This window comes from Ammospiza caudacuta, chromosome 5 (genome assembly GCF_027887145.1).
Source record: "Ammospiza caudacuta isolate bAmmCau1 chromosome 5, bAmmCau1.pri, whole genome shotgun sequence".
Taxonomy (NCBI): Eukaryota; Metazoa; Chordata; class Aves; order Passeriformes; family Passerellidae; genus Ammospiza; species Ammospiza caudacuta.
This window is the reverse complement of record NC_080597.1, coordinates 53,540,485-53,611,516: the sequence shown is the minus strand read 5'-3', so window position 1 is coordinate 53,611,516 and position 71,032 is coordinate 53,540,485. Positions and strand designations below refer to the sequence as shown.

The 71,032-nt window shown below is 41.2% G+C and overlaps 2 protein-coding genes across 2 annotated transcripts; both read right to left on the bottom strand.

Moving 5' to 3' along the window:
- Nucleotides 1–19,629: 19,629 nt before the first annotated feature.
- Nucleotides 19,630–38,995, bottom strand: CAV1 (caveolin 1). The gene is made up of 3 exons (XM_058805310.1): nt 38,796–38,995; nt 37,862–38,026; nt 19,630–21,985 (listed from the first exon to the last, which is right to left on the bottom strand). Exons 1-3 carry the CDS (start codon nt 38,823–38,825, stop codon nt 21,644–21,646), a joined length of 537 nt encoding a protein of 178 aa, XP_058661293.1. The 5' UTR covers nt 38,826–38,995; the 3' UTR covers nt 19,630–21,643.
- Nucleotides 38,996–45,599: 6,604 nt separating this feature from the next.
- Nucleotides 45,600–54,504, bottom strand: CAV2 (caveolin 2). The gene is made up of 3 exons (XM_058805179.1): nt 54,295–54,504; nt 53,971–54,158; nt 45,600–47,144 (listed from the first exon to the last, which is right to left on the bottom strand). The coding sequence occupies exons 1-3, from the start codon at nt 54,445–54,447 to the stop codon at nt 46,994–46,996; spliced, it is 492 nt and encodes a 163-aa protein (XP_058661162.1). The 5' UTR covers nt 54,448–54,504; the 3' UTR covers nt 45,600–46,993.
- Between the last annotated feature and the right edge of the window lie 16,528 nt (nt 54,505–71,032).

Below are 71,032 nucleotides of genomic sequence, written 5' to 3'. Positions count from 1 at the left end.
CATAGCATTGTCCTCCAGTTGAGCCCTTCTGCCCCTGGCAGGGTGCCTAGAATAGACAGCCTGGAAATGCAAGCACCCGATTTAGAGGCTGTAAGGCTCCTCTTTACATGTAAATAAAACACTTCACCATGGATTTTTCTCAGCTTCACATAATCAGTTTTTGCAATAGGAAGAAGATGATAAGGAAAGTAGCAGAGGATTTTCTATGGCAGAAAGAATGTTGTGATTACCCAGTAATGTTTCCTTCATTAATTGCTTGGAAAAAAATATCTGTTTACAAAGGTAAACAGGATTTACTGGGCTACCATGTAGCCACAGGGTATAAATACTTGAACAAAAGAAGAGAAAAAAAAAAAGTTTTAATTGTATGTGCTTGATGTGCATTGGAAGCAAGGAAATAAAGTCCAGAATGAAAACTTTATTTGCCAGGAATCTGTATGCGAAGCACTGCTGAAAAGCTCTAGTTTATCCAACTTGATTTACAAATGTGTTACCTGTTAACCTGAAATAGCTTTTGAGGGTTCTGAAGGTAATAAGTAACATGGATTTTGCTGCTTTATGAATATTATTTGGGTTCTAAAGGTCTATGTGCTTTGCTATTTACCTACTGAATTCTATGGAATTTAAAAATGTTGGCCAGAGCTGGCGTTTTTTGTTTGTTTATTTGTTTGTTTGTTTTTTTGAGTGGTTGAAGGCTGTGAATTTCTACTACAATGATCAGAAGAAAGTAACTGAACATAAGGGACATCTACAGATTTACAGACTGTGGAATATTAAAGATTAAACAACCCACTTCTTCCTTGTCAGCTATGGTGATACAGGTGAAAAGTAACTTAGAGTGGGCCTTCCTTTCAAAACTTCTCCTTCTCTTGTCTCTAAAGTACATGTGGCTTTTCCCATCTACATGGATTACTTTTTGAATGCTTATCTTTTAAGGAAACACAGAAGCAAAATGTTCCTTTGCAAGCCTCATGGAAAGAAGCTTTTCTTGAAAGTTTTCTATTTTGCCCAACACATTTTGAAGGTCTCCTAGTTGTATCAACAACAAACAACATTGGATTGTGTTAAACAGGAGTTAAAAATACGATGTGCCTGTCCCAGAAACTGATCACATTGTTGATCTTCGTAACACAGCCATGGCACAATTGCAATGAAATCTATTTCCTTTGGCTACAGCAGGTCCACAGCTCCCACTGACACCAGGAAATGGAAGTACCCTTAAGAGTATGCAGACATTGATCCAGATGCAGGAAAAAATCCACCAGAGCAATTGACCCCTGCTCTAATGAAGAGATGGGATGAGACAGTGAAGGGCCCTGACTTTGCCCACGGCACCCACAGAGCCTGAGCTCCCAGTGAGCTGGAAGCTGCTGACTTGACAAAGCACTGTCAACCAAAAAGTGACAGCTGCTCCTGTCACATCTCATCTTTGCAGCTCAAGGACCAAAAGTAAAGAAAGAAGATCTAGAGAGGATGTCTTCTGAGTGTTTGACAGGGCCTGGCCATTTCATTGCTATTCTACCAATACACTTAATAAGGCTGTTGTCATTGAAACAAGAATTTGGAACTTGGTTCTTAAAAAACTTGTAGCTATACAGGCAAGATTTTGGTTTTATTTGACACATTGTACTCTCATTGTACCAGAATAGCACCAATGGATTCAGTTGTGGGGGGAATATGGGATTGGGCAGTTCCAGCATCGCTCACTGCTGTTGAACACTGCTGGCTGCACTGGTGAGCAGGCACCCAGACTGCAGGCTCTGAACCAGAAGGCACAGCTGGATGTGCCAGAGGAAGTCTGCCCCAGGTCCATGCCCACTCCTGCCCTCTTCAACATCCACATATTGTGTTAAGTTCTTCTGAGATGATTATATCTTATTACCTGAAGCCCTCATTACACACCCGATGATTGGAAGCTTCACTGTAACATTTCCAAATCCCACTCCTAATTAACAAAGGAGGAAACCTAGCACAGAACTACTTACTATGCCACTTTTTGCTGCCAGCAAGTCCAAAATGAGTCTTATCTGAAGCTTACAGGCATAGCTTTAGACTTAGGAGTGGCTTTAAAATTAATCTGAAAAAAATATATAAGAAGACATTAAAACTGGTATCTTGCCTCATGTGAGAATACTGATGCTGTTTCACACACACAGAAATGTGTGGGCTGAGTGTACCATGTTTGCACTGAACACATCCCTGGTTGTGTAACCAAATTAAATGAACAAAACAAAGTGTTTTCTCTCTGTGGCACCCATTTTGAAAATCTTTTTAGAATCACCAGGTTCTTAAAGAACCTGCAGAGTCTCCAGGGCCCCAGACTGCTGGTGTTTCCAGCAGATGTCTTATGGATAACATCACTGAAAAGCCTCTAGCATGAGACCATCCTGAAAACCACAATTTGCATTGAACTGTTTCAGGTCTGATATTACAGAACATCTTATACCTGGAGAAGGTGAGGACATTCATTATGAGAAAAAGGGCTGGTCACAAGCTGCAGGCTGCATCATGAATCAATGCTGATGACAACTATTTGTTAAATGTGTTTTACACTTAACAACAAACAATATAACATCCAAAACTGTCTGTTCATAGCTCACTGATCTGAATTTATTTAGCTAAATGTTTCCTATGATTTCTTTCAACATGGGAAATATGGCTTTTAGCACAGTTCTTATCAAAGGAATCAGGCTCTTATTTCTCACTAGCAGACTGAGTTCTCTGCTGTGTTAACTAGCAGATCCCTCCATTACCTTGTATTAATACTTCCAAAATCCTGTCAATGTGGTTACCTAAATCCAGTAAATGTGTACTAAATAGCAATGCTAACAATTTAACAATCTAGTTACAAGCAGTAAGTTACAAAAGAAGTAATTTCTGCCTTTCAATAATTTTCCCCTTAATGGTCTCATTAGTTTTTGTAGTTGGGCACAGCAGTTAATGGCCTCAACAATAAATCCTGCAAAATGAGATTTTAAAACTTCAAGGTAGATCAGTGCTAGTGCTACTGGTTTGTCTTGTTATTTTCTATGTTGACCTCTGCTACCTTTATTTAGGTCATTCTCCCTTAACTTTTAACTGTTTCAGAGTCTAACAAGTGATATCTAATTCTGAAATATTAAATCTGGATGATACCTATGCCAAATGAGTTCTTCAGCCTCTACAAAATGATGTAGAAAGACCTTCCAGGATTACAGTAGCTTAAAATCAGAAGTATTTGAAAACAGTGACAGTGAAAATATAGTTCCTTTTTATTAGTGTCTTGAACTCTGGACTTTATTATTCAGGTCCTTTCAGCAGCCCTGTGAGGGCCAGCAATCCCCTTTTAAAAAATAACACAAAGCCAACAGTTTTTATTTAATCATCTGCCTTGAGCACCTGGGAGCTTAAGGAAGAGCAGCAAGGAAAACAAAAGTCACAATCAGAGCTCAAGGCTGGTAGCAATGTGCCTGACACAAAGACCCTTCTCGTGACTTTGGGATCAGTGTTCCACAATAATAACCAGATTAGTGATAAAGATCATTGCATCCTGTATTTCCTTTCTCTTGACAGCTTTCATATCTGATTCACTAGGGTGCTTACTGAGCCCAGGGGTGTTCAGCCAGTGTACAACTGGAGTAAAGCAGCCATGAATCATGCCCTCAAAGTGCTCTTTACCGCAGCCGCTAACACTTTATAATGTTGTCTAGAAATCCAAAAGAATGATTTAGTCAAACCACGGCTTCTATTTCATTTTTATTAAACCTGGCTCTCTGCCTAAACTCTTGGCATTTTGAACAGTGAATATATTGCTTTATCCATAACATTTGTAACCTTCATTGATCCATTCAGGTAAAAGCACCAAGTAAAAGTCCTTTATTATTGATGTGGAAAATATTACTTCTCCATTGCTTTTTTGTCCACAAACATCTGTCACTTTTCCCTGACAAATCTCCTAAGCCTTCTTTGTTTTGGGCCCAGAAATCCCATCCATGGTTATTTTATGGGATGAAGTTGTTTCTCCATAAAAATCATAGCATACTTTGGTTTGAAAGGGACTGTCCAAGGTCATCTGGTCTAACCCTGAGCAGGGACATCTCCAGGTTCAACCTGACCGTGAAAGTTTCCCAGGATGGGACGCCCATCACCTCTCTGGGCAACCTGTGCCAGTGTTAATTGAACTTTGAGTGGTTAAATTAACACTGGTTCACAGCACTTTCCCCACACCTCAGCTTTGAGTACAAAAATTTTGCAGAAACACAGCTTACTGTGGTCACTCATTTTCTCAGAACAAATCTTTTCCTACAGCTTTGGGGGACCCCTTGCTAGGGTTCCCATTGCATTCACTGCAGCAGCACTACTCCAGGGTGAGCATCCTTCTTGAGAGCACAGCAGGTCTGCAGCCTGCTCCTCCCTGTGTGTGCATATTTCCCAGAGGAAAGTAAATTGTCAACAGAGCTTGTTGAGCAGAGCTTTGTTTTCTGATTTTATCACCCCTGTTTTTATTGCCCCCTGCCCCTCCTCTCCTGGTGCCACAGGAGCTGAGCTCCCCCCAGCAGTGGGGAGCCAAACACCGGCACCCGCCCCAGAAGCTGTGGGTGTAATATCATGACTAATGATTTCCTGATTTTTCTTTTCTCTGTATGATGTCTCTAGCCCCTGCATCTGACAGTTCCAGCAGTGTAAGCAATAATTTTCCTACCTGACACAAGTCCCATGACCCAGCTGCAGCCTGGGGAAGGTTGCTCTGTGCCTCTGCCCTGCCAGGGCTGCTGTTCCCGCACCCTTTTTGCTCTTATGGCTTCTGAGGCAGAAGAAGCCTCCCAAGGTTTTCGGTCAGTGCATGGCTGTCATATTTCATTTTGCCTAATACTCATCAAAGTGATACCTTTGACAAGTGCATTTTCCTATGCCATTTGTTGATTCCTCCTTATAATTCCACCTGCTGGGGCCTAAAGTGTCACCACATCAGTCACAAGGGCACAGAAATTTTCACTGGGTATTTTCTGTGTCTGTGTACAGTTGGGGTTTTTTTACTTAGCATTTAAAATTATTATAGCTTATTATTTATACATGTGTCTTTGGTGTGCATGAGTATGCAGTTGCCATTTTTATTATTTGTTCATTCCCATCTGGACCATGTGTTAACTTTGTGTATATTGGTTTGCACACTGAAGGTGATATCATTCATCCCTGTACAAGCATGGTGTGTGAGTCTGAGTGCATGCAAGAAACTTATTTTATTCATGTCTTCTTCTATGTGCAGCATGTCTGTGTTACACCAAGATGAGCCAATGCTGTGGTTTGTTCTTCTGCACGCAGCACATCTCTGTCTGCATATTAATATTTCTCTGCACCCTGATGATTTAATCATGTATTAGGGAAGGAAGTCAGCACTGCTCCCCAGTGGAGAATATTTATTTTAGGTTTCCATTTTCAGAAATTATTTCAGGATGATTCTCCACCATTATGAAAGGGGAAAAAATTAGTCCACTTGAATAAGCTATTTACTCATATTGGGAGCAGTATTCTGCTCCCACTGTACTAAAGAACATCTTTGGATCCAGTGGGGATGGATCCACCTCCCCTGTTGATGGCCATTGCAAAGTCAGGCTACTCCAAGCTCATCATCATGGCTCCTTCTGCAGTCAGTGAAAAAAATCATACAGATATATAGATTCCTTCTGTAGACAGCCCATCCTACAACAGATGTCTAAAGCTGTGAGAGGACCCCTGCCCAGGGGCAGGTGTTTGTAGCAGCCCATCAAAACTTGCTGGGGTTTGCATTGCTCATGTAGGAGGAGAGCTTTACTCCCATCTTTGTCTGATGAGGTGAATCCTGGCACTCCAGAAAAGCAACACTAGCTGAACTGAATGTGTCAGTTTTTATGTTTCACGACTACAGTTGTTCTTGCTAGCAGGTTTTTCAAGTCTAGACATGACCCACATTGCATAAAAGGCATTAAAGGGAGTGGACTAGAATATGTAACCTATAAACAGCAAAGGCATTTAAAAGCATAGATCCTAGACTAACCCCCAAAGCTAATGAAAACCAAACCCCTTGAATTTATGAGCTGGAGTATCATCCCACAGCTGAATGATGATTATCTTCCAAATGTAGAAATCACCTGAATTTTAGTGAAGGTCAAGACCAACAGCTAATGTTTGTGTTACACTGTTTCTGCTGGTCAAACAGGTCATCAGTACTACAGCATTGTTGAGACTGACATGGAATTTATAGTAGCTATCCCCAAAGAAGCTTGAAGATGCTGAGTAAAAACAGTACAATCCAGGCAATAATCAATTAATACCCAATTTTGGAAGACTTCTCCAAGAGGACTGAGAAAAGATAAAAATTCAAGGTGAAACCTGCTGCATTTTGTAGCTATTAAAACATAAAACAGACACAGATTTGAACTCAACAAAGCTACAAAATGTCTGTTATGCAGTGGAACTGGAACATCAAAAGGGTCTCAGAAATATAATAACATACTCAAATTTGAACAAAAGGGAAAGATATGAGCTTTCTCTTTTTGGGCTTTGATACTCTTGAGACAATCTAATTTGATGGATCTAGGGAAGCACACTTATTTATAGAACAGAAAGGTTTTTTATGAGTATCAGGTTGCTGATATACATAAAATTTACAGAAGTGGGCTTCTATGTTCCAAACCTCTCCTCTTAAGTGGGTTTTTTAATGTGTGATCACTTTACAGCTTATCTCTGTGCAGGGTCCCAGAAAGATAGAATTTGAGGAAAAATAACTGCCAACACCTAATTTAAAGGGCTGAGAATTTATTAATCTTTTTTTTTTTTTAGAATGTCACTGGACTTGGGTGGAGCTGTAGCCAACTGTTTTAGTAATACTGTATTGGATTTCACTGGTTTTACTATCAAAAATGTAGAAATGCTTCAGATTATTACTTTTTTCCAGGGCAGTAATGGTTGGACGGTGTTAGGATGCCTATAGCTGTAGCTTTTCATTGTGTTCTTTGTTCCTCGCCTCTTCCAACATCCCATGACCCTTGATTCCTCGGTGTCCCTGTCTTCAGAGATCTATAGCACTCTATTTCCTTCCTACCAAGCTGCATCTTCTTTTGCTCTTAGACTTGGACCTGAGAGTGTAAAACGAAGTAAAGACACATAACCTAACAATTCTCTCTCTTCTGTTCTTGAGTGTCAGCAGTACCTCTGCTCTCTCTTTTATATCTTATCTTTAATGCTGTCATGCCTCACTAAGAGGGCTTGACTCATGGGTTGGACACTACTGCTTTTGGTGATGACTTGTTACTTTTTTTTCCCTTCTGTTTATCACGTCTGAGTGAACTCAACAGCGTTCAGTCATTGCCAGATTGTCAACACTGGACCCAGACATTCTTTGTGCTCAGAACAAATGTGATCATATCTTTCCAAGTACAGCATCTAAAAGCCTACTTCTCTCTGCTTCTTTCCTCTCCACATCAAATATGCCTCAGTTTTTTCCTGGAGAGATGACACTGGCCCTGGGGAGGGGGGATTTGGCTCCTTTGCTCACTTGCTGCTCTGCCCTTCAGTTGAGATGCCAGCCTGGGAGTAGCAGGGATGCTGGTGTTGGGATGTGGCTTTCAGCAGAACTGGAATGGCTGTTTCCCATCTGGTTCAGAGCAGCTGTCAGAGACAACGAATGCCAGTATCCAACAGCAGGAGTCTGTTTTTGTTGTGTGTGCTTGTTTGTGTTGTGCACGTGTAACTTCTGAACTGCCTCTGTGCTGGGAAGCAGCTCTTCTCCTTGCTAGTGGATGCTCATGTAAAGGTACTTATAACCTGTGCTGTGGTCTGCAAATCATAGCTGGCATTGCCCTGGCTCACTAGCTAAAAGACCGAGTTAATGTGTAAGACTCAAAGTAATTTAATGAACTATTAACTGGAAATACATATTATTTATATTTTGCAAAGGGAACTGGGAGAGAAGCCAACTTGGCATTTTAACTAAGAATCAAAAAGGACTGTGATAAATCCTTGGTTTAACATATAACATGACCCAATGGCTAAAGCATCAGCTATGATGTGTGTTCACATAGGAAGCACCTAAGGGAAGCAGGCTCCCTGCAGGATAGTCCTTCTGCAAGGACACCATGTTTTCAAGCATTATAGAAACATTCTAAAGCCTGTAGCAAACCCACAAAATGGAAACAGGTTTAAAACTTTCCCTAACAGAACATTTTCAAATAAAAAAAAGTGTATGTCTTCTGGACAGCAGGTCAGTTTGAAAACTAAGGAAAAGTGAGGATCATTTCAAAACTGATCATAGGGGAGGAAAGAAACCTAAATAGGTGAGTCACGTTAAAAACTAATGCTGCTTGTCTAGAATTCTGGACAAGTCTTCTGTGAAGTTTTAGTTACCTTGAGTATTGACTGGGTAACAGGGCCAGCCTTCCAGCAGTTGCTCTTGCCCATCTGGCTGAGGCGCTCTGTGTGCTTGGCCAGAACCTGAAAGTTTTCAGGGCTGCTGGTGTGTGGCATTTAACCAGGGGGAGCAGCTGTTCCTTGTTGGAGAGCCAAGATCTTGCCCAGTCCCCAACTGAGAGCTGTCATATGACATAGCCCCATAATGGAGACAATAATGCCTGCCCTTCCTTAGAAATTATTTTGAGATCTGCCAAAGAAAAGGGCCTATTCAAATGCAAAGCCTGATGCTTTAATTTATTAATAGATAATGTGCCAGAGTCACCAATCTGCTCCTGGTGCCTAGTGTGGCTTTGAGAACAGAGGATCTGCTTGCTTGATTGAACCCAGCTGGTGAGTTGAGGCCTAGGGCTGTTTTGTGATATTGGAAGGAGAAGCAAACAGCCAGATGTTAACCAGCAACTACTCAAGCTTGGTGTTTTCCTGCCCATTATTCCTCTAAAACTAGAGCAAACATGGGAGTGCCACCAGCAGCACCAGTGCTTCTGGTGCAGAGGGCTGGGCTTCTCAGAACACTGCTGTTTCCCTAAAGGAGCTCATATGCTTGCAAAAAATAGCAGCTACAGGTAAAACAATGATCTCCCATGGGAAATATATTTTGTCTACTCCACAGGATCCCATGGGAATTCTGTGCTGTAGCAGGCTCCTGGCAGGACCTGTGGCCCTGTGGAGAGAGAAGCCCATGCTGGAGGAGAGGAAGAGTGTGAGGAGTCCTCTCAGCAGAGGAGAAAGGAGCACCTGACCACAGCTCTCATTCCCCATTTGCCTGTGCTGCTTGTGGATAGGAGGCAGGGAATTCAGGAATTAAGTTGTGCCCAAGAATAGGAAGGGGTAGCAGGAATATGTTTTAAAAATTCATTTTATTTCTTATATTCCTGCTCTGATTTGACTGGTAAGAAATTCAGTTTATTTCCCCAAACTGAGTTTGCTTTGCCCATGACATTAATGGGTAATCTCTCCCTGTCCTTATCCTGACCCATAAGCCTTTTGTATTTAGTCTCTCTAGCAGAGAATGAGAGTGGTAGAGAGGCTGGGTGGGTACCTAGCATCCAGCCTGGGTTAACCTCCTATAGCCTCAGAAGAACAGCATTATCTTTACTACAGCATTATTTGGCATTTCTGGAGTCTAGCTCAGTTCAATCTCAACAAAGATTTTCAGGAAAGACAGGCAGGAAAAAAAAAAAAAGTTTTTTCAGTCTTGCTCTAGCTTTATCCCTCTGCTGTGAATGAATGCTATGAAATTTACAGGTGTCTAAATTTGTGCCTTCCCTATTTTGTTTTTGGCTACACTTTCCTGGTGTACTACACTTTCTTGCTACTGATTTCAGTCAATCCATGGTTCACACTGCTTGATTCATTTTTGCTGTCCTCAAGGGAGTCTTTCCACAGAATCATAGAATTACTGAATGTCCTGAGTCAGAAGAGACCTTAAAGATAATATAGTTCCAACTGCCCTGCCATGGGTAGGGACAACTTCCATTAGACCAAGTTGCTCAAAGCCTCACCCAATGAACACTGCCAGGGATGGGACATCCACAGCCTCTCGGGGCAACCTGTTCCAGTGACTCACCACCCTCAAAGTAAAGAATTCCTTCTTAATATCTAATGTAAACCTTCCTCTTTCACTTAAAGCATTCTCCCTTGTCCAGTCACTACATGACCTGGCCAAAAGTCCCTCTCCAGCTCCCTTGTAGGCCCCCTTCATGTACAGGAAGGCTGCTCTAAGGTCTCCAGGGAGCCTTCTCTTCTCAGGGCAGAACACCTGTGAGTCTTTTGGCCTGTCTGCATAGGAGAGGTGCTCCAGCCCTCTGACTGCCTTCATGGCCTTCCTCAGGACTTGCATCATGTGTTTATTATGTTGGGTTATTTCCAGTTACTTTTTCCTCTACACTTGCAGTAACAGATGACTTTTTGAAGCAGTCCTATTAACATGAAAGCAGAGGGTATGTTTCTACCCACAAACTGGTTGACAAACTTTATTTTATCAGATGAAATATAAATGGAAGTAATTTTACTAATGTGCTTTTACCAAGCTGTCTCCTTAAGCTGCTATGTTACAGTCCATTCCTTTTGATTTCTCTTATTTAGAACTGATTTCTCACATTAGGATTTTTCCTGTAATATTTTTATCCCGGACATATTGTAAAGTGATGGATAATTTTAAATGCTTCCTTTCCACCTCGTAAGTTCGAGAGAGCACAGCGGAGCACTGCAGCTAGATGATGTACAGCGGGGTGTTTTGATACATAGAGGAAGGGCTTCAGCAGAACCAAGTGACTTCCCCTGGGAGCTCCAGAGGCGGCCCCGGCCGGGCTGAGGGCCGGGAGGGCCGGGAGGTGGCAGCCTCGGCTCGGCGGAGCCGCCTCGGCTCCGGGCGCTCCCCCTCCTTAGACACAAAAATAAAACAGTGCGTTGCCATGGATTTAAAGGAGAACCGAAGGGGTATTGTCAGGGAAAGGCTTTGCCTGGCTGCCCGGACGGTTCCTGCGGCCGCTCTCAGGGAGAGGGAAGCGGGATGGCAGCGAGGGAGCCGCGGGGAACGCGCCGGGCCTGGGGAGCTCGGGGTGACCCATGAGGGGCTGGTTTCCATCTGGGGCAGGGCAGTGTCGTTCGTGAGGGCAGGAAGAAGAGGGTCACTGGGCAAATCAGGAGAGGAAAAGAGAAAGCATTAAAATCAGTCCTGTTTGCTTTGCTCTCTGATTGCTAACACCTTTTAATGATGTTCTCTCTCACTGTGGGGTGGATTTTCATTGGCTTACTTCACTTTCCATTGAAGTAACTCGGAAAATTCCAACAGTTTTGGTGGAAACAAATTCCCACAATCTGGGATTCTCTGAAGTGTCCTTCCTTTCCAAGAAACATAATCCTTCTGTGATAGAGAGAGCTCTATCATCTGCAGAACCTTAATGCCTCACTTTTAATGCTGAAAATGTACCACACCAGAAATAATACCCAGTGCAAATGTGATTATACACCGAGCTCCCTACTCAGATTAAATTGCACATTTTAAATATCTTGCAATATTATTATTTCATCTTTAATTTCATTTATTTGCCTGACATTTGAAATTTATTGAACAGTCCAAGTTACACTCAATTTAATTCACTGTCTTCAGTGAGTTTACTTATATAGTGATTTTGGTTGGCTGTCTTTAAACAGAGATTTGCACTTCTAATTAGCAAATTCCTGGAGCTGTAAATGCTTTTCTTGATTTTTCTTACCTCCACAGTGCTGCTGTGAATTGACAGAATCACTCAGAAAGCAAAGCTATTTTCGGGTGTTTCCCTGGTCAATAAGGAAAAATGTTCCTCTTGCAAAAGAAAACTGTTTCTCTTCTGCATGAGTCATGACTCTGCTTGTATGCACAGAGCAAAAGATTTCCAGCTTCTCAGGCCTCACTGGCATTTGGGGTAGGATTCAGCCAGCCAAGATTCACATGTGGAAACTAAATATGGTCATAGGGTTACACTCCCATTTTTTGCCCATTACTCAGGCTTCTGCATGGTGTATTTCAGTGCCTACTCCCTTTCTGCTGCTGCATATCTCCCTTTGCAGTGATAGTTTACTCTGTGGATACTGCTAGTAAGATCTTAGACCGCACCAGTTACAAAAAAGTAGTGTATTTCATCTGCTTGGAGTACTGTATAAAGAGAATCTGTAGTAATCCTGGGAGGAAAGCGAAAAGCTCAATACCTTTAGAAAACTTCAGGCTAGAGGGTGTAATCTTAAGTCTTACTTGAGCTTTCAGCTGTGATAATCACCACAGTTTTCATGACAGAACCTGCCAAAAATAGACAAACATGAGGGAAAGAACATGTTGTTTTTTTGAAAACAAAACAGCCCATGTATTTTCAGCAACAAGTCAGAGAGACATTTCTTATAATTATATATGACATTGGAAGGGTTCTGATGTCATGGAAGTCAGAAAAATACATCCTAAATTATACCACATTTCACTATGGAGGTTAATCAGCCTGACAATGCCATTTTTAGGTTCCAGTAAGGATGTTCAGCCCCTGCTTGGGACTGCTCAGCAAGTGTGGCTGTGGAGGCACAGCGAACACCGGGTGCTGGGGTGTCCCAGCTGTGCACTGCTGTGACCCCAGACACAGCCCCACAAAGCACTGTCCCTGTCCCACCAGCTCTCAGGGGCCCTCCCAGCCAGCCCCAGGTGCTTTACAGATCCCTGTGGGACTGGCAGGGGGTTTGATCTTGGACTCTGGGCTCAGTTTTGACTTCCTTAAGGGCTCCATGTTCTCCTCTCATCTTCTAAGCTATTCTGTGCTGCCTGGAGACACAAACTGCAGTGCATCCATAGTGGAGAGCTGATTTCTGTGTAGGTCCCACTTCCCACCTTCAACTTCCATTCAGAATTCTGTACAGAATAGTAACAGCACCGTGACCAAAGATTTCTATGAATTAGGCCTGTTTTTAGCAAAGCTTTTACATAGTGTCAGATTTATAAATTCTCCCAGGAAATTATACGAGACCAGGCTTGGTTAAAACAGGATTATGGTCAGCCTGGATTACCATTTGGTCAGGAGATATTTTGTTACCTGATGAATTACACTTACCCTGTATAACCTCTATGGGACTTTGTGGCTTGCTGCAGTACTTTTACTAGAAACAAAACCCAATGTTTTGCAATAGCTGTGGTGACCACATGGATTAGAATCATTGAACTAGGAATATGTTATACAATTTTTTTCAGCCAAACATTTAAAATTACACTTATGCTTTTCTGCTTTTTGTTGTGTTTAACTACAAAATTGTTACCAGTAGAAGAAATGAAAAATAAATTACTCTAACTTTAATTAGATAAATACAGCTCATTTCCACAAGAAATACCACACAATAGAGAACCACAAAGTTTGAATTCACATCTGGCTATGCAAAAAAAAAAAATTCCTGCATCTTATTTCTTTACCATGAGAACCATCCCTTTGAAGAGACCTAGGATAGGCAATGCTGCAGGGCAAAATGAAAGCGTTTCTACTGTCAAGTGTACCAATATTTGTTCTGGAAACAGACAGCTCTTTTTGTGAGAACTATTCCATTTCATGCCCCTTTCCAAGATTATTGAACTGGCTTTAGAAATATTCAGACATGCCTTATGCCAAGTATTTGCACCTGTTACATTCTTTATGCAAAATTAAGTCACTGACTGTAAAGGTCCTAAGGGACTTATGTTCTGCCTCAGAAAATCATTTGGTGTTTATACATATGAAATTTGATAGTGTGTGCCATGAAAATCAATCAGCATGACTGCTCATCTGGGCCTTGACTACCCACCTATCCTTGGATGACAAATAATCTGGTGTTTCTATATTCATATAAGATAAAAGTGTTATTTTTTAACAGATTTTCATAGATAGCAGTGTTTGTTAACCCAGAAGGACAGCTTAGTTTTGAGAAGCAATTTAAAATTTGCATTGGATGTGACCCTTGGAGCCACGGCAAGTAGCACCATATACTGAATAAACTGGATCTAATACATTGTTATCTGATCACAGAGCCATTACCTGATTGGAATTTAGAAAAACAGTCCCAGAACTCAACACAGAGCAATAGAATGGTTTTCTGTTACTTTTTTAGTCACATTTTATCTGGTTTCCTTAAAGAAATAAAGGCTTTTTGCTTCTAGTTGGTGTTTGTAAGTGGAGACAAAAATAAGTGCAAGCTATGAGACGTTTATGAAGTATTATTGTGCAGGGAGAAGAACAGAGTGCTTTTATTACTCCTGAACTTGGCATTGGTGAGGTCACACCTTGAGTGGGCCTTCGGCTCTGGGCCTCTTATGAGAGGAAGGATTTTGAGGTGCTGGAAAAGAGGGGAAACAGAGATGGTGAAGAGTCTAGAGAGTGAGTCATTGAGGAACAGGAATGGCTGAAGGAGCTGGGGTTGTTTGGCCTGGAGAAAAGGAGGCTCAGAGGAAACCTTGTTGCTCCCTACAACCACCTGAAAGCAGGATGAGCCAGGTGGGATTGGCCTCTTCTCCCAGGGAACCAGAGACAGGACAAGAGGAAATCGCCTCAAGCTGCACTAGGGGAGGTTCAGGTTCGACAGCAGGAGGAATTTCTTCCCTAAAAGGGAGGTCAAGCATTGGAACAGGCTGCCCGGGGAGGCGGACTCACCATCCCTAGAAGTGTCCAAGAGATGACTGGATGTGGCACTTAGTGCTATGGTTTGGTTGATATGGTGATGTGTGATCAAAGGTTGGACCCAGTGATCCTTGAGATCGTTTCCAGCCTGATTCTATTATTCTAATTGCATGAGCTTTCTATCCAGAATCACCTACATAACTGCTGGAAGCTCCTGCTGAAATGGAGGCAGACTAGAACAGAGATTAGAACACAAATGGAACAATTACTTTTTTAAGATTCCTGCAAATTTTAGATCTCCTTCAAGATTCAATGAGCAAATATGGAGGTGACTTTGGAGGGAAAGAAATACCTTGAGCTGGAGCTGCTGAACAGAGAAGCATGGCTCTGTGAATTCCCTGTAGGTGGCATGAAACAAGTGGGGTAAGGCTGAGCATTCCTATCAGCCAGCAACATGTCTGTGTGAATGAAGGAATTCACAGATGTTGGGGTGGTGTAATACTGATGGTGAAATAGGGAGAAGGGCTAGCTGGAATCCCAGTAATGACCAAAAAATGGCAATAGTTGAAGGCAGTACCATGGCTGTGATGGCTGTGAAACTAAGTAAAATATTTAGTGCAAAGAAATAGAGCCTTTAATTTTTGTTGTTACAAATAAATGATTAATTCATCTTTGTTAATTCTTCCCAATTTTGTTTTACTTTTCCTTGTGTCTACAAAGGCTTAGTGTTCTAAATGAGAAGTTTTTCTTATCAAGAGAGTCAGGGTTCAGCATCCCTACAATTCAAGCTGAGGATTCAGACTGAATCCTTTTTGTTATTGCTAAGAGGAATCCCTCTACATTTTAGCCTAGTTCTAGTTGCCATCAGCAACAGATTTTCTTTGAGTTTCAGTTCTCAACAATCCATAATGCAACAGGTCATTGATAATGATGTTTGGCGGTTCTTTTTTTTTTTTTTTTAATTAATTTTGGATGAGTACCCACCAGCACAGTTTCAACTGTAAATTTTTAATCTCTCAGCCAGGAAGGAGTAAACTGATACATGGAGAAGTGCAAGTTTTTTGAGAACTCTGCAACAGAAAGGCTTTCCTCAATATACTGAATAGCTGGCTTTAACCTCTCTCTGCTGAACACTGGTATTTGCTAAGACAACTCTGCAACCTAGAGGACTAAATCTGTATTTTCAGTGGTTTCCTTCAAGGAGTTTTTTTAGGCACATACAAATGAATTTTTATAACTATAGAGATGATGCTCTAAACACACTCAGGTTCAGACCAAAATCTAGATAAAATATGACAAAAACTGTTACAGTTTTTAATCTCTAAGCATCTTTATTTCACAGATTTCTTTGGACTGTTTCAGCACAGTAGAATGAAACTGGCAGAATTCTAGCTGTTTCCAAATGTTATTGAATCATTAATCATTGTCTAGCAGAGTAAGAACACCTGCTTTTGTTAAGATAGCTGACTTGACAATTATGAGTACCGTTTGAATGGGAGCAGAAACATCATGAAATAAGGAGATAAGTTAGAGGTAGGAACTGAAAAAAAGGTATGAAAAGTCATCCCATTCCTTTTTTCCTTTCAGAAATCTCCATCCATCCCTTTCAGATGGAAGCGTGTCTGCTGTGCACAGCTTTGCGTCCTTTATTCCTTGAATATTCCTTGAATATAAAGGGCAGATCTGAGATCTCTCACCACTTGCTCTTTGTATAGAATATACCTGCTCCTTTTGATCAGATTTTTTTTCATTGCACCAACTAGTTCGTTTCTATGTCAGTTTTTTCACTTGGGATTTTCTGCCAGGAGGGTTTCTGGCAACATGTACATCTGGGCAAGCTACATCTGGAGCTTTGGTTCCTGGACATCAGCAGGCTGAATGTTTTGATGACTAATAGTCACAGATGAATGCCTATATTCTGATAGTTGCCAAAAAGTTATACAACTCTAGAGTACTTCATCCTTTAAGGCTACTCTGAGTGAATCCTCTGGTGTAAAACATTTTCTAGCTTGGAATAAATAGCCAGGAAAAGGCTGTCAATGCCCAGATGCACTGCAGGGGTACTCCACACCCTGGATAAAGGTTCAGAGATATGATCAACTGAGGTCACAGTTATGACAGACTTGTATCTAAGTTAGTCCCTGGGTGCCAACAAAACTCTCGAGAAATTCTGGCAGTCTGTAGAACAGCCTTCAGCCTAGACTGCTAGTGTTTCAAGCTGAAAACTGTTATCTCTAGAAGTGCTGGAACTGGAGACCATAATGCCTTTATTCACCTCTGATAACCACTTGATAGAAAGGAAAATCTGAAGACTTTAGATCAACAATGGTGTCACACAGCTCAGGCAATGCCTTTAAGGTGACCTGGCTCCTGTTGGAAGCCATCATGCCACATCAGGTGTCTGTGCTTAGTTCCTTCAGAGCACACCACTGGTCTTACAAAAAATGGATTCATAGTAGTCAGCAAACTAAAAGGTGAGCAGTTGAAGTTTACACCTGGGAGTGCAGTGAGAGGAGTTTAAATCTCCTGTCTTAAAGAGTGAGATGTTTGACTACAAGCCTCAGGAGACATTATTTCCCAGCACTTGTTAGGGTTCCTGAGAGCATTTATCATCTCCAGCTCCTACAGGAGAGGGTCAGATAGAGTAGCACTCCTGAATACCTCCCTGCACTGTGTATGTGTAACCTGAGCACCCTTTCAGTGAGTTCTAATGACAATAAAGGGCCAAGGAAATTCAGATTCTCAGAACAAAGCAAACCACCTACTAGAATTGAGCCTAGGCACTGTGGATTGTGTCTTGAATCAACACTAAAATTTGCTTTGACTATGAGAGAAGGCACAGGCTTGTAATGAGTATAATCACTGTCTGCCCACTTGTGCTGTCCTTAGAATCACAGAATAATTAAAACTGGAAAAGAGCTCAAGAATAATGATTCTTGAGTCCAACCATTGACCAAACACCACCACATCAACCAGACCAGAGCACTAAGGGCCACATTCAGTCATTTCTTGAACACTTCCAAGGATGGTGACACTACCATCTACTTGGGCAGCCTGTTCCAATGCTTGACCACCCTTTCAGTGGAGAAATTATTCCTGATGTCCAACCTGAACCTCCCCTAGTGCAGCTTGACACCATTTCCTCTTGTCCTGCCTCTGGTTGCCTGGGAGAAGAGGCTGAACCCACCTGGCTACAGCCTCCTTTCAGGTGGTTGTAGGGAGCAGTAAGGTCTCCCCTGAGCCTCCTTTTCTCCAGGATAAACAACCCCAGCTCCCTCAGCTGTTCCTCACAGGACTCACTCTCTAGGTGCTTCACCAGCTTCGCTGTCCTTTTCTGGACTCACTCCAGCCCCTCAATGTCTTTCATGCAATGAGGGACCCAGAACTGGGTACAACACTCAAGGTGTTGCCTCACCAGTGTTGAGTACAGAGGGGCAATCATTTCCCTAGTCCTGCTGGCTAATTTTTATATATAGACAGCTTAGTAATAGCAGTTACAAATTTGGTGAGAATACTGTGCATTTATATTTTCACAGTTAACAAATGTACATTTTACCATTATGCCTTCAGAAGGCCCTAACAGGGCAAAGCATCTTGGAGACAGGATGTGCTAGTTGTACTATACGATTGAAATTTTAATTAAAAGTTCTACAGAAAAGAACAAGATAGAAATAAAAAACCCGTGTCACACGGTGTCCCAGTGTCAGATAACATGAAATGAAAAAGTCAGGGTTTGTAAGACATAAATGAGGATAACAAAGGTGTTCTATCTTAGCAAAGACTTTTATTCTGTGCTTCTTTCCTCCTCCTCAGGACATGAGGAAACAAAAGGATGCAGCAGACACAAGGCAATGAAAGACAAACAAGTGAACAAAGAGCAGCTCCAGTTAGACCTAAGTGAGGGTTAAAAGGTAGCTTGGGTGCAGATATGGAAATTCTCCATCATTATTAAAAGCCTAAGGTTTGTCTTTGTATTTTGTTGCAACTTCATTTCAATAAGTACATTTTAAAGAAATATTCTGTATTTAGTTCTCAGTCAAATTCCACAGATCAACGACACAGCGAGACAGTTCACATGCTCTCAGCACTTGGGTACTTCACCTTGTTTGAAGTGCCCAGCTCTCCCACAAGAAGAAACACAGGAAACACAGTTCAAACTACATGGCAAAATCTAAGAACTGGTGACTCAGAGGATGAAAAGAGTGACAAATGACAGCCACAAAAGTTTTCTGGTAAGAGGAAAAACTATATTGAGCCCACCTGAACGCACAGGTCTTGAGGCAGTTTATGACACTGACTTGTATCTAGCAGAGTGATGCTGGCACATTTACAGCCAAGCCAAGAAATTGCCTGGTGTCCCTGTCCAACACCTGATGTCTAATCCTCTACTTGACAAACCTGGATCTTGCCAAGGGGTGTACCTTGGCTATGGCCTAAGTGTTATGGCAGGAGCATGGATCCAGCCTCAGCACAGCCCCATGAATGCAGGACAGTGCCAGGGGCAGTGCTATCATAGTATCAATCTGCACATCTCTCCCAGGAAGAGTCCTGGAGTTGTGATATTATAAACAGTTAAGCCTGAATAAATCAGGCTCTTTGCAAAAGCAAGATGTTTTTGGATACCGAAGGTGTATTTGCTTTTCTTTCACATTACAACCTCCCTTTTACCTTTAAAATATGTTACAGTTTCTCACACAGTCCAATTCAACATACTATTTGCTACCACTAGCCTATTGAGTGCTGCTAAAGACACCATTCTGCTATTGGAGAAGATATGATGGACTACATTTACTTGGTATCTGCCCTTTGAACATTATAATACAGTTACCAGATTTGTAGACCATTCATAATAGCATGTTTTGTTGGGCTTTTCTGTAACAGTGTGACAGGTATTGTGCAGAACACCCATAGAAATGAACTGTCCTGTCACAAGTTACGTCCATACACGGCTGAATAAAAGCTGTCATTCCCCTATTTCCATACATTAAATGCTAAGGCTAATGAGCTTTTATTAGGAAAAATCCTGTTTCTACTGGACTGACAAAGAAAGTGTTAAACAATTTTGTCCATATGACTTTCAAGGAAAAAGAAGTCAGACAGGATCTACCATTAAGCATCTTTTTATTGTAGTCTTTAATGTACATGCAGAATTTTTAAAAAGATGTCAGTTATATCTGTAAGCTTATTACAATAATGTAGATGTTTGGATCAGCAATGTATTTGGATTAGGACTAAGAAATCTAAGTGAACAGACATCTTTCAGGATATGCAGTTTATATGGTAATCAAGAAGGTTTTCTTTGGAGTGATTTTCCTCATAAAAAGATAAAATATTTCTTGTTTACAATCTTGGTTGTCTTTAATACTGAAAAAAATCTATAATAGTACACTCTTCATTATGTACATAGAAAAACATCAAACTATATCCATACCAGTGTCTGTTTTAAATGCAAATAGTAGTTAATAGCTTTGTAAATTTTTGTGCACCCTTTCCCACCCCCATTTTCCCTCCCCCAGCCCCACTTAAAAATGCAGCATTTCCTAAATTTTTCAATGCTTTGGCAGAAAGAGAATGGAAGGCACTTCCATGTTAGGTAAAGCAATATGTGAAATATCAGCAGTAAATAAAAAAAAAGCTGTAGGTGTACCAGACAGCTCCATGTTCATCCCAACGGATGAAGTTTGCACTCCTGCATGTCACGAACTGGTTTGCCAGAGATTCCAGCTGGAGCATGCTCAGACCCCAGCTTGGTTTACAATAAAGCTGATTAGCCTCACAACTATTTTTACAAATGCTTCACACAAACCAATGAGGATGCAGAGAGCATCTCTGAACACAGTACTGTCATGAGGGCAAAAAGCTCTTGCAGGTCACAGCATCAGAACATGTCGCAAAGGCCCCGCTGCTGAGGCCTTCCACTTTGCAATACGCTAGTTTCACACAACACCCTCTGTTTAAGACTTCCTGATGTGGCAGCTCAGCTAAAAATGAACAAAGCAACACACAAATGTGAAGATTCTAAAGCATCTCTTGTGATGGATAAATTTAGACTCAGCAAAGCATCCTGAAAACGATCTGTGTGCTAGTGGCAGGCTGACCTCTGCTGATAGGGAAGTTTTGAAAGCTGTAGAAAAGTTTCTGGCAGGGGCAGCTCCTCCCTGGCCTCCTGTGGCTTATTTGGCATTCCTTCATTTTCCTTTTAACTCAGGATTATCTCCGGCATACCTGCAGTGTGTATTTATATTAATACTTTGCAAAAATACCCCAGATGCCAATGAGATAAGCACCTAAATGCTTGCTAAGGGATGTGTCATAAGTCACAGTCAGGAAAACATTTCTGTAATGACCAGTTTTAGCTCTCAAGTGCAGTTTGTTTCTGCAATCCTAGCAAAGGCTGAGAAATGACTGGATGCAAACTTCCGAGACAGAATGAGACAGAAAGGCACCGACCAAAGCTTTTACATGTCAATGTCTCCAGCCTGACAAAATGTTAAATTTTCAGGACATATGCTAGTTCAGTAATATGTTTACTTAACTAATTTATCATACTGCACAATATCTGACCACAACTGTAAATAGCTGCAGTCAACTGACAATCCAATTGAAAAAGAACATTCTGCTAAAACCTGCCAGCTGGTCACGTTCATTCTGCTGTGATAGCTCTGCACTCTTTAGCCACAATAAAATGAATGGCTTTATAGTGTTGGAAAGCATTTTTGTCATTCTTCAGTATCACTGTGGATTTATCTCACAAGGAATGAAGGGTAAGATAAAAAGGCATCCAACAACACTTCAATCTCTGAATTGAACAGCCAGCAAAATAATATGCAGCTGGCATGGAAGAACAGCCCTTTAGGGTTAGTTTAAAATGCAGACCAAAGGGGGTGGGGGGGGGAAGGCAAAAGAAAGGGGAAAAAAAAAAAAGGGCAAGTAATCCAGTAAGAATGAACAGATGAACAGTAGAAAAAGAAACTGAGCAAGTGATTCTTTGTTTTGGGCCAGTCCACCACCAGTTGCTGTATGTTGCTTTGGGAAACACAAAACTGGCACCAAAACACTCCAAAAAACACAAAACCTTCACCCCCTTCCTAGGCTGATGGCTCTCCTTGAATTGTCCCTCAGATCTCTTTCCGTACTGTGGCTCGGATGCTGCTGAACACTCTGCCTATGGCCTCAAAGAGCGGGTCGCAGAACGTGTGGATGCAGATGGAATAGACACGGCTAATGCACTGGATCTCAATCAGGTAGCTCCTTATGCACGGCACCACCGCCCAGATGTGCAGGAAGGACAAAATGGCAAAGTAGATGCCCCAGATGAGAGCCATAGGAATACCAAAGATTGCTGACAGTAAACGGTAAAACCAGTATTTCGTTACAGTGAAGGTGGTAAAACTGGCCTTCCAAATCCCATCAAAGCTGTGTGTTCCCTCTGGCTCAGCAATCACATCTTCAAAATCGATCTGCAGCAAAGAACACAAAGTCAGGTCAGTCAGACATTCACATCAAGGGTGTGTTCCAGAAACACCTTTCCTGGAGAGCTGCAAGAAAACACAAAGCACGTACTTCCTACACCCTCACGTGATTCAATCTATTATAACCCATGATTTAAGTCATGAATCTTCAGTAAACTTTACCCAGTGACTACCAGGGAGCCTCAATGATTAGCTCAAAATTAGACATCTAACTTCTAGATGGAGTTTTTCACAAAACAGAATATATCTTCCTCACCTCCCACAGCCCTAAGGTATGCAGTGCCCTTCTGGTCTGCTTAAGGTACAAAACAGGTGAATAAAATCATATTTCATTGTTTTGACTATTCATAAGTCATTCAGAAAGTCACCTAAGGAAGCAGTGCATTCCAACATGCATATTTTAGCACTCTCTGTTGAAATACTAAGTTGTTCAGGAAGCTTAATTGTCATAACATTTCTATAAGAATATTAACAGAATTGCAATGATGGTTCAGCTCCATGTCACACAAACATGTTTGATATAACCCACAATACAGGATATTTAATTTAATCAGCACAACCAATTGTATAGGCACTGCTAACAACAGGAAAGAGAACATCACAACACTATTCCTCTGCAAGGAAATAAATGGCTGTTTAAGTCAGATGAAAGAAAAAAAAATTGCATTCCTGGGACTGGATCCCGAAGTGAGATTATAATGCTGCCAAAAGTGAAGATTTACAGGAGCAAGGTAAGTATGACAGGGGCCAGCAGCCTCAGAAACTCAAGCAATTGTACCTTAGCATGCCAGAAGAAGGTGACTATACATATACTCTGTGTAAATAATGCTTACACTGTAAGAAAAGGCTCACAATCACTTCTTTTAGTCTAAAATATACATAACAATTGAAAAGCACTTGTTCTTCTCTCCTGCTGAAAGTTTTATCACCCCCAGAAATAAGTTACTAGCAAAGGGACAAATATTATAATACCACTGGACTTTCCAGCTTCTTAGAGAAAAAATAATTACAAGCAGAAGTGTACAGTCTAGGTGCAATCTATGTGAATGGCTGGTAAGTCCTTGAGAGGAAATTTCTGAATTATCTGTGATATCCAACACCTTGAATGACTAACACCAGGGTGGCTTAATTGAACATATTCACATTACTCTCTCTGCCAGTGCTCCTCTCTAGACATCCTGTCATTCAAATTACAAACCTCCTCTTTTTCTGCTACTCTGAACTATGTTCTAGTGATCTGAAAGTCATTCTTTGGGATGGATATTCATTATCATCACACCTAAAGGTAGCATTGAGAAACTAGATCTCCACAGAAACCTATGTCGGACTCTGCATTGGCAGAGTAGATTTTCTTTTTAGCATACATAAGCAATCAGACATACAATCTGCTTCTGCAGCTATTCAAAAGCAGACTTTTCACTGTAGCCACATCTCATGTTAGCTCGCTTTCAAAGTGAATGGGTGTTCTTGGCTTTTTATCTAAATTTTCCTTGAAATCAGATAATAAAAATATCCATATGATGGCAAAACCCAGAATGACAATAGTAAAAAAAAGCTGCTTCTCAAAAAATATTACTACATAAGGACTACATGCTTCAGTATAGCTCTCTTATTCTAAAACTTTAGTCAATTTATTGCATGCTTCCCATCAGCTGATGCTGTAATCCTTGGTAAAGGTAATACAGCCATCATAGAGGTTCAAAGCATTGAGGGCTAGTCAATGTTGTATCTAAAGTCTTTTCATTAATTTCAGTTGTAGTGGAAATACCATCTTGTATTATTTCAACTGGCTGATAAGGGAAATATTAGATCTCATAAGGAAAAAAAGTTTGCATTGAGCTCCATGAGCCTTTTCATGGTTGCATCTTTATTTTAGCCAAGTGAGACTATTTTTATCAGAAATGCAATTTTTTGGCAAGCAAAATGAAGCCATAGTTGAATGTGAATTTTATAGATTTTAAAAAATATATAGTAAAATTAGCCTGTAATTTGATTATTTTCAAAGTAAACCCTTGCAATTAAATGGAAAATGGAAGCCAATAAACTCACTGGTTTGCAAATCAAACAGTAAACTTTCTGTAATTGTGATTCTCAGTAACAAATATTTTTAGCCTGTTGTATTCAACAAAATGTCCATGGAGAGCTGGGGAGCTGACAGAAGAATCATGGCATATAACATTTCCAGATGGACAGCCCTGTACTCCTCCAGGAGATGATGCTAATATTAGAACATTTATGATATATCTTTGGTCAGGATTTCCCAGCTCAAGTCATACACTGCTGTCCTAAAACACTCAGGAATGAATCTGTCTGTGAGATAACAGTGATGTAGTCACGACACCTTAATTACCAAGAGGTTAGCTTGGAGCAATTTCAACAGCTCTCAGAATGCTTCTAACAATGCAGAGAAGTAAAAGAGATGGCCCTGTAGGAATGCTAGCTGATGTCATACTACCAAGTCTGCCCATTTCATTATTCCTCAAATTCCATTTCACATTACTCCAATTTGAATAAGGGAACTTGTTTGAAAAGAAAAATGGCCTGACAACTTAAACTCTTAGCTGAATACAGTGTTAAAATGAAGCTGTTATCTTCCCAAAAGCTGTAAGAACATTATGAAACATAAGAACATTATGTACATGCCAAGAAAGTACGCGTGGCACATGAACCTCTGCGGTGCTGTCCAAAAACAGACTTACCTGCAGCAATGTCTAAATAAAGAGAGCCAAAGAATTGAGGTAATCTGGGCTCTTCTACTCATGTGCTAACAGAACACTGCCTGGGAAACACTATTTATTTCACTCTTCAAGCAGTACAGATAAGTCCTTATGCTGCAGGAACTGAGATATCACTCAGCTTCTTCCTGCACTAAACCACTCCCATGATGGATCCTGATTTTAACTTGTTCTCCACGGGCTGCAGGAGTAACAGGTGACTGGATGCATTTTGCCTTGCTATAGATTACACTTACACCACTCAGATTACTCAGTCCCTCCTCAGTCCCTCCTACTACTCTCCTCTGGATTATAGTTCAGTAGCACTCACTGACGGTGAGTGTCATCAGACTGATAAAAAGTGTCCAACTGAAGTAAGTAAAGTAAAAATAGGACTGACAAGAGAAAGAGAAGTGCCCAGAAATATGATCCTACAGAAGAAAGATGCTGTCATTTCTGGTAATGAATCTAACTGTCTTGCAAGTATAAGACAACATTTTTAGGGTATTGTTCTCAAGGTCACTTTTGTCAAGCACCATGTACATGTAGATCTGTGAGCTCTCATTTTATCTACATAAAGGTTTTCTTAGGTTGTGCACAGGTCTTTTTTTGTAGATTTCATGTTCCTTGTGTAGTTTGTTCCTCCAGAGCTGTCAGGATGTGCTGTGAAATCACAGAGGCAGTTGCCAAGCTAGTGAAAATACATGCACGTTCACTTGTGACAGGAGAGAAGTACAGGAAATTAGGTTTGACCCTCTAAAGGATGCTAACAACTTGCTCTAGCCTTCTGCTTCAGACCAAACTATTAAACACTATCAACTCCTGCTCCATGCCTACAATGCACTTCCTGACTTCAGCAATTCTTTGTTTCCTACTATTCAGTTTGGTAAAGCCAGTTTTTACATTGCTTGAAGCTTTTGTCTGATTCTGCTATGAGAATCATAGAGCAGCTTCTTTTGCTCTGCACTTGTTTATTAAACCCCTATCAGGAAACTGAGGAACCTGCTTTGATTCTAAAATAGATTTATTTACAAGAAAGGGAAATGGTATGGGATTTATTTACAAGATTTATTTACAAGACAGGCAAAATATCTATTTAAAGATCAGAACTATTAATCAAAAAAGCTTAACAGTGTAAAGTTATCATCTGACTCAATAACATATGCTACATGCATGAAATCAGTTGACCTGCTGACCTTGTCACTTCAAGTCCCCATGTATCAGAAGCTGGCCAACTGGAAAGGTATATTAAATGCCAGGCTCAAATCACCTACTTACCAGCTGTGCTTTTCAGAAGTTTGTTCTTTGAGGTTTGTAATATTCATCACATAGAAAAAATTACTGTGCTTGGTCGGTCAGAAAAAAAAAATTATTAAGACCACCAGCATTAGGCTTTGACCTACATTTCTGTGACTGTAACTATCATAATTCATATCTTTGTGTGTGGTAGCTGCACGCTGCCACTGTGCTCACAGCACACAGTTCACACAGCCAGGCACCACCCCTATTCTATTCCAGAGGAACCCAAACAAGTGCTGAGAATGCCTAAATTTTGGTGTGCTTTCACTATCTCTTAGAGTCAGTAAGAGGAAGCTTAGATCCTTACTGTATTGATTGATCACTAGTATGTCCAGGCAGGCAGAACACTTAAATATGCACACAACATGAAAATGTGAACTGTCCCACTGATGTCAATATGCTTACACACTCTGCCTAAAGGCTTAAATGTACACAGGAAAGCATCATAAGCTACTATTCTTTACATTTTTATGCCCAGGGTGTGGAAATTGTCCTTACTGCTTACACTGGGTTGATTTTAAACAGGTTTTCTCTGATTCCAAGACCCTAAATATGATATTGTTTCACTGTATTAAAAGATGTCCTTGCAAGGCATGAGGCAGAAATGGTCTTTTTCTTTTCTGTTGTAATAAATGCAATTTGTAAAATTCCCAAATATATTTATTCAATGTTCTTTAAAGAAACATTTAACATACAAAAATGTATAAAATATCACAAAATAACAACCCTTTCTATGGCATGGGTCACATTTGGGAGGTGATGTTAAGGACAGATGCAACACTGTTCTTATGTTGGAGAAGGCTGATGTGTATTATTAAAAATAAGAAAATGTATGAGCATATGAGATTATTATTCCCTTAGCACTTCCACATGCTATTTGGAACTTTAAATTCCCAGTTACAGTGCCTAGAGAAGAACTTGTTTTTCACAGCAGCTGAAAAAAAACTTAAGCAATAAACTCACAAGCTTTCTGTTAAATCACTGATGCCAGTTAAGCATTTATTTATTTCCTTGATCCTTTGGAACACCACATTACCACATATGATGCTTGTCCTGACTGCTGCCACAGTTTAAGAGGAAAGGATGAAGAAGTTTATACTCTTTCTACTGAATCTGCAGGAAAGAGGACAGGGAGTTGTTGGGGCTTATAGGAGAAAGTTGATCCTCTCCCTTCCCTCCCAGACACCCAAAGATTCATACACCCTTTTAAGAGCACTGTGTTCTCTCCATCTGGCAAACCTGTAGTTATGTAGGAAAGCTGGCACGTTGTTCCTGAACACACAGAGCTCCATGATTCCTAGATGGTCTACTTCCTCACTAATCAGGTCTCAACAGCCAACATTAGGTGATCTCAGGTGCTCACTAAAGCAAAAACTCATTCTCTTCCACACTATTCATACAAACCTTGAGCAAAAGGGTGACTACAAAATGGGCACATCTAGCACTGTTCTGTTCCCTCACAAGACAAGAAATCACCTTGAATCTTGGAATTGGTAGCAAGCGTCTAACAGGGCAACCCCAAGAGTCCCTCCAGGCTGGGCTGCAGCATGATTAGGCTTTGCCTGTCAACCTCAAAGTCTGTCTTCAGAGCACACTGTTCTTCTGGGGACTGGCCAGATCACAAGGCACAACAGTTGCTTCTTTGCAAAAAAAATAAAAAAAGATGCCATGACTGCAGATGGCTAGGATCAGAGCTGTTGTGTAAGGCTTGTTGAGTGCAGAAAACTTACAAACAAGTATTTCCAAAGTGAACGAGAGCCTAAACAAGCAAACAGAACTGTTGCACCCCAGTTACTTGCACAAACTGACCAAAGAATTTGCTCTACCTTTCCTGTCTCCCTGTGCCTGCTTCCCACAGTATGGCAAGAAAAGTGTTCTGCTGGCAGATCTCTTAATTGAAACAGTGAATCTTTCCTGAGTGCTACAGAGTATGCCAGAAAAGCAAACAATGCTTTAACAAACAAGGATATCCATGTTGGAAAGTGGAATTGAAGGACTGCGCTCTTCTAGCCAGAGAAGAAAACCAGCCTGGTCAGGAGTGACTCCTACTGCATGCATAACAAATACTCAAATGCATTCTGAAAATGTGTAAAGGATGCCATGACTTTGAAAAGGGGGTGACTGCAGATCACCATTCCACAAACTGAAAATCACAGAAAAAAAAAAATTTTTGTGCTTCTATTTACTGAGAGAACAATGTCCTGCTCCCTGCCTCTGCTGATTACATACCACAAAAGCCCTGCTGATGGTCTTTGTTCCATCAGATGGGCAGGTTCACCAAAACCTGTGGAAGTACTCGTAAGGAAAACACAAATTATGCCAATGGGTGAGCACTGCAGCAAGCAGCTGCTCCCCAGAGATCTCCTGAAGCACTTGCCTGTCCCGTTCCAACACAGGCTGGCAGAAGGAAAGACAAGCAGTTTCAAGAAAAGATCTGCACTCTAACACAGCAAAACTTCCTGTGCAGGTGGGGATACCATGTCAGCTAGTTCCTTGACAAATGTCTTGATGTTGTTGGAGTAAGCACTCAGAAAATAAAATTACTGTTTTCCTCCCTGGAAACTGGGCTGCTGGGAGGTTATTGCAGCCTTCCCAAAGAGAAACCTCTAAGAAGCTTTCTTTGTTTTTATTACTTGGTTCATGTTCCACAGTTCTTTGTTTGATACAGCTATTTTAGCAAAGAATCCTAATACATTTATGCATATCCATGTTTATCTGTCCATCTGTATGTTTAAAGAGATATATTTATGAACACCAGTGTGAAGTTTTGACTACATTAAACATACAAGAAATTTTTTCTTTTATTTCACTGGTGCCTGGAGTTAAACTGAATCCAAAAGCCTTAATAAAAGACATTGTGTAAACTGATTTCATATTTTAAATTTTATTTCATAAATATGACAGATTTCTATTTTATTATGCTTATACAATATTAAGGTAATAAACTACTATTAAGCATAAGTTTTTAGAACTTGGACTAACTTTATCATTCCTAAATTTAGGCACTAATATGAAGTAGAAATGCAGTGACCTCAGACTCTTCAGTAGTGTATGGAGAGACAGTGACCCTTGGAGGTCGTTTTAGACCTGGAAAACACTTTTTTTCTCTTTATAGTTTGTAAAGGGAGTCTAAGGAGAGGAGACTCTTGATAACATATGCTATAATAAACACACTCCTGTTAGCTGCTGCCATTCTTTTTTGCAAATCTGTATAACTTGTTTTCACCTTTTCCCCTCATTTCTACCTGAACCATGCTTATTGCTGACAGTGAGTGTGCAGCGATGCCCAGCTGCCTCTCTTTTATTTTAAAAATAAACTTGACCCTGCATTTGTACTGTTAGAATGTTGTCTTTCTTATGGAAGAGCTCAAGTTACTGATCCTTAAATATAAGGTATTTCTTTAGTATTTCATAAAAATCAAGATCTTTTATAGTTCTGCTCCTGTCATAAACTGCATGAGAACAGCAATGGGAATGAGTGCAAGTTGTGCGGTGAGGCTGACACACTGGAGGAAAGGGATGCCTTGACAGGCCTGACAGCTAGGCACCTCTGAGCCTCATGAAGTTCAACAAGGCCAAGTGAAAGGTCCTACACTTGCATCAGGGCAGTACCTAGATTGAGAGCAGCCTGCAGAGAAGGACTTGGAGATGCTGGCTGATGAGCAGCTCAATATGATCTGGCCTGCAGCCCAGAAAGCTGACAGCACCCTGGGCTGCACCAAAAGGAACAGGTTGAGGAAAGTGATTCTCCCACTCTGCTCTCATGAGACCCCACCTGGAGTAGTGTCCAGCTCTGGGGCCTCCAAGATGAGAACATGGGCCTGTCCATGAGAACATTGGAGCAAGTCCAGAGAGCCAAAAAGATGATTAGAGGGCTGGAGCACACCCTCTGTGAAGACAGGCTGAGAGACTTGTGGTTGTTCATCTGCAGAAGAAGATGAACTCTTGCAGAAGTAAATAAAGTGGGCTACAGAGGGACTTTTTACAAGGGCATGTAGTGACAGGACAGGGGGGAATGGCTTTAAACTGAAACACAGTAGGTTTAGATTAGATATTAGGAATAAATTCCTAGGAGAGGCACTGGAATGGGTTTCCCAGAGAAGCTGTGGATGCCCCATCCCTGGAAGTGCTCAAGGCCAGGATGAGGGGGCTTTGAGCAACCTGATCTAGTGAGTGGCATCCCAGCTCATGGCAGAGGCTGGAGCTGGATCATCTTTAAGGTCCCTTCCAACCCAAACCTTTCTATGATATGTGAACTTGGACTTCATAAAACAGTTGATGATTTTATGGCTGAGCTCTACAGAGGGATCTATAGATCCCTGATCTTGAGAAAAACTGATTATTTTTTGTAGCATCTGTTTGAATTCCAATAAGGGATTTCAAAGTTGAAAGAGGAAATGTTGCAATCCATCTATGAGACTCCCTTAGGCTTTTTTGGAACTCAGAATATAAATTCAGCACAGCAGGAGTGCAGACAGAGAATGTGATGCCTTCACCTTCAGCTGTGAGAATGTCTTCTCACTTTTTATCTATGAAGTTGAATTTATCAGTTCCTATTTTTTTTAACTAGGAGCAAACTCCACCCTTGTACAGCCCCACTAACATCTAGAGCACAGCTCCTACATCTTGAATATAATCATATTTTATCAATGCATGAGCTCATTAAAATGGGACAGTAGCACTGAAATTATTTTTCTTTTGATTGCTAATCTGGTAACAATTTCTGACAAGAATGATATTCCATAAAATTCAATTTTTTAAAAACTTTTTCAATTGTTTTGAATTTTTAAAATATTTTTAGGTTTTTTTCAAATCAAAAATATTTTCTTAAGAAGTCTGTCATGAAAATATAAAGAGACCAATGGTGCAAAACCTGCCTCCACAATAAATCAAATTAAATTAAATGGCATAATTTCTCTTTCACATTCAAAATAAGCAACCCTTTTAGAGTCCAAGATGAGTTTTATAGCTGTCATTTGTCAAGAAAATAAATATGGTAGTTCTGGATCAAAAACCTCAAAAAATCAGTTACTGATATAGACTTCATGCTGGTGTCTACGCGGAGGGTATTTGAGAGCTGTGGGAAATACAAACTTATCTTAGATTAGAACTATTTCTGTCTTCAGTTTTCCAGAGATCACAAGTGTTTCAGAATCCCCCAAGTTCATTTGTATTTTCTTCTTTCTGTTGCCTAAAACACAACCAAGATAAAATTTCCTCACTGGGGACCTCATTGGTAAATGATTCTACTGTACACAATTATCCCTTTTTCCCCTGAATATTGCATTTCAATATTCTTTGTTTGTTTGTTTTAGATATCCATGCAAGAAGACAGTGTTTCTATCCACATAGTGGGCTAAAAATTCAACAATCTATTCAAATTGTTCTTAATATTTTCTAACATATGTTTGTTGAAGTTATCAGAATTGAAAAGTATTTGCCTCTTTTGAATCTGAGATAGTGTCCAATAAATTCTAACAAAAGAAACAGCCATGCTGAATCATTTGCTCTGTCCCCATGGCCATCAAATTTTTCTGTGGAGTTATGAGTCATGTTCATCATGCCAGCAAGAAGGCTGTGCATAAGGCTTTAATAATACCATGAGTTTAAATGCGAACACAGTTTTTAGAGAAAGAAGCTTTCATTAGAACAGATGCCATTATTAGCTGTTCTCTTATGGACATTCAGAAATTCCATGCCTGAGAACTCCTAATTAATGTGCAAGAAAACTATTTTTCAGAACTCTTAAAACCTCGCTCAGACCTTGTATAAACTGGCATTCATAATGACTCAAGGCTTTAATCTCATACCCCTAGACTAGCCTTGGAAGAAATGTTTGAAACAGAACTGAATCACGTGGTCAGCCAAAGTCAAACATTTAACTCTGCTTGCATTTTAAATCTAAACCTCATAGCTTGTTAATAGGACACAGCATTACAGAACCATTTCATTTAATTAATTGTTTTGCACAAGTAAGGTGCCATGTCTAAACCACAAGTATCAGCAGTTGAGACAAGCATGCCCTCTGAGAGCACTGCTTCTCCTGTCCTGTGGTTAAACACAGTGAATCTGCCTCCAGAGGCATCACACTTTGGTCACTGCCAACAGCAAGAGCCCAGGTGACAAGCTTGGATTGGAACACATACACACAGATTTGTGATCTATGTATTATATGGATGTTTTTAAACTTAAACATTTACCTATGATCTCATGACTTTTAACAATGTCTAAAAACAAAGCAAAAGGGTCTGCATTATATTTCACTTAATTACTTATTTCAGAAATAGCACCTGATTGAGCTCTGTTTTTCTCTCATTTTACTGTGTTAAAGAGCAGAACTGGGTTCCTCTCAGGTTGACACTTGTCACATCTGAGTGACAGCCCACCTTAGGTCTCCCATTCAAACAGAGCATGGGGTGACACCTGCTTTCCTTCCAGGAGGTTCTCAGGTGTGGGAATGGGAAGTGCTCTGACCAGGCATCTCTCTGTGCATCTTACACTGTGCTCAGGGAGGGGCCCTAATCATGAAAAATTACATAAAATGTAAACTGCTTTTGAAAAACCTCTCTTTTTATTATGAGGCAGAAATTGTAAATAGCTTTCAAAGCGTGCCTGAGTAATACTTTCCTCCCTAATGAGTACATAAGGGTATTACAGTATTTGTCAACATTTGACTAAAAATTCCAGACTTTTCCTTGCAGTAAGTTGAATTGCTCTCAACTGCATTAGTTTTAAGTGGAAGGCAGGAATACGTAATCTTTAGAGACTTGGTACAAAAGCTCTGCATCCTCACATCTCTAGGCAAGTACTAAATTTATTTTTTTTTCCAGAGCAAAAAGGACTCCTATACAACCAACAGCAGATAGACACCACTTGTTTACAACAAAAAATAATTATGTTCTAGATGGTAGACCAGCCACAGCTCTTTCTTCCTGGCACATCACTGTAGGAAAAAATGGTAATCTGGCTGCAGATGTGACTGCACAGTTGGTCCTCACTAGTAAAGTGAGGATTAGACTTTGTAGAGTTGGCTGCAAGGTCTGTGCTTATTCTCAGCAAGGAGCAAGGAAGTTAGTGAGAAGAGTAATCTGTAGGAGAGCTGGCTCCCTCCTCTGCATTTTCCAAAGTCAGTAAACTCTGTGCAGACTTGACCACAGATATGTTGAGAAAGTTTGAACTCTAAAAACTCGAAGGCTGAAATTTAGCCGTACTCGAAAAACACAAATAATGTGTTGGGAAACAAGAAGAGCAAAGCCTGAACTTCAGGCACTTTCATGTGAGTCCTGGATAACTGGGGAATGAATGAGAGAAAAAATGAATAAGCTTTCCACCCTGTTTGTTGTGTCTCATCACAAAGAAAACCTGTGGGACACAAGTCCAAGAGCAGAACTGTCTGGTGAAGGACACATGAAACAGATAAAACTATGGCAAACCACCTGTATGATCACCAGCATGACTCCTGGAGAGCTCCCACAGGCACACAGGCTGCTTCTCCCTTCCTAGATTCCCTCCTCGCCCCCTGCCTCACTAGCCACCTTCACAAGCCAGTGCCTGAACAAGGGAACCACTAGTGCACATTCTCCCTCTGTCTAGGTGATGTATGAGCACAGTTGTGTGAGGAAGAAAATCTCTTCTTTCTGGTCTCCACTGAAAAAATGGGGGAAAAGGGGAAGTTCTGGTGATTTTTACTAGTTTGTGCTTCTCCCTGTTCAGAGCTGTTACTTCTACTTTCTGCATACCTCAGGGTCCATAAGGCCTTGTTCACATCCCTCTCTGAACATAAATCCAGTCATTTGCTCCATTTTTCTGGAAACCTCCCAGCACTAAGCTCCCACTTCGTAGGTAATTCAAAGACAAACCATAAGCAAAGTCACCAACAGCTTTGATGCAAAGCTGCTCCATGTGTCTAGTTTTCATAAAAGGATTTTGACTGGGTTTCTGCCCCTTGCCTGGATCCCAACCCTAAAGCTGCCTGCACCACACATCTGCTGCAGGGGAAGCTGGGCAGATGCTCTGCTGCAAATCAAGGGAACGTGTCTCCTGCTTCTCACAAGAGAAGGTTATTTTTAAAATGTGCTATGGGAAGTATTTGAATACAGACAACACTGAGGCCTTTTAGAGAGCTGCTTACAGAGCAGATTCCTCATCCTCTGTCTAATCATTTCTATTTCATGGCTGACTGATTAGTCCCCAGTTTCCATGCTGTTGTGCCTCATAGTCAAGGGGCAAGAAATGCATAAAATAGTGGGTATAAAGCAGAAAGTTTTGAATCTAGAAAAATGCAACAGCTTTAAACAAAATTGAGCTCAGCCTAAGCCATACTTCTGGCATTACAGGACTTTTTTTTTCCTACACTTTTTTTTTCCTCTGACTTTCAGTACTTAAGACTGGGGTCTCTGTCAGTCAGTTTAACATTCTGCCTTGGGCTTACTTTACAGCCCAAGTAAGAATGCATATGCATGTCAGAAGGGGACTACAGACTGATGGCTAAGGCAGGGACTGAATCTGTGTATTTTCACCCCAATCCAATCTTGTCTCCTAGGCACTGGGTGTGAATTTTATTGCTATGTCTAATAGACTGAATAGACCCTGTGGTCCATATAAATGCAAATTGTGGCAAAAATCCTCTCTCTACTCTGCAGGTTGATCTATCTATGAAATACTTAAAATAAAAGTTATTCTTATTTATCCTTGTAACAAAACAGAAAATGTTGGTTTACAATGCCATTTTGTACACATATTGCTGCTTTTATGATGTAAAATGGATCCTGTCTGGTTAACATCAAATGCATTTTGGTATATTCCTATGTCTTGATGTGACTATCTCCACCACCAGGAGCTCACTTGCTGACATAGAGGCAGTACAGGTATTCTGGCTGTTTGCAGTTTTTCGGTGCATGTGTTGAACCACGATTACTTCAAAAGGACAAACTGAAAAGCTTTCTTTTTCCATTCCTATACTTATTATTCCCCAAGTTTATTTTAGAAGATGGAATGTAACAAACTTCCTTAATCCTTGTCTCTGTGGGAGGCAGAGAGGGCAGGATAGGCTTTGTAGGTTTCATCTTCTTTTAAGCCCACTATGGTTTTTTTCTGTCAGTGGTCTCTTTTCCCATCAGGGTCTTTCTTTCATTAGGTTAGGTTGTGGACACCAGAATTCTGACTTGCTTGGGAGCAATGACTCATCCTCAGAAGGTCTGGTTGCTTTGGGGACTTCTCCTGTTGACATACGCAATAAACTGTGATGCAGGGCTGTTCATGAGCTCTGGCATTCCCTGTCTACTCAGCTGCTCCTCCTCTTTAAAATAATCCATTTTAAAGGCAGTTTTGTGCCATTAGGTACACAGATTATTTTTTCTAGACAAATAATAATTTTATGCCTTTTCATTTTTATATGGTTCCTTAAATATACAGGCTGCTGTGATAATTCTTAGCATCGATCCAGCAATATGACCATGGCTTGTCATATTCAGGACCTTCAAATTGTGTTGAAGTCTGGAATTTGAATCAAGACCTTGTTAAATTGTCTGCACATAGCATGAATCATTTTATAGATACACATTCAGGATCCAGAACTCACCTCTTGATTCTCTGGAAACAATAGTGTATTTTTCTTTTTTGACAACGGTCTTCATTACAACAAACATGGTGAATGGCACACACTCTGACACTGCTGGCCATTAAGCAAGGCACTTAGTGGCTTAGTCACCCGCTAGGACTGGGCAGCTCCCATTTTCCCTAGGGTCTGACAAACCCAGATGACAGCACCCTCAATTTTCACTTTGCAGTGGTGTATTCCCCTCTCCATCTTTCCACGCTGCAGAGCTTGTTAGGCCTTGGCTTTGGAAACACCACCCGAGCTCAGCTCTTTTCAAGCTTACCAGAAACACTGTCTGCTCCCAGGAATTACTAAAAATCTGCTGTTTTCCTTATAACCACCCTTGGAAAATATCCCTCCTGCCTGAATGGCACAACATTCCTGCTCTCACACCTTCGGAGAAAGTGCTGACCCAAAGTGCGGCCAAGATAAAACATTGTTATGACTAAAGCCCGCTCTCTTGCAAGCCTATAAACAGCAGCCCAAAAAGGGCCCTTTGAGCTCTCCTGGACTACAGCAAGCTTTTATCAGCAACCACCCTCTGAGGGAGATGCCTCTCAGAGCCTCATGCACGGAGGATCACTGAAACAAGCTGTATCCTGGGCCAAAATGCAGATTCCTCAAGGCCCAATCCTTTGCTGATTAGGAAGTGCAAAAGCATCCAAAGTGTGTATTTCATTGATCTCTGGGGAGAAGTCTTCACAGGCACCTTGCCTGCACTGAGTCTTCCTCTCTGTGCGCATGCCCCTGCGCATATGCTACAGCAAATGTGAGAGAAATACTGCTTTCTTACATGTCTAAGTACCTTGGGTGTCTAAGTAAATTAAGCTAGCGAGTAACGTTAGGTTATAGTTATAAACTTACTTAAATGCTAAATTGTTAAACATAAGTTATAAGCTAAGTTTTGCTAAGTGTTGTTCTGTTGAGTTGCTAACTTCAAAGTTATAAATTAGGTTAAATACTCTTCAGTGTTATTCTCAGTAAATTGCTAAGGTTAAGTAATAAATTAAATTTAAGCTATAAGTTAGGTATAAGTGTTCTTCCTATGTTAAATTGTTAGATTTAAGGTATAAATTAAGTACTGTTAAGTTGGAGTGCTGTTAAACTTTCAGGCCCTGCTCCTTTTTATCGTTGCCCGCACTGTCTTTTGTCACACACACACACCTAAGCACATACACACACCCCTAGACAGTTCTCAGTTCATTTCTGTTTTGATTGCCTGAATTTTGTTTGGTTTTGTTGTTGTTTGTTTTCCCTTGTTGTGCCTTGGCTGTCCTGTAAGTAGTAGAGTGAATCTTGCCAATAAACTTGTCATGCTTTGCCACTTAATATTAAATCTGACTTTTGCTCATACCCTTGCCGATGACTTTTTAAGTGATCTCAAACACTCACGTTCGTAATACATGTGGATTGTACAAATTTGTCCGTATAAATTCTTTTTCTACAAGAAAACATATTTCTGTGATATTTTTGACCAAAGTGACTTCAAGCAAAAATCTCCATCGACCCTGACCTGTCAAAACAGTCAAACTGATTTATAAACCAAAACAAAAAAATCTAGGCAAGGGCACAGTTAGATTTTGCTTAGCTTATCATCTTTTGAAGGAAGGAAAAGCACCAAAGAGAACAAAACAGAACAAGGACACAAATCCAACCGCCACCAGAATCTCTGATTTTGCACCCGCCAGGCTTAGGGAGGGCGATTTGGTTTGTGACATCTCCCCGCCCTGCCTCTGTGCGTGCCTCGGGGAAGGAAAATCTTTCCGACGGTGTTACACAAGGTCACGCACTCATCCCCCCGCTCCCGGCCCCGTCCCGGCTGCAGAGCGGGCAGCGGCACACAGCGCGGCGGGACCCCCGCCCGGAGCGCCCCGGACAGCGCGGCCAGCCCGACACGGGGCCAGCCCCCCGGGACAGCCCGACACGGGGCCAGCCCCCCGGGACAGCGCAGCCAGCCCGACACGGGGCCAGCCCCCCGGACAGCGCAGCCAGCCCGACACGGGGCCAGCCCCGCTCCGCGCCCGAGCCAGGAGCGCCGCGGGGCTGCCCTGGCCGCTGCCCGCCTCTCTACTGCCCACTCCGCCTTTTCTTAAAAAAAACCCACCAAAAACCCGATCAGCCCCCGTCCTGTTACCTGCTGCAGCAGGTGGAGGGATGTGGTTCGCGGGCATCAGCCGTCCTGACAGCGCCCGCTTATCCTGCCTCGGCACGACTCGGTATCGCCCCCCGCGACGCCCCGCCTCGGCCCCTCACCTTAACCACGTCGTCGTTGAGGTGCTTGGGGTCTCGGTTGACCAGGTCGATCTCTTTGGTGTGCACGTCGTGCACCGCCTTTTCGCTCAGCTCATCTGCCATCATCTTGTTGTTGGGCTTGTAGATGTTGCCCTGCTCCCGGACGGGCGCCGTGTACAGAAAGCCCTGCGGGGAGCAGAGGGAGCGAGGGCGGGCGGGGAGAGCCCAGTGAGGCGGGGAGGGCAGGGCAGGGCCGGTCCGCGCCGCGCCGCGCAGGAGGGCGGGCTGGGGCAGGGGCTGGGGAGGCGGCCCCGGTCCCGCGGGCAGCGGGATGCAGGCTGCGGGCCGGCCTCGCCCGGCTATTTAACCGCGGCCGCGGGGCGCGCACCACACCACACCCCCGCCGTGCCAGGCGCCGGCTCCCGCTCCCGCCGCCAGGCGGCCCCGGCCCCGCAGCGTTGCCCCAGGGCGGAGCGAGCGGCCCCACTCGCGGGTGTGGCCCCGCGGGCAGGGCACGGAGCGCCCGGGGCTCCCCGCGCGGCGCCCTCCCCACACGGCCCTCGCCGCGCTGCCCGCGCCCTACCGCCCCCGCTGCGCGGAGCTGAACACGGAGCCCGCACCGCCCTGTCCTCACTGTACCTACCCCCTCCCTATTCCGCCCTTCATGCAGGGCTATCACCGTACCCTCTCCATTCCGGTGCTCTGGCCGTAGAGCTCTCCATACACCGCTCTTGCCGCACGGCAGCCAGCAGCCCCCCTCCCCGTGCCCCGCCGGGGACGAGCGCCCCGGCTCCCCCTGGCCGCTGTCCCTGCCCGCAGGTGCCCGGCCCTCCGCCCTCCTGCCGCCGAGCCGCCCCTCGCCCCGCTCCTCCGACGGCTCAGGGGGCTTGCAGGTAGCCGCTGCAGGGAGCCGGCGGCGGGGCAGCATCCCGGCCCCGTGCCCCGGTGGTCCTACCTCCGAGTCTACGTATTTGGTGCCGGACATGCTGCCGCGGGCTGCTGACGGCTCTGCCGCGAGTTACTTTGCCCTGTGACTTGTAGGAACGGAGGCAGGAAGATTCCGCTCGGCGCAGCGGCCGGCCGGGGGAGGTAGCTGCGAGGAGAGGGCTGGCCGCTGGCCAGGGCGGCTGCCTGCCTCCGGCTGGGGTGGATGACAGCGGCGGGACGGCCCCGCACATGGCAGGGCGGCCGGGGGTGGGAGGGGAAAACAGCCCTGCCCCGGCAACCTGGGAGCTGGCGGGCCCGGTCCTGGATGCCTGTGCCACGCCGGGCGGAGACACGGGCTCGACAGGGAGAGGGACAGGGTCCCGTCCGCGCCGTCCGCCCCGTCCCGGCTGCCCACGACCCCCGGGTCAGTGGATCCCCGCCGCTGCGTGCCGGGGTGATGACAGTGGCTGCGTGCGGCAGAGCCACCTGGGCAAGATGGGAGGGGGAAGGAAGCGGTGAGGAGATGGAAAACTTTAGTTGTGTTCAGCCTGCAGAGCGAGCGAGGCGTTTGCCGGGCTCCCCCCTCCCGGCATTGACAATAGTTTACACAGAAGCATCGCTTCTCCAGGAACAATTGTGGAAACTTGGAAATCCTTGGGATGAAGAAAAAGAGATTTTTCTCAACTGGTTCATCTCAAAACTATGCAAATATTTAACAGTTCTGCACTTTAACGCTGCTCTATTTTTCCTGAGAGGAGATTGATCCATGCATGTCTGCCATGCATATTAACCGCTGGGATTAACTTTTAAAGGGGAATGGTGCAACACCATCTTGCCATGCTCTGTTCTCAAGGTTTTTTTGTAAGCTCGGGGACATATGTAGGAGTAAACAGTATAAGTATAAAAATTCATCACTGTATTCAAGATGGCTCAGGTTAGGGTTGCAGCATCACTATACATTTAAAAAAATGTATATTTCACTTTTTTGTGCGCATGTGTTTGCAGCCACTAGTTTTGTGTTAGGAAATCAGACTATGGTGAAAGATTTATAATGTTAACAGAAAAATTGTGACCTTAGTGTTATGCCTTTTAGCACAGAATTGCAGCAACAGAAGTAGAAAATTCCCAACTACAGTCCGTTTGACTTTGGCACTTCAGCAGAGAAATGACCTCAAAGAAGCCCCTGGCAAGGATGGATGTAGGCACCACAGATGTAAATAACTGCACCTGTTGAAAATGCAGTCCACATGGACGTGTGTTGCTGATACAGTGGTTAGCAGTCAACTTTTTTACTTTATACTGCTCGTAAACTTTAGAATAAATGCCTTGGATGGAAGATTTCCAACTTTCCAAGTTAGTTCTAATTTTTAAAAGTAACATTTTTATTGATGCAATTATTCACTTAAGCCATCATTAGAATATTTTTGCCTGTCCAAGCTTTTGAGTGTGAATATGGAGCCAAATGAGTGTATTGAAGGATATAGACTCTGCAATTTTTCTGTCCATCTGAAAAATCTGCAAGACAGTTCTTTGTATTCACATCTAGGAAAATTTTTGAATTAGTCACTGTCCTCCACATGAATCAGAACATTTTGATCCATCATTCAATATGACTCTGTATCTCAAGAATGACTTAAAAAAAAGAAGAGAGATACTTGTCAATTGGAAATGCTGACTTGATCCTGGAATAGTTTTTCAGAACCACAGTATCCTTTAAAAAATATTTCTGAATCACACAACACTACTGCAGCTAGAATAATATCATAAACTAGTGGAATTTAAAAGTTTTATGAGATGAATTCCAGAATAGGCTGCACGCAAAACGGAATGAACATTAGCAGTGCTTTCTTGAGCTGGAATACCAAGAAAACAGCCTAGTCAGAAAAAGGTATGGATACTACCAAGCAGCAAGAGTGAGCAAGTTACATAAGTTACATCTGCAGAGATGGAGAGGGATGGAGCCATGGCCTGTTGCCTCTAGCAGTGCTGTATGAGAAATGCACACAAACTCAGCAGCCAGAGACCTGGCATGGATGCACACAGGAGTTGTGCACGGATCTCCTGTTACACTCAAAGGAAGAGTAATAGCTCAATGGGAAAGGGCCAGATAAAGGCCTGCAGAAATCTTCTGAAAGTGCAAAGGCTCCATTCCCCTTCTCAGTTACTATGAATGGATTACCCAGGGGTGGCCAGAAATGACCAGAAATTGTAGACACTCAAGCTGGCCTTGGAAATACCACCCAGTCTTCTCATGGAGCTTAGCTGTGTCTTTTGTAGTGCAGGTCAGTTGCTAAGTAGGACTACATGCCACCTTGGTTGGCCACCTTACTGTCTTTCCTCATCACACCAGCCTTAGGCATTTCGTACCTAATTTTAAAAAGTTTTTATTGCTCCAAAATCTTGCCTTAACTGAAATTTCAAACCTCAGGATTACCTTAGTTAAAAACTTGCTCTAAAGCTGGAGCAAATAATGTTCATTTTATGATTTATTTTATCCATTTTGAGGGGAGGAAAAGTTTTGTTAGGGGTAGGATTCCCAGAAATCAGTGCGGGGGGCGGGGGGGGGGGGGGAAGAATGGACAAAATCCCTCAAAAACTGTCAGAAAATGAGTCATGAAACTGAACTGAATGTGGATGACTGCTCACTGAGTGTCTTTGTCTGGTATCAAACACTCCTCCTTCCTCCACTCCTCACCCCCCTTTTCATTTTAAGCTTGTGTAGTTATTCCAGTTATGGTATTAGCAATACTCCTGATGTATTCCAGTGTCAGCAAGATCAAAATCACCCTGGGAAACTGTTTTCTTTATGTGTCATTTCAACACCAACAAGGCTGTCAGGTAACAGGTAATTATTTAAAGACTTGTAGTCCTGGAGGGTTCACGGTGGTCATCCTGTCCCCACTCTCTGGAGGGTTTCTGTATTTTAAAATGTAAGTCACTGGATCAGAATTTTTCCATAGAGATAGGTTCTCCTTGCCCCAGTATACAGAACTGCAGGTTCATGTTTGGTATTTGGCCTGTCTGGGCCTTGAATCCAAGGATTAGTTATACCAGGAGAAATGGTATATGGACATTCTTTCCTTCTCACAACTCCTAGACAGGAGTGATTTCATTTTATGTGAAAGTGATGTTGCCATAAAACATTTCACAATAGCCTAAGGGCCAGAAAACTCAAAACAACACCTGAGAAACCTGAAATCAAATTTTGCCTGAGGTGTGCCACTGCAGTTTAACTCCTGGGAAAGTGCATTTTGGGAAGTACCTCAGTCTGCTGATATGCAGTTGAGTATATTTTGAGAAGTCTAAGGCCCCCCTTCTTTTGGGGTTCTGATTGGGCTTAGATGTGAGTAAGATGCCAAGTTGCTCAAATAAGGGCAGTTCTGGGCATGACAAAGGTAAAGGTGTAGGTATTGTGAGGGGTTATGGGAAAGGGAGGGGCCTTCTGAGTTCAGACATGTTCCTGGTGGGTGGCAGCTGGGCAGGGATTACAGTTTTGGATCAAAATGCATTACTTTTCCTCATCTCAATTCTGTAGTAGGTGTGTGTATCTTTAATTAGAGCTAGCCCCTGTAGGTCTTTATCAAGATAGGTTGTAACTGCCTTGACTGGAGAGGCAAAGACAGTGAAAACTTTGATTCTGCAAGACCCTGTGCAAACCAAGTCCCTCTTTTGATACCCTTTGCAGTATCAGATACCTTGAAAACTGAGCTGAACCATGAACAGCAGTCTATGTCAATGCTGCTCTGTACCATTCTTCCAGTTATACTGCATTATTGAATGTTCATGTGTTTTATACAAAATATCAGACTATGAGAACTTGTCTCTTTACTGGGACTTAAATACCCACGCCTTAAGGCTTATGTAGAATGGGCTCTTTGTCACTCTGCTTCTCTAGCTAAGCATTGCTTGGTAAACCCTCAATGATAGTGTATCATTGTGATAGCTCTAATAGGGTAAAATAAAAGCAAAACCAGATACATGGGGTGAAAAGGCAGCTCTTATTGAGCTAAGACAGTTGAAAAAATAGACAAGCTTTCCTCAAGGTTTGAAATAAAAGTCAATCTCTATATTTTATTCCATCTGAGTGTCTTAAGTCAGGTCTGATTCAGTTCTATGTGAAGGAGTCCTTTCTCCCACTTGCACTTGGAAGGGGAAGCTGTACAACAGCTGAAACTGAACCTCTAACACAGGTGACACTCACCCCTGGCATCAAGTTGTAAGAGAAGGGTGAGAGAAGAACCTGCCTCACTACTTTTATGAAACTAGTTGCTTCCATCAGTCTTCTCAATTTCTGCAGCAAATACAAATTTTTAGGTAGCAAAGAAGCCAAGCCAAGCCCAGCCCAATATTTTACACTAATCAGTACAGACTCTTTTCTCTAGAGGATGATTCAAATGATTAGCTCCTCTGAATTGCCTCTCAGAAGACATTTTCCTTTTGTTACAACAAACTTAGGAAGATTAGTGTCACCAAGCTACAGTTAGCCTTTATTAATTAGCCGTATTTGTAAATCCCTGCATGAAGGAACCTCTAATTTTAATGCCTAACTGCTGGTTCAGTATCTCTGGAGGCCTTCAACTAAATTTCACGAGCATAGACAACACTGGTAAAGTGTCTGGTGTTTGACCTTGTTCCATTTGCATTTTTATTTTTTTTTAAAAAAACCAAACAGATGTATTTTTCCATGTTTTTTTTTTTTTTTAAGAGGTAATAACAGCAATAGTTTCATCTCTGTAGGTGGGGGAATGATCACACCCTGTAAAAATAAAGGACTTACCATTCTTTGGCTTCCACTTTATACAAGTGTGTGGTCTGAGGTCCCAGAGCTGCAGGGATGTTCTGAACTTTTTAGTGAGTGCTCAAGTGAACTTTTTGGATAGGTGGGAACAGGCTTTTCATTTACTAATATATCAAAGTTTCTGTTAAGAATTTGTTTCAATTTATATGGTGAACTACTAGGGTGGTGAAAGATAAGATACAAATATAAAAGTTCCAGAATCAGATTAGGAGCATTTTAGGAAACAGCCCTCATAAGTAGGTAGGTTAAACTTCTCTGTAAATTAAAATTAAGAAGTCCATAAACACAAATCCAGGGTGAGTTCTGTATGTTAGTTGTGATCTTCAGGAAAAACAAGATGCTGAAAGATTTTGCAAATCAGAACTGAGTTTCCAGCTCATGGTTTAAGACCTAAGGTCTGTAGTAACAAGAGAGGCTGGAATCGTAAAACCTCACACTTATTATTTGCAATAGCTCTACCATGATGGAAAATCTACTCTTGTTATGAGCAATAAAATTTTCCCTATTCCACAGACACAAAGATGCATCAAAGTAATCTGAATCGGGCATAAATTTTCTTACATTTGTTGCAGACAATGAGACTCAGTTTCTGGACTCCTTTGCCTAAATTCTCATTTGTAAGTTGTTTTTAAGGGATCAGCTGGGACGGTTTGTCCACATTTCAAACAAATTGCACACAAACCTGCTCCTACATCGAGGAGCAGAGTTCAGAGCCAGCTCCCATTCAGTCCACTGTCCAACAGTGCTGGGAGGCATTCACAGTATATGCTGTTCCAGACCTTCAGGATGTATGTCAGAACCATAAAACCCTGAGAACACTTGCCAGCCACAGTTGCCTGGGGCAGATTCACACCTGAGTATTGGAGAGTCTTTAAATATTTCTACTTCCTTCCACTCCTTTTATGGACAAAGTAAGAGTATTTGCCAAGCACCTAATATTTTACCAAGTCTGAGAGTGCACTTTTTATTTTCTTATAGTAAAGGCACACCTGTTACAGAGAAAGATATTGCTATAAATATTTAAGAAACTAAGAGCTTTAATTACAAGCTTGTTTGAGTCTTGTAACAGATAGAGAAATGGTGAAAAGAAAGTAAGAACAAACCAAACCATTCTACTTAATTGTGGTAGCCAGAGCCAGTTGACTTCAGTAAGCTACTTAAGAATGAATATATCCAGAAATGCATACCATAAAATGATACATCTTTCTCTGGGAAATGGTCTCATTCTCAAAACTTGAATTGCAGACTTGGGTTCCTTCAAAGCTTAGGCTTTTTTAGGACTCCTTTTAGACACAAGAACTAGTACTGATTGATTTATTTTCTTTTTCTCTTTTAAATGAATTCATCAAGGGGATATTTTTCAGTGGAAAATATCTTTGTAAAAGCCCTTGGACGCTGTAAAAGAAAATAACTCTCAAAAGAGTTCAAGCCTAGCCTGGCCAATTTTTATTTTCAAAAGAGTTATTTCCATTTTTAACTCAAGAAAGGTATTTTGAAGAACACATCTGAAAAACAAGCTAACTTCTTGCAGAATAAAAAAGAACAAGAGCAGTTTCCATGGGCACTAATCATTAAGATCCAGTTTTTTTAAAGTCATATGAATCCCTCTCTAAATGGCACAAATGCCAAAAATACTTTTAATAAAGAAAGATGTTCCTAATGCACGAAGAATATCCAGGTATCTTTAATAGGCCAACAGACAACAAAGGAAAATTCTGCAGCTCATCTGTAAAGAAAGCGTGCACCTGTTAAAAGAATTAAGCACTATTTTGAATGTTGCCGAAATTCTGCAGAGAGACCTACTTCAGAGATAGCAATCATTCTGTATGGGCTTAACTGCACGCAGAGATACGTCATTTTCTACTATAAATACACTACATGCAGTTGAAAATAGGGGAAGTGTATTGATATCAATTTCTTTACCTCTCAGATATTTGGAAGAACTGCATAGTATTCTATGGTTTTTGGCATTTTAAGAGTTTGTTTAGAAGCTGAAAAATCTGAAAAGAAATGAAGTTGAAAATGGGAAACAGGTGACATTTTATTATTTTATTAGATACCTCTTGTTCGATAAGAAATTTGAGACATTTTAACAAATAACATTCTAAATCATACAAACATTTTACAATTGCAACTTACCATCTGTATTTAAATAAAACAGCAGCATAAGCCCAGCAGAAGGCTAATGTAATTTTAATGTACCTCTGCACATTTTCTGTTATTCTGGTTTAAAAAGTCATATTAGGTGCAGAAGAAAGAAGGGTCTTTTTCAGGGGTTAAGCTTTGAAATAGTAAAAAAGCAACAGAGAGAGTCAAGTCAATAGGTTAGGAGAATTAGACAAGGATACCAAGTACAGTCACTTGCCTTCTATAAGAGCTTGCAACTGGTTAAAGTGCTAGCATAGTGTCTATTCCTTTAAATATCACAATGTTCACACCAACAATACACAGAAATAGGCAGGGTAGCATTTATTACACCCAATTTTTAATAAAAACCATTTCTCATAAACAGATATTTCCAAGTCTTTTGCATAATCGCATATAAAAACACTTATAATCTTTGCTTTTACACACAATCATATATAATTAATACATTAGAATTGCACAGCAACACTCAAAATCTATTTAATTTAGAAAAGGAAATTTTAGTTATCTAAAATAATTTTTGCAGTGTCTCACTCTTGCTGCTTAATAAGTTGGTTAGAATTCAAATACTAGAGAAACTATGCTTCATAGAAACCTGATCAACTGTCATTTACAAAGGTACAAAATATACAGCAAAGTTAATCTCTCATTAAATAAAATATACAGATTAGCTAATGTTACAGATCATTAACTAACACCTTATTTTAAGGGATAAACTTCTAGGGAGCTTCCCCTCTCTCCCCCCCAATACAGGAGAATTACACAACAGTTCCTTTCCCTGTATGTTTATGCAATGAGTCACATTCACTTTAACTGCTGATAACAGAGGACTGGGTTTATCATTCTGCATAGCGAGGCCAAAAATTATCCCTGGTGGAACTGCAGTAAAGTCAGTGGGAAACCCTAGAGATCTGTTTTGTCTAAGGTATCACAGCCTATTCCTTTATTTATTTATAGCAATAACACCAATCATTATCACTGTGGTGGCATTTAGTCCTCCATGAGAATTCTCCCATAATCTACCAATCAACCTACCATTAAAATAAAGTGTTGCCAATATACTCCATGATCACTCTGTTGTTAAAATAGTGAGCTATGAAAACTGCCTACTAATTCTTAAATGGATCTCCCTGATAATAAATGAGTTTTAATAAAAACAGCATGTTCCCACTTAAACCAGCCATTGTAATTTAAGTTTGGAATAAATGGCAAGTGCTTGTATGTTAGGTTAGCAAAGAAGTATAACACCAGCTACAACTACAGCAGTGTCACATCTCTGATGTTTACTCTTGGTCCAGGCGTATATTAACCATGGCAAAGCACCGGCCTAGGCTCTGGAAGAATGGTACAACAAAAACATCTGTCAGGCTCTTCCATACAGTTTGCACTGAAGGCAGGACCATGAGACAGGTTTTCACAAAAGGCACCACAACCCTGCAAAAGAGAAAATGAAAAATTGGAAGATTGGTGCTGCTACAGCACAGGGAAATCAGGACAATGAAACACAGGTGTGACATCTTATGGAAGAGCAGTGGTTCCTCACCTTTTACAACTTTATAATATAAACATAAACATTCAAGCAAGTTGACCCTTGCAGTCATTCTCCATCAATTTTGTTTGCTCAAGGCCTCACACCTGCATATGCATGTGGTCCTCTGGCCAGAATCATTTGTATGCAGCATGGGAGTGTGGACACCAGCTTTCTTTTTGTTGTGTCTCTGTTTACTAACTGGCAATTTATTTACATGCTATTTAGAATGCTCAACTTTTGCTGTCTCTCCCTACTCCTGGCAGGGCAGGTGTACATTATCTGCCACAGCCGGGCTGCCACCCACCACGGCTGAAGAGCAGTCATCCCCTAAGGACTCACTTGTGCTGTGGTCATATCTGAATGTGGGTCTTTAGGGGCTGACAGAAACACTATGTTCCCCAGTTTGATTTACTGGAAACAGCCTTTACAATCTGTTCTTGCTCTGCTGCGTCTTCTGGTGTTTCTTTGTCTGTCCTGCAGACACACACAAGTGCACAGGCACACATGCACTTCACACCATTGGTGTCTCATTCCGACCCATCCCTATTCCAAGATGCTACAGTAAAACAGAAACAGGGAGGCAATATCCAGGTACATCAGATTGTTACAATAAAAGGTACATGCCACATCTCAGAAAAATGGGATGATCCTGTAAAATTCTTCATTTGTGAGTGAGAAATTAACATTAGAATATGGTCAGAACCCCTTGTCAGGGGATAAGATCTTTTTATTCACTCAGGGTGCATACTAGAGAATATTGTGCTTTCATCTCCTGAGCTTTGGTAAGCATTTGGGGATTGCTCTCCCTGTGTGCCGATTCCAAAGCAATGTCATTACTGGTGGCTTGAGCCAAGCATGCTAACAGTGGAGGAGAGCCAGAAGTGCACATATGGGCAGCTCACGAGGGCCAGTGGATACATGACAACTGACCACAATGTTTGAAGTTATTTTCCTTCCTTAATCATCTACTGGCCTAAACCTCTGGTCATTTCACTAAGCTGTTCTTACTTGGGTGCAGACAAACTAAATGTATACAAAAATAATACTGAAATTCTACTAGTGCAAGGTTTTAAAAACATCTCTCTGCCATACTGAATGTGTTTACTTCCTAAATTAGGTAAAAGAAGCTATAGATTCTTTTGACAATGACAAAAAACTCTGTCCTACTTCACTGTTGCATTCAAAATTTAAGTTCCCAGTCTTGCATTTGCATAATTCCACTGCAGAATTTTCACTCTGACTGGAATGACAGAAAATACCTAATTTAATATTTCATCCTAAGTCTGAAAAAAAGTTGCTGTGTATTTACAATGCATACTCCTCAGATTAACAAAGTAGAAAATACCTACCACGTTTAAAAATTTTTGAAGGTTAGAAATGTACAGAATCAAAATTAATTACTTTCAGTGTTTATCTAACAGCTTTTGTCATACAATGCAAGCCATATACTAGAACATCAATGCTCTACTCAAAGCTAGCCCAGATGGATTTAAACAAGAATAGTTTTTCTAAAACCTTCTCTTTTGTCTCTGCTGAAACAGCCCATATAGAACTGTGAGCATTACTGGAAAGTTGTGCCTCTAGTTTTAAACTGAACCCTGTAAACTACGTGTTTATAACCACCTATAATATCACTGCATAGAGAATACATCATTTATAGAATAAAAAACTAGGCCTTAACATGTTAGAATACAGCTGATAAACATCAATAATGCAAACAGAAAAAAAAATAATTATATTTTTCCAAGCAATACAGGGAACACATCATAAATGGCTATTTTGTTTGTGCTGACTTCACCTCTTTTCCATTTCAGATAGTTTATAAGGACAATGTAATTTTTCCTTTGATACCATCTATAATTAATTTGGCCCAATTTTTTTAAAACCTAACTGAACTGGAGAGAAGCAGAAAAGACAACATTTCTTTTGGACCCTCTGTTGACAGGATCACACAAAATACAAATGAAACAAATACCACAGTACGCAGAAGATTCACAGAAAGATATAGAAGGCTGGAGAAGCAGTGATCATAGTACTTGAAATTGCTGTAGAGGTAATTCACACGGTACTGGAACTCAACCTATTTTGATTACTGGAAGTCAAACTATTTTGGTAATCTAATGGAAAATAAACATAAAAATGTTTTGGTAATGTTTTACAATCTTTAAGGGCTTATTATTACAGTTTTTAATTTATGGTAAATGCATGCAAATCCCAATGTAGGCTAAATCCATAGGAGGATACATGAGACATAATAGCAACCAAAGCTAATTAATGTAAATAACTTTCAATTTTAAAATAAAAGTCCATCTACTTATAGAACAATTACTCAAACGCGTTTCCTCAGAGAAGAAAATTCTTTACACCAAGGAGAGTCATAAAAGGTATTTTCTAAGTTTTAAATTATGTGTGTATTTACACATGTACAAGTCTGCATCCCGTTCTGCACAGGATATCTTATCTGACAGTGCGATACATCCAGATTATCAGAGGGTGCAATGTGCTTTCCATGGAGTGACCAGTCACACTTAAAAATTAATAATCAAATGCCATTAGAAGCCATGTATTTGTTTTTGTGACCTGACACATATAATGTACCCATCCTTTGCTGTGGATTTAGCCTGGTCTGCAGTTTTGTTCACAGACATGGTAGGTACCCTGATGCCATATTGGTACTGCTAGTGTTACCATGTAGTACCACATTGGGAAGAAAACAAAAGGTCTGTTGAATTTGTCATCTAAGCTGAAGACAGCTACCTATATGACCTCTCACTGAATCTTGCTATGTATATATATTATAAAATACACCTCCTTTGACCAAGTGGGATGAATTGTGTCTTACGGGAACTGTTGAACTGAAAAGCACCAATTACCCCATTTTTCCCCTTCTATCCTATTTTCTCTTTATTCTGTTCAAGGCATGACATCTACAAAATTATTCCCCTCAACATTTCTCACTTTTGCTCACGTTACTTTTTCTTCTTGCTAAGCCCTGAACGAGCTCTGTCAAGAACCAAACACCTCTTGGAAATGGCAGAGCACAGTTTAATTCCCACTGATAATGAGAATCAACTTTTTACAGATGTGGGCAACAATATTGGAGCAGTCATGCACCATTAATTGAGATTCTGGCTTCAAAGTGAAGAATCATGCCTTCTCCTGTAAGGTTTTTCAAAATGGAATCTCAGAAATGTCTTAATACTATTTTTCAAATGCTCTATGTTTCTGTGCCTAAATTAACTAAGTCCATGTACTATATTATGATTGTGAATGAAAAGTCTTGTATAGCTCTACAATACAAGCAAGCATTGTGAAAAGGCTAAAAATTACCTAGCAATTCTACAGCTTGTTGCATGCCATTAACCATTGGGACAAGTGAGGCAATGGATAACCACCAAAGCTCTTCACAACTCATACACAGTATTTGAAGTGCATTAAAATCAAATATTATGTATTCCAGGATGTGGATAGACTGGAAATGATAAAACTACTACAAAAGAAGCAAGGCAACATCCACATACTTTTTTTTCCTAAACCAAGGGATATGTACTGGACATCAAAGAGAGGCATCAAGACAGCACCACCAGATTATAAGGTAGGCCTTCCTAGCTGTAGTGTAATTTATTTAGATTTCAAGGAGTCAGTAGGGACATGGTTTTAGGATTGAATGTGACAGCAGCAGTTTTGTAAATGAAGTTGTGGAATACAAAAAGGTAAGAAATAATGCATGTCCATATCTGCTTTTCATGTAAATCCATGGTTCTGTCTTAGCACTGTGAATGGCAGCTCAAGTGGAGAAGTGCTGTGAATACCTACATCATGCTTTAGCCTATGATGTATAGAGCTGAGTGAGCCCATCTCAGATCCAAGACTCAAATTATGGGTCACTGATTCTTAGTGTAAATATGCAATGTACCAGAACACTATTCTGATAAAACTACAAAACAGCATACATGAAATTCAAGCTTTAATTTCCAAGAGGTTGCAAACATGTGGCTTGGAACAAGAATCAATCACTGCTCCACAAGAAATATAAAAAATTTGCATGAGCTGCCTGTAAAACCTGAAGTGTTCTGTTCATGTTCAAAAATCAACAACCTTAACAACTACAATCCGAGGGCATATTTAAAAACTTGCTAATTTCACAGAAAGGTGTCACAACTCAGTGTGGCCTGTATACTCTGAGAATGACAGTCATCAGTAATGGAAAAATGTGAAGCTGACTTCCTTGAACTGGCTTGTATGTGGATCACCAGCCTTCTAGCTGGCCCAGGTTGAGCCCATCAGTATCTTTTACCAGGTAGTATGAAACCAAATTCTGGCTCAAGCAGCCAGTTTGGGAACATAATATGTTCCATCTTTATGGTTAAAAATGAAAATGAGGTGTATTACTATATGTTTCTTACTTAGCTTTCTTTTTACAGGTGAAAGACAACATTTACTATCAGATGCGATGGGGCAACTCACAAGGCGCCCCTGAGCGTAAGAAATGCTGAGCTAGACATGTGGATTTTAACATGCTGATAAAACTGCAACAACATGTGTGACATCAACAGAGCTTTCTACTTGAGCACCTCCAGAAGTTGTTGAAATACTTTTGAATTTATCCCTAGAAAAGCCTCCCTTACAACATTTCAACATCATCACCTCACTGGTTTGGATGACAAAAGTGAAGCAGAGAGACTCTTAGTGACAGACTTCTGGGTGGGTTTGCCCCAGGGTCTTCCCATGACATTTAAACAGCTGAAGTTATAATGGAATTCCCTTTCTTTCATGTACAAAACAAGGAGTTACTTTTTTTTTTTCAGACCCAATGGGCCTGCAAAGGAACTAGTACCCTGTATTTAGGGCCTTTAAACATGTACTGCTTTTGCACCACCCTCTCAAATGCAGCAACACTGAACTCCTCACTCGCATGGTATCTGGAACGTGAAGAGGTGCCAACTGAGAGATGCCAACTTAGTCTCAGTGTGTTGGAACAAATCCAGTTTGAGTTTGTGGGAATATGAAGCAGTATTGCCTTTGGATGGTAGCACTGGATGGAGTCCAAGGGGATGCAGACAGCACTACTGAGTTATGTGATTCTTTCACATCCATCCCAGGTGCAAGGAAAATCAAAACTAAAGATCAATTCTATGTTGACAATGAACCTGGGCATGAAACTGAACGAAAGTGTGCTCACAGAAAATCGAGAGAAACGTTTCAAGTGCTACATTCAGACAGTCCCATTTCACATGTACTGAGAACCCCCAGTTCCTGAGATAGTCACTAGGGACTATGTGCATAAATAGTAACTGACCTCCGAGTCCTAGATCAGTGAAACCCTGTATCCAGTCTGTGAAACCCAGATACAAGATCCTTCTGAAGCACAAAAAAGCACTACAGTTTTAATAAATTTGGCATTGATGAATTTTTCCACATATATTTCACTACTGAAAACCTATATATACTCACCATACCCTTTTGCAGTCACACTGCACACTATGGTGGAGTGACAGCTGACAAATCTAAAAATCTGGGCAGCACTATGCCTATGAACTGTTTGTTTGTAACAATTTGGGAACAAGAGATATAGCAAGTGGGCATCCCTAAACTGCACTGCAACTCCTTTGGATATTGTGCAAACACTATGTTCCACAATTCAAGTTAATCAGTTTTCAAAGTGGCTTGACAATGTCACCAACACAAGCTTCCATTGTACTTTCAAAAACTGAAATCTGCACCCACAAGATTGCCAGCATAAGTTCAGATAATCAATGTATTCCTAAGGTTTTGAGTTCACTTCCAGTTTCTGTATTCTATTTCCCTTGATAAAAGGAAAAGGATTCCAGTGTTACCCAAATCAAATTAGACTTTGCCCAAAACTCATGTATATAGAAAATCTTGGTTTGCAGAAATAATGTCAATAATCTGCATTCATTCCTTCCTCTACAGCCTTTTGGATTGTCAGTTCTTTCTTCAACCTCACTATACTCCCCACCTTTCCTCCTTCTCCACCATCATCTCCCTTTCTGGTCTCAGAAATACTTCCTGATATTTTGTGATCACATTATGCTTAAAGTACACAGGTTTTCTCTGACTTGGATGGCCAGCGTATTTGCCTGTGAACTTGTGCCATGGCCAGAAGCTTTCCTGAGCTCAGCAGGGTTTTTTGCTTAGGTGGAAGGGCTTTGGAGCACTGCATCTAGAGATAGCTGTGCACCCGATGCAAGGCACTGGCACTACATTCTATGTCAGTAACACAGAGCCAGCTGGGCCCTCAAAAGATTTCTTCAGTCTGTGAGGAAAAAAATGAAAGAGGTTACAGTACTAAAAAGTTAGCAATAACTTCAGGTGTTAGTAATACTTCTGCCTAGATAATTCATTTAAAATACACGTTTGAACAAATTCTGCACTTCAGTTTAAAAAACAAATCCAGTCACTATTATCCCTCCAGAAGCCAGTCAAGGTTGGAATGCATTGCTGTAGGTGCTGTCCAAGCGGGAACACAGGTTCTCTGCCCCAAGAAGCTTATATAGTCATGACAGACCGCTGGTAAAACCAAGGCAGGGAACTGAATCACAGAGAAAGCATTGTTTCCTTTTCTGTCCCTTTAGAAATAAAGCAGTTAATATTAGCAGGTCTGGCTAGCTGTGTAAAGTCTGCGCCCGGTGGTTGGGCAATAGTGAATGCTAGAGGAGAGGAGCTCTGCGGAGCTGCCGGCAGAGCCCGGACACAGCACGCCCTTACCAGATGTGGAGGCAGCTGAGCGTGGCGAAGACGATCCCCACAACCAGGGCCATCGGAATGGCGAGGACCAGAGTCAGGACCTTGTAGATCACGTACTTGCTGAGCTCAAACAGAGCGTGGCTGCAGATCCACACCTTGTCGAAGGAGTGGGTGAGCTCGGGCTCCGCGATCACATCCTCGAACCCCAGCTGGAACAAGAGGAGGCTTTACCGTCACGGGGAGCTGAGGCGCGGGGAGCCCGCGGGGGACCCCTCTCGCCGGGCATCCGAGCACCGGCCCCGGCCCCGCCCGCCCCGGCGCGGCCCGGCCCGGCCCGGCCCGCACCTGCAGGTGGGAGTTCAGCCCGTGGGGGTCGCGGTCCAGCTCGTCCTCCGCGCACTTCTCCGCGTCCGACAGCGCGGGGCCGCCGCTCCGCGGGAAGTTGTCGTCGTCGTCCATGAAGATGCGGGTGTCCACTTTCTCCGTCTCCAGCCCCATGGCGCTGCCGCCGCTGCGCGGCTCCGGCCCGGCCCTGCCCCGTCCGCCGCCGCTGCCCCGCCGGGCCGGGCCGGGGCGGAGCGGGGCTGCCCGGGACACGCCCCGCGGGCCGCGCCGGCGGCGGGAGCCCTACCGGGCCCTACCGAGCCTCAAGGACCCGCGGGCCGGGCTGGGGTGGGCGCCTGCCGGCAGCCCCTGCCCTCGGCTCGGCAGCCGCTCGGTGGGCGCTGAGCCCTCCCGGCAGGCCGCCCCGGCCGCGCGGGGTGTCCCCGTTCCTCTGCGGTGCCCGGCTCTCACCGCGGGTCCCGCCCGGCTGGCCTTTTCAGTGCTTGTGGCATCGCAACCGGCAGCAGAAACAAAAAGCGCAGGGCACTGTGCTCTGGGCCGTGCTGGGCCGTGTCTGTGCCCCTCTGCAGCTGTGGGGAAAAGGGACAGAAGGGAAGGAGGGGTGGGTCGCCACTGCCCACCGAGGTTCCCGTACCCGGCCCTACTGGCCCGTCACACTCCAGCGGGATTTACTTGACTCGTGCTGCTTAAACGAACTAATTTTTGCTGCAATAAAATACTGCATCTGCCATTACAAGTATTTTCACGTCTTCTTTGGGTTTTAGCTTCACTCCATACAAATGATTTCCTCTGTTTAAACCTAAGAGTGATCTGTATGAAGTCACAAAACTATTATAATGACTGCTAAAAGTACCTGATAATATTGATATGCAGAGTGATCTCATGAGCTGCCAGAAGTTCATTCTTGCTGCATTCAATAATCACAGTCATCTGTCAGTCCCAGAGAGAAGTGATATTACTAATCAATAGTCCAGACCTGTTAAATTAGAGAGGAAGTTGCTAATTTTAACTTCCTTTAATTTTCACTGCTACATTAAGTTAAGGAGAGCTTTAAGCTTTAAAAAGCTCACTAGAAAATGATATGAAAACAACTATTCCAAATTTGGGTAGGATACCACCTGTTACAATGCTCTGGTTCATACTGCATTGTTCTGGTCGGAAACTTCTGCAGAAAAGCTTTGCATCTATGTGTAACTTGTATTGATGGGCTTTTTTCTCCCATATCAGTGAGCTTAGTGATACTCACATAAATGTTTTGGACTAGATCTAAAAAGCCTGCAAATCCGAGTTTACAATAGGTTCAAAGGCAAGCAAAGAAACAGCATAATGACTCAAGACATACTTTTGAGCTGCATTTCTACCCTGCTTCCCCTCACCCTTCCTGCCTTCCTCCATTACTCTTTGCTCCATGAGTGAGAAGAATAAAAAACCAATTAGAGTTGAGGTTCTGCCCTGCCCTTCAGGGCGCTTCTGTCCACCAACTGTTATTTTTTGGCCTGTTGGTACAGGGACATCAGTGCAGCCCAAAGGCATTTATCAGGTTTCTGGTACCTGCTTGGGTTAGGCACAGAAATTTGGATTTGGTGCTGCTGAAAAGCAAGGTAGGAGCCAGCAACACAGGCTCCCAAACTAGCTCCTTAGTTACCATACTGGTTTGTACCAACTATTTCCTACTTCTCCCCTCCCTAGAGGCATGGATCAGGTGGATGTGCACGTGCATGACCTGAGAGCTGCTTTTGAACAGCTCTGCCCATTTCCCAACCCCTGCTGCTGCATCTCACTCAAGCCAACCAGCTGGAGCTGTGATTCCATAGCTTTATTGCTCAGTTCCAGCTTTGCTAAAAGCTAGGGATGGTTCTTCTTGAAAGATCTCCCAAATCACAGTCTGCCGCTGGAGAGTGGGCTTGCAGTATTGGCCCCATTTATAAAAAGCAAATAGCACTTTCTTGTTCATGTCCATATACTTTTTGAAATCTGTTATTGTATTAATTGATAAACATTGAGAAAGCACCATGGAAAAATCAAGAGTTTACCTTTGTAATCTCTGAGGATTTGAAATAAAGGGGTGATGCAATTGCTCCTGAAAGAATAATATTTTTCATGGAAAGCCTATTTAAAAGCAATAAAAGCTCAAGTCTGCATATGACTGAGGATGTTGGTTATTAAAAGCCCCTTAAATCATGCTGTCTTCAATAACTTTGGTAGTTATTTTGGAAAATATTTGTGTATGACTTATCAAGTGAGGAGAGAGTAAAGTCAGAGCAGCATTGAGTTATAATCCCTGGCTAATGCCCAGAATAAGAGGAGGTACATACCATGTTCGATAAGGGGGGATTTTTCCAGTATCCATGTTCAGGGACACCAGGCTCAGCTTTCTGCTTTTCACAGCTCCTCTGTAAAAATCCCAATAAAACTACACGAGACTTTAATAGGACTCCTGGTGATTTATATCTTTGAAATTGTGAAGTGGTTTTGGTATTATAATCATTATATGATATTTTTAGATTAAACTACAAATATTTCTAAAAGGGAAAAGAGAGACAAAACAGGATTTTTACAGATGTGTACTTCAAATACGTTATTTTGGTTTCAAGATCAGTATTGAAAAAATTATTTCAGAGGAGCTGTGAAAAGAATCTTTTATTTTACCTTCATATCTCTATGACATACCTGGGGAATTTCTGTTACTATCATTTCACAGACAGGCAGTATGCTGGGATACAAAAGGTCAGATGGGCTCTCAGTATTTGTTTACATTAGAAATGAGGTGTAAAAACAGTGGCTGCAGCTATTCCCTGGCCATGCAGCATGGATGGAGGGGAGAGGGAGCTGCACAGCTGAAATTTCAAGAAGTGAACCAGGCAGTGTTAGTGGAAAAGCTGCAACTTCTTTTCGCAATTTTCCTTCTATGTAAAATAAATTTATGCCTGGATGTAAATCCATTTGAAGGAGGCAGTTGTAGAGAACTGAAAAAATTGTGTGGCATTCAGGGATATGTGATATGTTAAAATGAAACCAACCCTGAAGGGCCTTGCAAATTAAAGATATTGATTAGAAGCTACATTTTCTTATTTACACACTGGGCAGTTTAAATATTCAGATTTGACACACAGAGAGGTTTAAACTGCAAATGCTAACACATTTTCTTGATATAGCCACATCTGTATAAGCTAAAAAAAAAAATTAAAAAGTCAAATAAATTGCATGTTTGAGGAGTTTGCATAGGAAAACCTGAAGGGAGACTTTTGGAAAAAGTGTGTAAATCATATGTATCCTACTTTGTCACCACTGAAGCGGTGGCCTTTGACTTGGTCCATTAAAAGCATAATGAGATCCTGTCTCTGTGTATGGAAACTCTCTTATGCTTTTCTTGTCATTTTTTGTCCTGTGGAGTGTAAGATTCAGTGTTTTCAATGGCCAATCAATGCAAATAAATGTAAACCATTTGTTTAAAATAAAAACATTTATATTTAATTTGCTGAATTATATCCATTGCTGCTAAATTTAGCCAAATGATTCTGTGAAGATTTTATATGTGTTGAGGTGAAAGCTGCTCTGAGAGTCAGAATAGAGTTGACATGATGAATATGTTCAGGCCAAAAACTGGTTGTGGTTATTTTAGGACTTTCTGGATCTTTTTTAGCCAAGCAAAGTTAGTGGCAATAGATATGTTTATAGTAGCTTTCAGAATAGCTTCTGATTTCTAATATGAGAAAGGAAGAAAGCAAGTACTCCCATGAGGTCTCCTGAGTTGCTGTTTTGATGATTTAATAGTGCTCAAAGAGTCTCCACTGAGGGATGAGAGAGTTTGCTGTTTAATACCAACAGTGGGAATATGGTTCCTAGTGAGCAGATAGAGAGCACGGGGAACAGCAAATGGGCTGGGCTCAGACATTTTTAGCTACTTCTTTTTTCTTTTCTCCCACCAACAGAAAATGTTTTCAGTGTGTCTTCATAATTCATTCTTGTGAGCTTTCAGTTTTTTTAAAATTTTTCTTCTACCAGCTGTTTATAGGATGTATCATTAGAGCTGTTCTTAATATGTCAGTATGTGTTACAGGGTAAAACTCACAATGATTCACTGAGACTCAGATTTGAATGCTGAAAGAAGTGGTGATCTAGTGAAAAGTTCCCAGGTTGGGATTAGGAGGCTATCTGTATGTATGATATGTATTAAACCATAGAATCATTAAGGTTGGAAAAGAGCCCCAAGACCAAGTCCAGCCTCTGACTGATCACCACCCTGTTAATTACACTGTAGCACTTAGTGCCACTTCCAGTCATTTCTTGAACACGTCCAGGGATGGTAATTCCACCGCCTCCCTGGGTAGCCTGTTCCAGTGCTGGACCACATTTTCAGGGAAAAAATTATTCCTGATACCCAATGTGAGCCCCCCTGGGTGCAGCTTGAGGCCATTTCCTCTTGGTTGCCTGGGAGAAGAGGCTGACTCTCTCCTGGCTCAGCCTCCTTTCTGATGGTTGCAAAGAATTGTAAGGCTAAACCATCCAAATCCCACAGCTGCTCAACACAGGACTTTCAAGACCTCTCACCAGCTTTGTTTTCCTTCTTTGGACATCTTCCAGCACCTCAATGTCCTTCTTGTAATGGGAGGCCCAGAACTGGACGCAGAACTTGAGGTGTGGCCACACCAGTGCTGAGTACAGGACAATGACTTCCCCAGACCTGCTGGCCACTTCAATGTTTACAGCATTACAGGGGCTGATATAATCAATGTTTCCTCTCTGTTTAAGCATAAGACTTAAGCAAAGTATGAGACACCCCAATGAGGCTCCTGCTCAGTGGGCCAGCTGCATGTTATAAAAGGTTGTGAAAGGGATGTGGGCTATGGAAAGCTAATGAGCACTGACTGGCAACCCCTGAGCCTGTTCGTGCCCCAGCCCTGCCAGAGCTGGGGAGCAGAACTATCTGCTTTAGGCTTGCAGTGTGGTGGTCCTACAGCTGCTGCTGTTCAGCTGACTGGTGGTAGCTTGTTAAAATGTGTAACTCCAGTGTTTATGGCTGTTTACTTATATAAACAGAGTAAAGAAAGGCATTAAAGCAGTGTAGCATAAAACCAGAACCTAGAAGCTCATCAGTGCTTCAGAGCTTGGTCTCTGTCCACTGAAAGGTAAAGGGATGTTGTGGAAGAAATATAGAAACAGCTTGGGTGTTTATGGGATTTGCAGAAAGGACCAGATTTGCAGAAGGTGACTTCTCTATGAGCATCCAAGTTAAACCAGATTCTGATGAAAAATCATTATAAAAGCAGTAACTCTTCTTGAATGGTTTTTGTGGCAAATGTTCTGTCATTAGTTGTCAGTGATGGGGGATCCTTTACCTTGCACCACACTGTATTTTTTGGAGATTGATGAATGTTCTGTTTTAATTGGGACTCTGCTAATGGTTGTTTTTTCTTTCTTCTGTTGATGAAGTGTTGCTGTGCAGGAAGCTATGTCTGGTGGGAAGCAGGTGATGACTGGTGATGTGAAGCAGTGTGCTGTCATTGACTGATGGCTTCTATAAAGATAAAAATCAAACTCTTGAACTTTTCAATAGTTACCACAAGCTTAAGTGCTTTTGATATTAAAAAACCCATTTTTTTTAATGAAGATGCAGATTTTTATCCATTCAGCAGCTGGATCAAATACTTCTCAGGTCTGTTTTTAAAAGCCATCTATCTGGAAAAATGTGAAAGTCACTAGATTGAGACTAGAATTGGTTTATTTGCATTTCAGAGACAAAACTACATTTCAGGGGTTTGCTGCCACTAAGTTTTCCAGATGTTTTGTGCAACTTGCTGTTTAACAACTCTCTATGTGAAAATCTCTTTGATCTTTTCAACAGTTTCTGCTGTTTTCATGCTATGTGTACAGGAGAGGAATACTGAATTATGCCATTCTTAGCTGTAGTTCCTTTACAAAAATACTTAATGTATGATAAACTACTTTGCTAAGACTGCATTTCTGGTCTGTTTGCAGTATGTTGATGACCCAGAAAATCTCTGAGGTGTTTAGTACTTTCTCATCCATGAAGTAGACAACAAAAATTTTTATTTCTTATTCCTATAATGTAGAAAATGTATTTTCCATTCTTATTCATCATATAGTTTTCAAATAGCTTACTGGAAAGCCAGAAATATGTATAAGTCAGCTGTACACAGAATAAAGAATTTTTCTTTTCCAAGATTTGGCCATTCCTACACTTGGGACTTGTAAGGGTCTGACTTTTACTTGCCCAAGGAGTGCCACACATATGCTATTCTTTGGATGTTTTTTTCCTTAAACTTTATTATCTTTTTATAATCTGATAGCTTGGTTAAATCTTGACTTCTTTAGGTAAGTGATTTCTGAGATAAAACCTTTCCTTTATGAAAAAGGATGCTCCTCTGAGAAAAGCAGAATTTGAAGGATACTTTTTCAAAGGGCATGCAATTTAAAAAATTCCTACTTGGAAAACTCCACTGAGCAGAGATGACAACAGAGCACAAATGCCCTTGTGAGCAACTGATAATTTTTCTAATTATTTTGAGTCAAACAAATGTTGTGGGATAATGTACCACTCTTGGAGATGCCCTTGGATTACATTCCTTCTCTCTATAAGACATCTCTAGTATGACTTGGCCTGCCCCAGTGATGTCAGTGCAGCTGGTCCGTGTATTACAACACAGGTATGTGTGATGTACATGCACATTATATGTATGAATGGATGTCTGTGACAGTGTTTGCTCTGTCCAGGTTATCCCAGGAAAGGAGATTGGAGCAGATAGAATGCAAAGTTCCTTTCTAGAGAAGAGGTACATTATCAATAGTCTAAGTCTAGCCGATTGTGATTAACCTTCAGTTGGCTGCTTCTGGAGTTTTTCCCTCCCAAGGCTATGTGCTCTTCCTCTTCTGTCTGTCTTTTTATTAAATCCAGGGGGAACAGAGAAACTCTTGTCTAAAGAGTTAGCAGCAGCCAGTGGGTTCGACACATGCTGAAAGCAAGTATGTGTATGCTCTGCTTGCATCTCAAAATTTCCTTCAGTGTTTGTGCCTGTGGTAGCAGTGGTAGGAGACACAGCAGAGAACAGGGACTAGGTTAAGGATTGGTTTGTTCTCAAAAGCTTTTGACCAGGGCTAGATGTTTTTTGAATAAAATGCTAGCTACTACCCTGTTTTGGTAGTAAAGAACACTGAACTATGCAGATGAATTAACAGGAATGGGTATAAGAAATTTTTAAGAGGCCTGTTATGTTCTTCTCCCAACATCTAGCAGATCTTTTACACATTCCATGCTTGGAGTTCTAGTTAAGTCTACTTTGGAAATCCAGAAAGCTTTTTTTTTTTTTTTTTTTTTAATTCAGTTTCCCTTTCTATTTTCCCATAAAAGTCCCTCTTTTTTTTGTATTTGTGCTTTCAAATTGCTGTATTTCTTTAATTGTCATACGGCCAATGTCTTAAAAATTTATTTCTATTTTAGTCACTCACTATGTATAAGTCTCTCCAGCTCTCTGATCATTTTTGCTGTTTTCTGGACTCTCTGGACTCCTTCCATTCTCTCACTCGTTTTTTTTTTTTTGATAGTTAGCTATTACTGCATGTAAAATTCCTGGCAGGCACAGAGGGACTAAAGTAATCTACAGATAGATTTCAACCTTCCTTTTTTTTTGTCTTGTTGTGTTTGTGAAAACAGCTCAAAACTGTTTTATTTGTACTGCTAGCAATGCATTTATTTTATTAGTGCATGCTCTCTCATTCATTATAGCTTTAAGATTAATCAGCATTTCTCTTTATACCAGCTGAAGGTCTGCCCCTTTCATTTTAATTTATAGCTGTTTTTGCTATTTTGTATATGTGCCTGTGTGTTCATGTTTGTTCATTGAGTCTAATTATAACTTTTCTATGACTCTTTCTACGATTCTCTTATTTTTCTCTTTGAGAAAGAATTCCATTTAAAGATCTCTATCCTTCAGATGGAAACCTTTAGATAATGCAACTGAAATAAATCAAAGCTCCACCATTTCCAACAGAACCTTTGGGAATACGGGCAAAATCAGAGACTTGAATGTCAAAGTATTTAAAGGCTGTATCCTGGCTATATATGGTAAAACAACCCAGGCAATACTCTGAATTCTAGGCCACTCCTAAGGCTTAGCCCACTCTTGCCCTTTGAGGTAGTATTCCCTCGACATGAGGTCTGGTTCCTAGAAAATCCTGCTCATACTGGGCCAAGAAATGCTCTGGGAATGTTCCTGGGGCCCTTCTAAGGAAGCACCCAGGAAGCAGGGACAACAAATGTCCCAGCAAAGCACAAGGACAGCAAAGGTGCATATATATCCACACTTGTTTTCATGTTGGTAACTGTCTAAAACATGTGCTGGGCGCTGTGAATGTTTGAATATCAGGTTTATTAGAGAATATTGGCATATACTGAGAGAATGGCAAGCCTGAGGCGTTTCTTGGATTGTGACTCATTCTGTTTTCCATTTCAGCAGCTCCAAGTTTATATTGGTGTCTTAACCAAAGATTTTAGATTTGTTTAACTCTTTTAATTAAAAGCTTTCTAGTTTACTTCAAATGTTCTAGTGAAAGAGTAGAGACTATGTCTCTTGATGCAAGAGACGTCTCTTGACATAAATATTAAAGTATCACTGTGGTTGTCTGAACACTGAGACCTGGAAGACCAGGGTTGTTTTTCTCTATATATAATTTTTGGCAAGACAACTGGGCTTTTTGTGCTATATTGTCTTTATCTGTCTAACTCATTACCATTTTTTTTTTGTGTGGGGATGAAACACTGTTTTGTCAAGCTCATGTTTATTAATCCTGTGAATCATATCAGGGAACTCATTTGCCTTTATAAGTGCCCAGTGTACCATTGAAAATCTGGTTAGCATGTGCTGCACAATATTGTATACATCACTTCCAGCTGTATCATAAAAATTCAAAACTTTTAGATAGACTCTTCTCTCAAATGAATTTTATAGTCCACATCCTGGTGACATTTTATGAGTATCCAATTCCTCAGGAACAGTAAATGAAATCTTTATAGCCACTTGGTTTGCTTCTTGAACTGATGTGTAATAAGGAAAAGCACAGTTCAGCACATTTGGTAGGAAAATCTATTAGAAGTGTGAAAGCTGTTTTAAATAGACTCTGCTTGTTGCATGTGATGAAATGGATGCAACCTGTATTTACACAGTGAATTTGAAAATACAGTACAGACTCAGCTTTGGGATCACCAAAAGTCTCATGAGAAAGCAGTATAGCAGGATGTTTCTTCTCTTGCTCCAGTAGAGGTATATTGTGCCCAGTCCTTGATTTGCAATTGATCGGGTCAATCGTATGGGTAGGGTCATAAAAACCATCACACTTTTCCCAGCTTGCTGCCTGCCCATGCCATTGAAGCAGATGACTGGTTTCAGTGGAGTTGTTTCCTGTGATACTTGTTACTGCTGAAAGCTGATGTGTAAAGGGACATGGGAGAGTCCATTACTACCCACAATGAGTGCGCAGGATTAAGCACAAGCCTGCCGAGAACTAAAAAAAAGTTAAAAGCAGAAATAGCTGGGAAACCCATAGGGCCAGGAATTCTGCAGAGTGACTGGGATGTATTTCATTGAAAATGCTCAGTCTGCATCAGAAGACCTCTTGTGATAGGCTGACAAGGAGACATCTTTAAAAAAAAAATAAATAATGCAGTTGCAGAACAGGGCTGTGCAGTCTAACTGTGCCTCTAAGAGGTGTCAGAAGGAACAGAAGTTCACTTTTGCCGGTTGTACAGAGGATTATTCTGATATTTTTAAAAATACCATTTTGAGACAGGCCTGTAAGAAAATGTCTTTCCATTTTGTTCCATTCAGAGACATTATTTCCAGATCACTGTGACATGAAAGAGAATGTGTTTACACAGTAGTACAGTGTCTCTGACAGAACATAGCTGAGGGCAATGTAATATGGAGAAAGATGCCTCATAAATTCCATCCCATTTCATGACCCATCCAGAAAAGGTGGTTTTGTTCAAACACTGGTCAAAAACCAGCTGTCATCATGTAAGCAGGAATGATTAACAATAGACAATGAGAGTATTTACCCAGAGCTCACCAAGGAGTGGGTGGTGGGCAAAAAACTAAAGAAAATTCAGGAACAGAGCTGCAGCCTGACATGAAGAACAAAAGCGTGTTTTTGTAATAAGTATGCCCTTAATAGCCAAAATAATTTGCTGCTTAGTAAGTGCTCTGTACAAGCCAGTTTGGCAGTGGGTAACGGTGCCCAAACATTCCTGGTTTGCAGAGAAGTGCCACATGCCTTCTCTCTGTGCAATGTTTGAAGATATTGCAAAGTTATTGTCCCTGTAACATCTGCAAACTATGACTAACAAATAATGAATCAGAAGAGCACAGTGCTGCCTATGCCATTCTTCCCACTGACAAACTCACTCGCTCTTATCAGCCCTGGCAGCATCTGTGCTCTGGACATCCAAGTCCTGAGGGCTGCAAGAAAGCTGACAATATAGCAAAAGAAGGTAAGCAGCACAACTCAAGCTGGAGTGGTAGAGAATGGGTGAGAATGAAAGAAAGGAAAAGAAAAAAGCCTCCTATTGAAAGTGTTGGTTTTTTTCCCTTTGAATATTATACAAATCCCTACTGGAAACCTCTACAACAGGAATTTTTAGAACGCAATCTCAATGGAGAAGAGTTTTGCCACTTGTATACTGTCTCCAGTGGCTTTTATACACAGTGTCCAAAAAGGAGTTGAGCACTGCCCAAGTTTTATGTTTCCCAGGTACAGAAGTTACAGGAACTATGAATCTTATCTGTGTTTTTTATCTCAGCATGCTTGGAAGAGAGAAGGGGTCCTGGCCTTTGGAGTCTGCACATAGCTAAGCGAAATACTTCATGTCAACTCAAGTTCAGGGAAAGCAAAGAGAGACATTCAGCACAAAGAGATTATTTGCATTCTGGGGCTGACCTTTTGCAGGTGGAAATCAGGGTGGCTCATTCTTTTGAAAGCCTGCAGAATGGAGAGGTTGAAAGGCTGATAGCACATATCCCTATTCTTTGCTATATGAGACAGACTTATTTGGTCTGATTTCTCTGTGAGGAGGATTTTAAAGATAATGAAGTAGTGATCCATATGGTAAAGGCTTTTTGTGAAAGAAGTTGTTTGTGGTTTATTATAGTTGTGCAATGCAGTAATTGAGGTTAACTACTGTAACAATATTGGTTCCTCTGTTAATGGTCAGAGAGTTTGGTAGTGAAAAAAGCTGTTAAAGTCATTGCTTAAAGTTCCTTATATTCACACTGCCTTTCAAAGCAGGGTGTCAGTTCTGCCAGCACATCGATTACAGCCATTGAATACCTGTTCCTGTGCAGCACCTCTTTACAATTTGCATGGAGGAGAGCCAGGGAGACAGGTATGGTAACTAAAGCAGAAACTCGAGCCCAGGTGGGTGCTGGCCACAGGGCAGCAGTGCAGTCCAGTATTGCAAGAGAAACACCTATCACTGAATTCTGGTTTTGGACAGTAGGAGAAAAGGAAGAAGCATTAAGCACTTTTCCCATCAAAATGTGCCTAAGTGTGCCCACCTAGGTTAACAGTCTAGTAGATGCACTTTGGAATTAGGTTAATAGTGTAGTAGAGACTACTAATCTAGGTCACCTAGGTTAATGGTATAGTAGATGGACTTTGGAATTAGTGATCTACCAAAGTCCAGTTCCCTTGCTACTAACTATTCTCACTGCTAAAGGATACTGCTGGTTTTTGAAGAGCTCTGGATGTAGAGCTCAGGTTAGATAACAATTATGCTATCATCTATGTGGGTGGTTGGTTGAGAATTTCAGTTCCATTCACAGATCAGAATTCAAGACTGAGAACTCGGTCCATTCATTGAGGAAAGGCAGACCCTCTGTCTATGGTTCCCATCTACCAGCTCAAATTTGCAACCAGAATAGAAACCCTTTTCTGACTCTAGCAGTGCACTGCACACTTTTGTGACAGGCAGGTAATTGCTTTGGGTGTGCCAATAGATAAAAATTTAACAATTTATGACCAGATAAGAGAGATGTAACTATTGTTGGACGGGAGCTGGCCAAGTGCTGACCTACAGCACGGTTATTAATTAGGATTGACTCCAAGGTCTTAACAGAAATGTTCAGCCACTGCCAGGAAATTGGCAGATTCAGAGGTGACTGTTGTGGTTTCTGCTTCCTCTGCACTCATTTAATGGGTCCCTTATTTTTAGTGGTGAGGTTAAAGTGTCATTTTGTGGAATGTGAAAATGTTTTTTATTTTTTTCATGTGATTGTATGACACCATTCACACCTAAAACTTGCTTTATGTGAGTTTGATAGATTGCTGTACTCACAGGCTTCTTGGATATTGGTTTCTTGTTAACTCCAGTTGCTTTTATTTGTCTGAGCCATTTTGGGTGAAAAATTGGCATTTTGTGATCAAACTGGGTCTTCTTAAAATTTTCAGCGAGGTGGTAACAACAAGATTATTTGTCTTTTGTGCCAGTAAAAACCACAATATCCTGTTTCTTCCCCTAGGTTGGCTTGTTAGTGTATTTCTCTGTGATTTTCAGGCTTTAATTTCCAGCCTGAGGCTGAAAAAGCTGAGAACACAAAACCCACAGCTTATTTATGAAGTGGTTCTGCTAACCACAGTGGCATTGTACAAAGGTAGGCAGTGCTGCCGACTGTTCTAGTCTCAGAACTATTAATATGTACTGCCTGCAAGGATATCTACTTTGCAAATTGTGGATATTTTAGCTGGATATATACCAGCTCAGCTAAACCAGATGATAGTGTTTTTGAGTGAGAATAAGTGAATAGGAAAAGATAGAAACCAAAAGTATTCTAATAATATAGTGCATTATTTGAACTTACAGAGGCAGCTTATTGTACTTTTTTGTTTAAAAATTTAGCAGAAGAATTTGCTTTGACTGGGAATTTTTCTTCCTTCTAAAAAAAGGGGAGACACACTGTGCTCAGCTCCTGATTTGAAATATCTTCAGAAAAAATGATAATTTAAAAAGTGAACTAAACCAAATATGTGTTCAAAATTCTGCCTTTCACAGTATCAGCAGTTGTCAGTACTATGATTTTTACACCTGGATGCCAAAATTTCCTCTTGCCCAGTTTCTTAGTATCTTGTTTTACAGCCTTTTATCACCATGCAAGGAAAAAGAGAAAGCTTATTGTTCCTAATTCCTTACTAGAAGGAAGAAAACTTAATTGTCTTTACAAGGGATTTCCCTCTGTTTCATTGTAGAGTATGAATCTAGAACTTTGTTGTCTTACAGCAAAAATGTATATTATATGTGTTGCATTCTGTTCTCCAGTTTTATAAAGTAGACATACATGAAATGTGTTGACAGACAGCTTTTAAAAAGTGACCTATCTTTTTCTTTTTTTCCTTTCTTTTTTTTTCTTTTTAAAAGTAGCCAAGCCAGCAAATCATAACTAGAAATGGAAATGGATTTCCATAGGTATGAAACATGCCAAATACTAATGCCTAGTCTGATTTTGTATTTCTGTTTACTTTATCACTGGCATGCCACTGGTTTTTTAAATTACCTTGTGCCTGCAGGATAAGATAGTAACATACTTCCCTTTGGCCTTCAAGCTGTAGTTAAGTTTGGCTTAGTTTACCATTTTAATGAGGAGAACTCCCTACACAATCCTCTGTATCATGAATAACACTGATTCCTGTTTATTCATACTGAGATGTCTGTTAGTATTTTATTATACTAACATCTGTACCTTGAAACAAAGCACACCCATTTAAAAAATCTATGAATGAATAGATATGTTATTGGGTTTATGGAATATTAAGCCAATGAAAACCTCAAGGGTAAACAATCAGTGAAAGCCACCTGAGCTTATTTAATTAACACCCTGAAAAATGTGAACCTGTCAGGAGAAGTATTCTTGTATGTTTTGACACATTTCTTTGTTCTTGTACCCATCAAGATACAATCCCTACACAATAGGAGCCCGGGTGTTGTTTAATGTCTGGGTAACTGAGAATAGAATGAGGGCTATACTGCCCTTATATTCTGTTTATATGTTTTATATCTTGGATCTCTCAGGAATGTGCTGCAACCCCTATCTAGCCAGCTTAGGTAGGCTGCCTTCCCGTGGGAGCAGCATTGTGGTGGGAGGGCCAGGGCAGCCACAGCATCCCCCTGAGTGGGCACTGGGTGTGTGGATCCTGCTGCTTAGGAGCTCTTCCTGCTCCCATGATGAAACATAACCCTCGTGAGCTGGACACAACAGGGCTCTATGTGGGAGGCAGTGCTGATGCAGACAGTGAAGATGTTTCCGTCCTGTATGGGGGCCAACAAGAGGAATGGTTTGAATTACAGTTCTTGCATTGAAATGAAGCCAGGGACTATTCCCTAATTTAATGTAATATGCTTGTGTTAAAAATGAGAAGAAAAAGTGTATTTCTTCATGAAATGTCCTGTGATGGAACTGTCTGGATTTACCATAAGAGCCATGGCTGTGCTTAAGTGGTGCTATTTATTCTAAAGAACCTGCTTTTACCAGGCAAAGTTTTTATTTAGAGACACCTGAATAATAGGAAAGCATTTTCAAGTGGTGGTATACGTGATATTCCCTAAGAATGCATGTAGTCACATCTGAGAATATTATTATTGAGATGACAACATTAAAGTAAAATATTGAACTAGTGAATCCTAGGGTGTGAACTGTGGCTTAAACATTGTCTTCTGGTGAGAAAATGAAAGATAAATTCAATTTACAGGAGAAAAGAGAAGGCTTTATCCAATGCCTTTATTGTAGAGTGTGTGTCTGTTTCCATGCAATGACTTTTGGAGCATCTGGAGAACTATGACATGGATACCTCTCCAGAGCCAACATTCCCTATAAGCATATATTTAATTAAACATTTTGCCTAGGACATGAACACTGGTAAGGTTATAGCATCTGTAATGCTAATTTGTATCTATGGAACATTTTAAACTGTTCAATAGGAAACAGCCTTGGGGTTGTACAATGTGAGATGCCTGTGTAACTTTCCTAGGGTCTTGTAAAAATAGCAAATTCATATTTTTCATGAAATTTGGGTGTCTCTTGAGCAGACATTGCCTTGCTTCACAGTAAATCAGCTCCAGTACCTTTGGCACACAAGAATTTACCAAGAGCATCTCTCAGAAAGGTCAGCAGATTGCTCAGTCAAAGCCTCTTTCCAAGTTTTAGATTGCACAAGCTTCAGTCTTGAGAAACGTTCCCTTGAGTGGGTCCTCTGTTTCTAATAATATTGTGTGGATTTAACAGTGAAGTTTCAGTATGTTTCTTCTTGAAACAGGTTGCTAAGACACACTATCCTGTTTTGTGTTCACCATTTAGACAATGCTTCACTATACACAAGGCAAATTTCTTTGAGGAATGTAGGCTGCTGACTGATCCAGCACCAATGAGCTGATCTCCATGAGCACCTATAGCACAAATGTCTCCACCAAGAAGGTGGGTGGCAACACCACTTTATTTAGATTTTGTTCAATGATTGAGACAAATATTACATTTTTATCAATGTCTTGCCTCGCAATGAAGAAATCCTGGGTCCCACTTCAGTCAGTAGAAAACACGTCTGGCAGTTCAGTGCTGACACTGTAATCATTATTTCCCAATGGCCTGTTGCAGTACTTTCCAACCTCTCATTGTTCATGACTTAATCACTTCCCATCTTAACTATTTCTGCTGCCACTTTTGTGCTCTTAAGTCTCAGAGCTTCTGAGTGTCCAAAGTTCAGGGGCTAAATCATGAATTCACTTAAGGAAATGGTTCCACCCTTCTCATTCACTGCGCGCTGGTGCTCTACACAACTTGAGGGACAATTCAGACTTTGCCCTTTGTCTTTCAAACCTTTCCTCTATAAGCTGAAACACTCTGATGTCTGTGAATGCTCTGATGGTGACTTTTAATGCATGATGATCAAAGGGGCTCTGTGCTACCACATTTCATATGTTAAATGTGAATAAAAAGTTCCCATGAACTACAAGTATTGCATTAGGCATCATTGTGAGAAGGAGTTCCCAAGGGGTCTGTGAACATTGTCTTCTACATATGGTTTTCAGGATGGCAATGAACTCCAGATATCATCTGGAAATCCCTAAAGAATTTAGTTTTCAGTGGTATTGTGAAACTCTGAGATTCTCTTGGTGGCAGCAGCTACATATTTAAATATACACAGCCATTTCAAACAAAAATATTGGGAAAAATTGTGGCCATCTCCAACTCAGTAATAAAACATTATAATTCAATATAATTATTGAATTATACATTTATGGGGCTTTTTTACAATGCTACATTTATATTTTCCAAATTTGCCTATTGTAAAAGTGGAAATGCTATAATCTAAACATTTAGCCTAAGTTAGTTAAATGTTTAGATTATAGCATTATAGATTATACATTAATGTTAGTTAACTTTTAGAGTTAGCAGAAAGAGAGGCTCTTCAGAAGGAGATTTGGCTAGTTATTTTAGATGTGTGTTTTATAGTTATAATATCCTTAGCAGCTAATTTATCTCTTCTTACTGTAGACAGTGTAAGGGGCAGACTCAGAACAAAACCCAGCTGTTGCAGAGCAGTTTTCACTTTTGCCTTGTCTTTCATGGTTTTTTCTGCACAGCCTTAGGCTCAGTTCTCAGTTCTCTGGGTGTGATCCTGCCCAGAGACACCTTGATTTCACCTAGGGGGAACGGTCACAATCCAGGTTGCATCAACCAAA

Excerpts from the sequence above, each read along its gene's own strand:
- CAV1 (XM_058805310.1), bottom strand. The coding sequence starts at position 38,825 with ATGTCCGGCACCAAATACGTAGACTCGGAG. Across the intron at positions 38,027-38,795 it reads CCAAATACGTAGACTCGGAG|GGCTTTCTGTACACGGCGCC; the intron begins GTAGGACCACCG and ends TGCTCCCCGCAG. Across the intron at positions 21,986-37,861 it reads TCAACGACGACGTGGTTAAG|ATCGATTTTGAAGATGTGAT; the intron begins GTGAGGGGCCGA and ends TCTTTGCTGCAG.
- CAV2 (XM_058805179.1), bottom strand. The coding sequence starts at position 54,447 with ATGGGGCTGGAGACGGAGAAAGTGGACACCCGCATCTTCATGGACGAC. Across the intron at positions 54,159-54,294 it reads GGCTGAACTCCCACCTGCAG|CTGGGGTTCGAGGATGTGAT; the intron begins GTGCGGGCCGGG and ends CTCTTGTTCCAG. Across the intron at positions 47,145-53,970 it reads CTCAGCTGCCTCCACATCTG|GGTTGTGGTGCCTTTTGTGA; the intron begins GTAAGGGCGTGC and ends TCTCTTTTGCAG.